Source organism: Vitis riparia, chromosome 1, assembly GCF_004353265.1.
Source record: "Vitis riparia cultivar Riparia Gloire de Montpellier isolate 1030 chromosome 1, EGFV_Vit.rip_1.0, whole genome shotgun sequence".
Lineage (NCBI taxonomy): Eukaryota > Viridiplantae > Streptophyta > Magnoliopsida > Vitales > Vitaceae > Vitis > Vitis riparia.
Genome location: NC_048431.1, coordinates 169,686 through 240,214, shown reverse-complemented (window position 1 = coordinate 240,214; position 70,529 = coordinate 169,686). Strand labels below are relative to the sequence as shown.

Here is a 70,529-nt window from a genome sequence, read left to right as displayed (position 1 = left end):
TGTGCATATGAGTGGTATTTTTAAACCTCGTTTATAAAAGATATACTAAGAATATTAGCCGTATAATATATGGACTCATTTCCATTCACATGGGTTAGGAATAGTGGCCCCCCTTTATTATCCCATGGAAATGTGTGTAATCATGGGTGATATTTTTAAAGCTCATTTGATGGGGATCATGCGTAATGAGGATTTTAAATGTTGTGATATTTCTTATATGGTCTTTTTTTTTTTTAAGGTGTGCGAATTTTGATTAAGAGTGAAAAATATGCTTGATCTTTGATCAACTTATCTATGAAATGCAACTTCTTGATAGTTTTTAATATAATCCTATATATGCCTCACTCTAATTATTCTAGTCATATTCATATGGTAATGTTATCACTCCTTATCTGTCAAATAAACACATCATTATTTTATTTTTTTTAAATTATCTTAGATTTAAGATAATTAATTAATTAATTATTATTTTAAGTTGCATCCTAATCAAAATATTTAATTACGAATTGACAAGTTCTTACCATTAAGGATAGATTTAAAATTCTTACATCTATAGAAGCAGATAGCTAGCAGTATGATTGGAGAGGAGTTGGAGGCCACAAGTAACAGATTAAAAAATTGCTGTGATGACTGACGACAGGTATGGGAATTTCTTCAAGACCCATATATTTGGGTGTCCCACGGTGATATGCATGGATCCAGGGGTGAACAGATACATCCTTCTCAATGAAGGAAAAGGGCTTGTTGCTGGGTACCCACCTTCCATGAGGAATATCATCGGGAATAAAAACATCGCTGCTGTCCATGGCGCCACCCACAAGTATATCAGAGGCTCTCTGCTATCCCTCATCGCCCCTCCTGTCATCAAAGACCACCTTCTCCAGCACGTTGATGGGCTCATGAGATCCTTCCTCCATAACTGGGATGGGAAGACTATTGACATCCAAGACAAGACCAGTGAGGTAATTACATCCATCAATTGGAATTCAAAGATCGATGACTTTTAACTTCTGAATTAATTTTTATTTATTTTTGCTTCAGATGGCACTCTTGGTATCCTATAAGCAAATGCTTGAAATTGAACCAGCTTTGTTATATGAGGCATTCAAACCAGAGTTTGATAAGCTTGTGATAGGAACACTGGCGATGCCCATCAACCTTCCTGGCACAAACTATTACTTTGGCTTCCAGGGAAGGAAGAATGTGCTCAAAATGCTGAGAAAAGTGATAGCAGAGAGAAGAGCTTCTTCAGCGACCCATAATGACATGCTTGGTGACCTCCTAAGCAAGGAAGACCCAAAACACAGTCTACTCAGCGATGAGGAGATACTTGATCAGATCATAACAATTCTGTATTCGGGTTACGAGACCGTCTCAAAAACTACCATGATGTCTATCAAATATCTCCATGATAATCCAAAAGCCCTTCAACAACTTAGAGTGAGTCACTTTTCTCGGAAGCTTTCATTTAAACTTGCTTAGGAATAGGATGCTCATGCTTACGTCTTCATTAATTTCAACTTATAATTAACTCTTTCAGGAAGAGCATTTAGCCATTCGCAAAGGAAAAAACCCAGAGGATCCAATCCGCTGGACCGAGTACAAATCCATGACCTTCACTCGAGCTGTACGAAATTTCTAATTTTGGCATGCACCAGCCCTTTTTTTCTCTTCCCAAATATTGAAAACTGATCATGTTCTATATAAACTTGATAATTGGTGCAGGTGATCCTTGAGACCTCCAGATTGGCTACGATAGTCAATGGAGTATTGAGGGAGACAACCAATGATATTGAAGTGAATGGTACTTAATATGTTTATGGAAACTTATATATACTACTTTTCCAGCCTTGATTTCTTGTGCTTTCGTGCATGCATGCATCCGTTTGCATCTATATTAATTTCATGTATATATGCTCCTCATCAGGATATGTCATTCCAAAAGGATGGAGGATATATGTTTATACAAGGGAGACCAACTATGATCCACTGCAGTATCCAGAGCCTTTCACCTTCAATCCATGGCGATGGCTGGTTAGTATATATTCACTCAATGAATCACCTAGCGTTATAAGGGAACTCCCTGAATAAAACCACAATTGCATAAAAGAATATGTGTGTTGATGAATACTGCAAATTAAATGCATGCAGGATAAGAGCCTGGAGTCTCAGAATTACTGCTTCCTGTTTGGAGCAGGAAACCGAGTTTGTCCCGGAAAGGAATTGGGAATTGTTAAGATCTCTATGTTCCTTCACCACCTTGTTACCAGATACAGGTATAGTTCACATGATTTTATATGTATGTTATATATTCCATGTACATCAACAGAGAAGCTGATTTGATCATGCTGTTGTTGATATATTAATGTAGGTGGGAAGAAGTTGGGGATGCTGAAATTGCCAAGTTCCCAAGAGTTGAAGCACCGAAGGGCCTGCATATAAAGATAACTAAGTACTAGTGTTCAGGATCATATCCAAAGAAACACAAGAAGGATTATAAGACTTGATTAGTGTGAATAAAATCAGTCCTTCGGCTCTTTGTGGGAATTATTATGGTTCTGTGTAGTATATATATATATATATATATATGTTTTTTTTTTTCGGGGGACTTCATGGTTGCTTTACTAGTTCTCTCATGTGTGTGGTTCATAGAAAACTAGGAGTCCTGGCCTGCCAGCAATGTTTAGATGAGCAAACAGAGAAATATGGGCAAAACACTAGCAAAGCATTTTCTAAGGAAAATGCCATGGTACCAATTATATATATATATATATATATGAAATTTTTGCATTTTAGATTATTCAAGCGTTTGGTTAAATCTTAATTATTGAACGAGGGTGCAGAGAAATAAGACTTAGATTTAGATAATAAAAAATTAAAAATAAATGAACGTACGAGACTCTTTTAACCTAGTGATGAATTAAGATTGGGTGGCATATTGTGGTACCACACCAAACAATGTCTTTTGAGTAACATGGAAAGCCTGGATGCTTGAGAGTTGGTAGCTAGGATACAAGGCTGAAAGAGGCAAGGGTGAATAAGAATAGAAAATGGAAAAGGAGTGCATGTGATGGGTAAAATCATAAATGTGATTCGGGTGAAGGTGGGGGAGCGGTGGTGGTGGGAGACCTTGAACATGGGAAGATAGGTGGAACTGACCAACATTTGGGTGTCCAACCATGTTCTCCTAAGAAGGAGAATCTTTGGGTTCCCCCTATTTTATACATGTAAAGCAATTCATACCGCCCAAGTCTAACACAACTAATTCTTCTATTTTACATGGAATTATTTGAACTATTGGATGATGTGAAGTTCTTGACCATAAACATAAATAGTTCCATACCCTTTTTGGTTATATAGAAAATATATTCCTTGTGACTATGTTTTTAATTTGTTTATATAAGAAAATTTTATTTTATGGGCATCACACATATGCTTATACCCTAAGAATATTCCATTTTAGTAACCCTGCCAAAAAAAAATTACTCACCGGAGGCGGAGGCCATGAAGATTGACTATTCATACTTCACAGGGAGGGTGGTGATATTATATGAACTCCAGGGAGGTCGGTCATATTTTTTGAAAAGTTGCAGGTGTGTTTTTGATATTTACACTTTGCCAGACAAGTCTATATAGGAAGGCAAGTCCCCGCTTTCGTACTAGAGCTCAAAGACTTTCTCTGATTAGCGTCTTCTGCTCGCTCAATCACTTCAATGGCGGCAGCGTCCGTGAAACCCGCACTTCTTTTGAAAGATGAGCTCGATATCGTGATACCCACGATCCGGAACCTGGATTTTCTGGAGATGTGGAGGCCCTTTTTTGAGCCATACCATCTGATCATTGTTCAAGATGGTGATCCATCGAAGACCATCAAGGTCCCGGAAGGATTCGACTACGAGCTCTACAACCGCAACGACATCAACAGGATTCTGGGTCCCAAGGCCTCTTGTATCTCCTTCAAGGACTCTGCTTGTCGCTGCTTTGGCTACATGGTCTCCAAGAAGAAGTACATCTTCACCATCGACGACGATTGCTTCGTGAGTCGTTTTTACTTATTTTTTTCCCTCTGGTTTTGGTTTTCTGTTTCTGTGGATACCCCTTTTGTTCTGGTTGCTTGAAAAACCAAAAAAAAAAGTTACTTGATTGAGCCCGTGGTTGCGTTGGGCTGAGTTGAGTTGATCTTCAGTTTTGCGCGGCGAGATCTAAAAAATGTCTCTTTGATTTCTTTTCCTGCCTTTTCTAAGCATCCAAACGGAGTTTGTTTTGGCGAATGTTGATTTTGATGTGTTATGGACGTGGGGTTCCGGGTTTTGTTGGGTTTAATATTGGGTTTTGATGGGATTTGGGTGCTTTCGCTTTTAAATTTTTTTATACGAATTGATTGGTTGTTGGTTGTTTCTCTGCTTGTTAGTGGTATTTTATCAGAAATTCCTACGGTTTGTGTGTCTGTGTATAGTGTTTAGTACTCAATTTTATGCTCCCGTGTGTTTCTTTCCAAGATCATCTTCTAAAATTGAAATTTTCCATCATTCTGAAGCATCTATGTTCTATAGTTCTGATCATGGCATTGTTCTCACCTGCATTGCTTGTCAATCCTCTTTTTGATGGGCTTTCTCTCCTTTTAGAAAACAGATCTTAAGTTTGGTGATCATACCTCTTCCTTTTCAACCTGAATTACACTAGGGATTTGGAGGTCTAGTTGTTTTTCTCTATCTTCGCTAGCAATGTCTCTCATCAGGATCCAACTCTGTAAATTGCATTAAGAACCCTCCTTTTCTACTATGTAAAGTGCATATGTGATGATGGCAGTGTCCTTTTTTTGATGAATAACTTTAGCATCTGATCTGGTTGTATCTCACAATGTAGGAATAAAATTCCATTGTATTTCCTCTTATTTTGTTTCTGGCTCTGTATCAAAAAAGCATAACAGATCTGTTCAGTGACTTGCAGTAATGAGCTGAAATTCCTGCATTCTGTAACCAGTTCCTCCATGTAGGCTAGGGAAATATTCGGTTGTCCCCTTGAATGGGCCATGGCCAACAAGCATTTACCTGTTGACAACGATCTGATCATGAATAAGATGTTTAGATTTTTGTTTTTCAATGAGTAATTGGGTCTTTCAAACAGATGTTTAGATATGTTTCATCTTGATTTATGTCTTGGCATTTAGAGTTCATGAAGTTTCACATTTTGTATTTCTTCCATGTTGATGTGCAGGTTGCCAAAGACCCATCTGGCAAAGATATCAATGCGCTTGAGCAGCACATAAAGAACCTCCTCACTCCATCAACGCCATTTTTCTTTAACACTCTTTATGATCCATACAGAGATGGTGCAGACTTTGTCCGTGGGTATCCTTTCAGTCTCCGTGAGGGTGTTCCCACTGCTGTTTCTCATGGTCTCTGGCTCAACATCCCTGATTATGATGCACCCACCCAGCTTGTCAAACCTCGTGAGCGAAACACCAGGTAAACTATGCTAGAATACAAATGAACCACCATGGAAACATGCTCATCTGACATGGATATTGATTCAATTCTTGTATTATTTGTTTACTTTAAGGTATGTAGATGCTGTTTTGACAGTTCCAAAGGGTACCTTGTTCCCCATGTGTGGTATGAATCTGGCATTCAACCGTGAACTGATTGGACCTGCAATGTACTTTGGACTCATGGGTGATGGTCAGCCAATTGGCCGTTATGATGATATGTGGGCTGGCTGGTGCATGAAGGTACTTTATCGATTCTCCTCCACCTCTTGTTTTTCATCATTTCATGCCATTCCCACCTTATGATGTGTAATTTATCTTTAGGTTTAAAAAAATCTGTTAGAAAAAAGATTCTGACCGGTGAGGTTTGATCATCACCCTAAAGTTTTCTTATGGCAATGGTAGGACATCCCATGGAAACTAAATTAGGTGAATTCTGTTGTATTTATTTCCTTTCTCATTTCAACAAACACTTGGATATCCGTCAACAAGTTGTGTGAATTCCTTGGGTTTTTCTTATGATCTGAAATTTTGTAAAGAATGGGTACACTAGCTAATGGTTCAAATGCAGATGAACAGATTAGTATATCATTAGTCTTTGGACATGCACTCAAATCTTTTCATTAAAGTATGGAAACTGAAAACATTTGTATCGATGAATTTGTAGGTGATATGTGACCACTTGGGATGGGGTGTCAAGACTGGTCTGCCCTACATATGGCACAGCAAAGCAAGCAATCCATTTGTTAACCTCAAAAAGGAGTACAGTGGCATCTACTGGCAAGAAGAGCTGATCCCATTCTTCCAAGCTGCAACACTTCCAAAGGAATGCACCACTGTTCAACAATGCTACCTTGAACTCTCCAAACAGGTCAAGGCTAAGCTTGAGAAGGTTGATCCATACTTCGCTAAGCTAGCAGATGCCATGATCACATGGATCGAAGCTTGGGATGAGCTCAACCCATCTGCTGGAGATTCTGCTAACCTGACCAACGGTTCTGCCAAGTAGAGACGCATCTTTGACCGGCAGTTACTTTCCTTCCCCATAGCTTTTCAAACCCAGTAGCTGCTTAATTGCTGTAACTTTTATTATTACTATTCGATTCTCTGGTGTTTCAAATTTTTTCTTCCACGAGCATTTTTATTTTGGCATTTGGGGATGTAATCTATTTATACTTTTGGCATTTGGGGATGTAATCTATTTATACTATCTTGTTAGAGCAATAAAGGAGATGGGATTTGAAATTTAAGGAGACAATTACTTGATTGGTGTGAGCAATGATTGAGAGAATTGTAGTGGGGGGCAAATTTTCCTGTCTTTATTTGGGTGACGATTTGGGTTTTCGAGTAGAGCAAGTTTCAAATTTTGAAATGAAGCCCACAGGCGTAAAAGGCTAAAGCAAACGAGCAAATCTCTGGTGGTCTCTGCTCTTGTACCCAGGAAGCATGTCAAAAAATCTCATGCCCCACAAGCTTACTTTCCTGTGGTGTCGGTGGGTAGAGTTCTTCCCACGTTGCATTATATTCTCCTGCTCATTTGGAGCCTGCTTTTCTGCCTCCAAAGGCTTTAAATTCCAAAGCTAGGAAATTTTAGGATATAAAATTTTCAAATTAAAAAATGCATACTTTACTAAATAAAAGCTATAGCTCACTGAAAATAAATATCAAATTCACCTAGCTCTAGTTTGGTCTCTGGGACAAGTCAACAAATCAATAACAACGTTGGGCCATGGATTCCCCACATTGTCCTTGCTGTCCGATAAATGTAGGTAAACTTCGTGGGATTGATTCCAGGGACAGCTCAACAACCCTAATGTATAATAGATCTTAAATGACATAAACATTGGTGGATCATGGTTATAACTTTTGGTACGCTTGTTTTTGTCCCAAGATTTCATAGATTTGAGAATTGGGAGTCATTTGATTGGGCGATTCTGATATCCATCGGATGGATCTCAATTCCCATACATTAGTTATACCTCACTGCCTTTTTCAGGCTATATGACCATTAGTAATCATTGAAAATACCAAAGTTTGCATCACTTGTTATGACTGGACAAAGGAATACTATTTTGGTAATTTCAACATTCGTATTACATATAAAAAAGAGATTACAGACAAGGCATCTGGGTTGAAAAAATCAATCAAATTTTATTAACAATTGTCAAGATTATTGAGTTTCATTGCACCAATATACCAGGGATGAAATATTTGGTGTATGGGTTATCCAATCGCAGAGAAAAGAGAAAGTACAGATGTACAAATGTCTAACCAACCTAAATTGCACGGATTGTCAGGGTACAGTCTATCGCTTTAAGGAATCCATATACCAGCTCACAGACAGCGTACAATGAAACCATTTAAAAAGATGACAAAACAGCTTGTTGCTTGTATGCTTGTTAATTTTCAAGATTCCTTTTGGGGATGTAGGTAAACCAGCAACTGACCTCCATCACCAGCTACAGCAAAAACATCTGATCTTGAATCATCCGTAGCAATACATGACACACCCCCTGATACCAAAGTTAAAACATAAAAGACTGAGAATCATTCGAAAGGTCAAACCTCAGCAAATTATGCACTATTATCTAACCTATGTTCCACATGCCACTGCATTGTCAAAGCATTTTTCAACCCAAAAAGACCCAGTAAAAGCTCCGCTTGTTTTTATGGAAAACAAAATCTTGGAAAAAGAGGACACTATGCCATCAGATGAGCATTATATCACAACTATGGTAATATCTGCAAGTTACTTGAATATTTGCAAAATATTACACAAATGAAATATGAACATCCTTCCCATTTTCTGGAAAGCAGTCTCCTAGATAATTTTTTTTTTTTTTTTAATCTGGAGATCAAGAGAAAGCATTCTTTATCCTAAAAATAACCTTGACAGTTCACATAACCTGAAGAATTATGTAGTAGTGCAATATACAAAACTACAAATTAAATTAGTAAAAAATACAAGGGTCAGAAAGGAGGAAGATGCATATTATTTTCCAGTTGAAAATGAAACAGATGAAGGTACATGACTAATTATGCAAAACCAGTACTTCTTAGTTTAAATCATCATCAATTTCATGCCAAGGAAGAGCAAATCAGAGAAAAGTCAAATTGTTACAGTGTGTAACATACCTTTGAAATAGTGTAAACTGCCAAGCTTAGTACCTGTAGACAATTCCCACATGTACACAAGTCCATCATGTGTACCAATGATCCCATGACCAGCTGAAGCACCAATAGCAGCTGCCCTGCACAGTGAGATGATTTAAAAACTTACTACAGCAGTCAATCAGCCTTTTAAAATAAGAAATAAGCTGTGGATTCCCGGCCAGGCTTCAGTTAAAATAAGTTTCAACACTAGTTATTCTCCATCAGAACTTCAAGTGCATGATACGTTTTAGGTTCATGCTTAATGTTCCAGAAGTATATTCCTCACACTAGTTTCCCAGAAAAGAACATTCACTAGTACTTCTTGTCTTATTAACCCATGTCCTTGTACTAAAAGGATCTAAAGTAATAAATAATAATCTATTAAGTGGGGGCCTCTTAAATGTTCCTTGGAAATTAAAACATCACTTTGCAGTTACCACAGCTTTCTGGATCAAATCCACCTTTAAGGTGAAACCATTACAAGACCAAAGTGGCACAATAATGATTTATGTTTCCAAAAATGTGGACTCACATCATTCCTGAAATCTTAAATATCATCCTATGCATGCCATGAAACAATTTTATTACAAATGCTATTAAAACATTCAGATGGGCATGCAAAAACACAATGGAACCACTTCTTTTCTATGGAACATTTAAGTGCCCCTCAATGTTTAGAACTGGGAAGCCTTCATCCCAATGCTTTAAAAAGACATAAAGCAGAAGCATTACATGAGATACAGTATATGTTGTATTTAGATACTGTTTTAAAACACTAGAAAGCACCTTGGATCTAATGCACTTCCCAGGATGACCATATTTTTCACCAGGAGAGCTAGTCTCCACCATCCAACTGGATTTGTTTGGCAATCATTCATTTGATTGTCATGCTGAGTGTCAGAGTCAGAAAGAGTTGAAACAAGAAGCCACACAGCAATGCTTTCCCCCCCTAATGGAAGAAAGGTGTAATTTTCATTGTGCTTTGAGAACCACATTTTTGTTGCAGCCATTATTTTGTTTATGTGCAAATCCACATCAGGATTGCTGGAAAGAGGAACCTCACTTTGGAAACTAAACAAGCTGATTGGAATGAACTCGAAAATTGAAATGCTTGGCATTGCGAACCTTGATATGAGGATGCGTTGGGAAATGTCCCTGAAAGAAGTAAAAACAGATGTGCATCATCAAATAACAAGAATTACAAGACAGGCTGATGCAGCTTAAATGTTGATAAACTTTGTAATAAGAGAATTTAATGAAAGTACAAAGAAACAAAAAAAAAAAAGGAATTTTTAAGAACCATAAGTGGCAATAAAAACTAAACAGTCAATCACATTAAACTCACCTGGGGAAACGTTGTAATAAGATACAAACTGATTCCACATTCCAGAAATTTTAGTGGTAGTAATTACAATGACGCACCACAACAAATTGGATGAAACAAAAATTACTAGCAAAATATAACCAAAGAACAGAAAATAAAATCCTGGAGTGCCAGACATAAAAGGCCATATTTTTACTAAATTTTTTAAAAAAAAAATTATCATGAGAAGGACTTATTGACCCTTAGAATAGTTGAATGCTGCTGGTTCATGGTTATTCTGTGTTTGTGTGTGTTCCATCTTTGTTTCCAAGGCCTATGGTCCAGGACTTCCTCACTTTAGAAGAGGAAAAAAACAATTCACTAGTCACAGTGGCTGACTTTTTATCAAGCTTATTATAAGTTCACATTTGGATCAAGTTAAATCCTTTTTAAATGACTGATCATTACAGGCATTTTCCTTCACACAATTAAGAGTATCTTGATGATTTTTCATGACCTAGTAATACGTTTCAGTTTCCACTAGAAACAAAAATTAAGACATAGAAGCCTGATCTTTATAATTTATAATACAGAGGAATCTGCAGATGATATGAATATGATAATAGAAGTTATAACATTAAGAAATTGATCTAGACAACAGAGTTCCTTAACTTTTCAATTTCAATGAATTGACAGATATCAATTAGAGCCCTATAACTTGGTAGCGGATTGGAAATTCAAAAATTTCAATTGCACATGAAGGAAAAAAAAACAAATATCACTGTTCACCATGTGATTTAAGCTCACTGGGCTACACCTATGCCTATTTTGAAATGCAGGAAACAGAAATAATTGGATCCATTAAGGTAAGACAGGGAAACTAAGAAGTACAAGAAGCTGGTTACCACCAAAAAATGTAGAGAGACAGTTCAGTTAGCAATCAAAATTCCGAACCAAAAAGAAATTATGATAATCTGATATTTGTTTCACTTCAAACCATTTCAAAACTTTATTCAGGCATTTTCCTAAGGGCAATCTCAAGTATTTTTCCAAGACTTGATATTAAGTATCAAGTGCAAATAAGTCAAAACTAGTGCAGAAAATGAGATAGAAGCTTTTTATCCAGATAACACTAATGATGTATCTTAATAAACCTGAATTATGCTAGCCAATTAATTACCATATCAGTAGCCTTTCAATGGATGGAAGAAACTAATATGCAAGCAGAGAAGGCAGCATACCATAAACTAAATTCCCCAAAACCATGATGACCAACGACCAAAGGAGCACACTTTGGAATTCTCTTCAACTCAACTATGCAAGGAGATACACAATCATTAGTTGGTATAATGAAGTCCTCTGTCTGTACACTGCATATGGTGAATAAAAAACACAAGAAACTTTATTAACAATGAGGATAGTTTGTCCCAATAGAAGATACCAACTAAAATAAGAACCATCAGGGTTAACAAACATGAACCAATATGCCACAGCTATTTATCAAGGATGGTCAACATTCAAACAAGCTTGTTTTACAGAAAAAAAGAAAAGGAGAAAGAACTTAGAAAACATTAAGCTTTAAATAAATCATATATACTTTAAATTAATTTCATGCAACTGCAAAGGTCAATGAATCATGGATGCACTGTTGAATAACTCATCTATCTCTAATTAATGAGAAGAACACAAGGACTTCGTGAATTACCAATATTCACCATTGCCATCACTAGACATTCATTTACACTTTCCTTAGAAACACTAAAGAGATTTTTTTTTTTTTTTTTTTTTTGATCAATTTAGAAACAATAAAGAGATGAAGAGCTTAAATCTCATCCACAATGAGATGGCATCTCACTGGGTCAAGATAAAAGAGGGACAGAGGCAGGAGTGATATGGAATTAAATCTTACCAAGACTGGCTGGATCTCATTGTCCTTGTTGATATCCAACTCAAGAAAACAGTATTACCAGCTCAATATTTCTGTGAAAACAAACTTTAAGGCCTTGCATGAAATTTTCTATAACTTATACCAATCATAACTAATGAAATATTAGATGTAAACAAGTTCTCAAAAAAAAGAGAAAAAAAAAGAAAAAGAAAAAAAAACAGATGTAGGTAAAGTTACCATAGTAATTTCTTACTAACCATTGAACCAATTTCACAGGTAGATATACATTCCATATTACATTGTTATGATCATCAGCAGCATTCAATGCTTTAAGATAGTCCTTTTAAAGAAAGATAAAATGGAACTCAAGACCTGCAGGATTGCAGCAAATCTCCAGTTCCATGGAAAATTAAGCCAAAATGTACAAATTTATATGGTTGGAATACTTGACTGGAGGGTTTTGACAACACCCTCAATTAATGGATTTCATATAATATGCTTTATTTATTACAAATTTAGTGATAAAAATTTCTGCAATCTGATTGTGAATCATTAAAGTACAAGTACAAGCTAAGTGGAGCCACATTTTGACAATGCAAACAGTTCAATGAAAAACAAAGAAACCTACATAATAGAGGAAAACATTCATAATGTAGACAACAGAAACAAGGGTGTGGAAGTGGCAGCAACAATTAACAGTAACTAAAACTAGACAGATAATCTTAAGAAAAATAACCTCCATGTTGAATTCATGACCCAAACATGAAGTCTCCCACTCTCTTCAACAGCAACAAGATGGTTCGGTTCACAGACTAATATACATTGAACACTGTCAACTGTTTTCAATTTTTCCACAACTGAAAGAAAACCAAGTTTTATTTGCACAATCTTTATTGCATTCTCCTCAAAGCATTCCAACTTACATGCAGAGCAGAGACAGGGGATCTTCTGTTCCCTGAGAATATGGGAAATCAGTATGTTTGTCTTTACCCCTGATTGCATTTAAATATTGGAATAACCTAAAATTAAAAGAAGAAAATGAGTCTACCGGCAATAAGGTGTTTTTATACTGTTTAGTAAAACAAGGGACTGCCCATCTGGAGTGAATTGCAAACCAAATCTGTCCAATGCAACCTGATAAAGGAAAACCCAAAGATATGTAACATACAAGAAGCAGGCCACATACTGCTTGAATACTGCTTGAACAAACAATGGACAATTTTGAATGCCCGGAAAGCATGGATATAATAACTTACCTCTCCACCACTTCTGTCCTTTAGAGTTGGCAATATAATTGGCGTGTAACCAACAAAAGTAGGGCTTTGCAACCTTGGTTCTTTAATTGTAACTTTGTAAATAAACAAGATTGTGTCCTTATCCACCAAAAGACCACATAAGACACAAATATGGATTTCATCCTCTCTTGTGTTCAATAACACTGACAAAACAGGCATGGGGTGGACATAGCATCCCACAAGCTCAGTGCTGCCCACTAGATCGTGCTTAACCTCCATCTTAATGTGGGCCTTCCCAGCTTGAACTTCCTCGGCATTAGACATGTTATTCTCACTGAAACTTGTTCCTCCTTTCTGAACAGATCTGTTTAACTTTACAAGGTTCTGTTGCTCAACAAGCTTCTTGTCAATGTAGGCTTGACAACTTTCTACTCGTGAAACAGATGGATAAAAAAAAATGGAAGGGTCATCATATTTGGATGTGCAAATAAATTCTTGATTTTGAGATGAAACAGGAGCCAAATTACAGAACACACCTTCAGGGTTAAGAGCAATTTCTTCTGTATTTAAATTGTAGTGCTGCCCTTCAAGCTTCACTTCAGGACTAAATAGAACTTTTTTACCTGGGCTGCTAGCAGAAGAACTAACTTGATGAATTTCTGCAGCAAGTAAAGGTCCTACTGTAGGATAAGCATCAAGGATGCAATCATCTCCAAAGTTTCTATATATGATACTTTCTGAGAGGAGACCATTGTATTTTCTTGTTAAAGGAGCTACATCTGAGAATTGATTACCAGCTTCAGCACCATCCATTTTACTACTGATGCTTTGCTCTGATATTTGAACAGAACTCACCATGCACTTTGTGTTAGCACCACTTGTATCTACAACTTGTAGAAACACAACTAACATTCAGATTAGTTGAAAATCAATAAGAAATAAAACTCTAACTTGATTTGAAATTTTGAATGAATAAAAGTGCTATAAATGAAGTTGAATAAGCTTGGGTTGCGCATCTCACAATCAGCAGCTCTCTAAAATTTTGGCCAATATGATAGATGAAAGTTTATACAAAGTGTGCTGTTTCTGAAGACAGGAACCAATTTACGCAAATGGCTAAGATTTTTCTCCCCTTTAGAAGGACTAGTGGAAGAATTTGGTGCTTCCTTAGTTGATTAAAATTAGGTGCTTCAGGTTGGAAATATTCTCACCATTTAAACATCAAACATTTCTTATGAAAAGAAGGTTAGGAAGTATGAAAATACCTTCAGCACAATCAAGCAAAGTCTTTTCTCTTTCCACAGAAAGAATTCCATGGTGGATGGAGTTCTCGTCCAACTTTGAAGCCACATTTGCTTTACTGCATGAGAAACCATCTTTTCTCTCACTGGTTTCAACATGACAAACAGATGACTCCTTCCACGCATCAACGTTGATAAACTGTCCCAAAGTGTCACAAGCACACGTGTCTTTATCAAAAGAAGCCTGATCAGCTCCAGCAATATCAGAAAAGAGCGGTGGTCCATTAGTTGAATCATGTCCACATTGATCATCCTCGAAACTGTCAGGAATAACAGATTTGACATGTTCAAAACTTGGGATAACTGGATCAAAATCTCTCCTAAACGTTTGCACCTTTTCCTCTATTTCCACAGGGGAATTCTCAGCAAGCACTAGAGCTGCAAATTTATAAGAAGAATATTACTGTGCAACTGGAAGAAAAAGGAAAGACCAAGATACTCAATGAATTTTGGTGTTAAGGATGCAATAGAGACTATGACACATGAGCAACAGGATAATCAGAAAAATTGCACAGGTTTACAGTGAAACCATACCAGGAGATGCAACATTCACAATGGGGCAAGCTCCATTGTTTTCGTCTAGAGATTCTGCTCTATAGAAAGAAAGTCCCAAATGGTTGTTTGTTGCCTTTTTCTTCCTTGAGGTCTCCTTGAGCAGGGGAAGTGCTTGTGGAAGCAGAACTGTCATCATTGACTTGGCTACTTCCTGACCAACTGAATCAAAATCACTTCTTTCCGAACTTCCATTTGAAGTATAAGTGCCCACTTCTCCTTCCAGGTGAGATTCAGTTACTGAACCTTCAAAAATGGTCATGTCAGCTGCAGTTAGCTCATCTTTCACATTGTCAGGACCTTCCTTATGAGCAGTAGAGGCATAAGCAGAAGTATTATCTGCATAGGACTACTGTCAATAACCAAAATAGAGGAAAAAAAGGTAGATTCAGACAAGAATTTGACACCGATCATGTGGGAATCACATTACACTGAAACATCTGATAAGCAATACCTTGCATATGATCTAAGGTGTCAGGAGCACAGTGATCCACATTATTGAAACCTTGAGAACTCTTTGGAAATACGGTTTCCACGTTGTTGTCTTCTACTGGTGTTGAGTAACCGAGCCCTTGCACCTTGATATGTTTTGACCTATCAAGCTGTGAGAAATTAAGAATGTTTCTACTGCTAAACCAATTAACTGTATATAGGACTATCATATATAATTTCACCTAAAAAAGTTCAATAAACATCAAACAAGCTTTGGAAAAGCATAACTCTGAGTGGTATCATGTGGGAGAGTAGAAACATATGAAAATTGTGAGAAATTGATGCATTCAAAAGTTTATTGGCTTTGAAGATAGATAAACTTACAGGTTTTTCCTCAGTGGAAGGGATATTAACTGCTCTAGTGGATATATAATTTTCAGAACTAACAAGCTTTCCCTCCTCTTGGAGGATGAGGGCTTCCTCTCTAAGATGATCACAAAGGCCAACAGTTTCCAAAGGCAAACCATCTTTGGCTGAAAAGGATTCAGATTTTTGCTCAACTGGATGCTTACAACTGTCATATTCATCATTAGAGCAGAAGAAGTCAAGGAATACTCACCATTACGATTCCTTTGTCTGGAACTTGAAGCGACAGAATTATCTGTAAGCTCGGAAGGTCGAAGTCTTTTGCGGGCAGACCCACTAATCGACTTCATATTTATATTTTTCTGTTTTCTACTTCTCTTCCCTGTAGTCTGTGGTTTCTCCAAATATGGTAGCAGATCAGGATATGTACATGAATCTGGAAGTCGTGTATCATTCTCTGCTCCAGATGCTCTATTACAGAAGCTGGCTGATAGCAAAGTCTGTTCTGCTGTTCCATTGACGTTTGCCACCAGTTCCCGAAGTAACCGCTGGACAAATGGATTTCTGAACCCAAAAAACTGCGTAACCACATTAAAAGAAGGAACTATATTCAGCACACAATATGCCAAATTCTAGATTGGATACTGTTCATATATCTTCATTGGATGGCAAAGAATTAACTCAGAGGAAACTACAGGAAATAAATCTTGTGTGTTAATAGACAACAAAATTAAACATCATCTAGCATAAAGATTAACTAAAAGAAGCACAATGTTCAACTTCTGCACATGGACAAAAAGTTATCATGATAATTGTTAAATAACAAATCAAATCAACAACAGAAGGATAATTTAAAAGAGCTCAGTCGCCATACAAGGTCTAAACATGGCAACAACAATAGTTGATGAATCCCTTAAAAAAAAAAACAACTTTTGAGTGTGTTCATTCATGAGAATGAAAGGTGTATTAAGATGGATGAATGGCAAAATTAAAAAGAGTAAATTAGAACATCTCCATTCATGAAAACTTAGGGGGCGCTTATAAAAATGAAAATAAAATGAATTTTTAGAAGTAAAAACTTGATTGATCTCATCTAAAAACATAAGTGTTGTATCCAATTAAATTGTTTGATAAGGGAAAATATTGCAGTTTGAACATGATTTATTTTACAAATTTGTCCTTACATGGGCAACATTCTTTTAGTAATAGTATATCAATAAATACCTAGTGGTGCCATATGGGTATAGCCCCTAAAAACTAATAGGACATAATCAGAAGATCATTGAAACATCATAAATAAATGAAACATGTAAAAATCCAAACCCCAAATAATAATAATAATAATAATAATAATAATAATAATAATAATAATAATAATTTATTTACAATTTGCTCAGGCAAGTTGAGCAAGAATACTTGACAAATTTGTGGTTTAACATCAAGTAACTCTATGAATATTTGACTTCCATTATTGTTGTCACAAAATTAAGTAAGATCATATGAAATTGCTCAAGAAAGGCACTCAAACCATAAATCACTAATCAACCTCATATACAAACAAAATCATCCCTATATATAAGCAAGTGTGTTGATATAGAAGAGTAATATGTACACGCATGATAGATAGGTAAATATATCGTTGTGCACCAAAAGCAAAAGAACTATATTAGTGCAATTAAGGGCTCATTACCCAAGTAGGGAAAATTGATTATTAATGAACAATAGTTAGAATCAGAACCATCTTTAGGAGTCTTGCAACAGCTCCCTCCCTCTTATGTAGATATTGTCTACTTTAGGCTCAATGGACAAAATGTGTATACATATTTAAGAGGAGCCCATTATATATATAGCATCAAGAACTTTTTCCCTAACCAATGTGAGATATCACAATTACTCTCTTATGCAGATACAACATCCTCATTGCATCCCATGGGATTAAGGGGCCACTAAAATAAACCCACTCAGAGTCCCACACCTAGATCAGGAATTCGCTCTAATACCATCCTATGACACCTTGAACCCAGAGCCTAAATTCACCATGGTCTTTTATCTCAAACTCTAGCAAATACACAATCAACCATCAAATTACTTTGACAATCATCATCTAGATAAAAACTTTGCGTCACAATCAAACTATCATATCTAACCTAAGTTTCCCTCCAAGTTTAACTAGATAGTTCTACATATTGACAACATGAGAAAAGTAACAACCTAATGGAACAATTATCAGGACCAATAATGCAACGGGAATGTTAACTACTTATTTACCTCCACACCATCTATCTTGCATGAAAGTCTCTTCCCATGCAATGTCTTTAAACGAGGGCAGCCTTTCTTTTGAAAGATCTCCCATGCAATATCTGGAGTTTGCCCAGAACACGAGATTCCATCAGCAGATATGATCTGCATAAAAGAGGAGATATTCATAAACTTTCTGCTCAGGTAATATTGCAACTTGAAGCTATTTAGAAGCACATATAGAAAGCATTTGTTCATGGGAACAAACCACAAATAAAGGCCCTTTGGGACCTTCATGGATTTCCATCTTATATCTGATCCCATTATGAGTCCGAAGAGCTTGGTACCCGACTGGATAAGGATAGCGGTCTTTACCCTATAAAACAACACAAATTTTACCAGTTGCTACTTTCACATTATAAAAGTCATAGGAAAAAGCATTTTGTGATTAAATATTAGCACTCTGCTTTCTATAGAAAATTGACCAAAAGTTTAAACACATCCTAGTTTTCATCTGAAAGAAAAGTTCAACTAACTACAAACAAGCTTATTAAACTTAATATATATATCAATATAAATCAATCTTCAAAAACCTAGAATTTGTTAGGAGAATTACAAATCAATTTTGACGATGTGAATCATCAATGGAGAACATTGGCATCGATCACATAGCAGAACCCAAGCATTTTTCCAATTACGTATCTCTTCAATTATTAAAGCATGCTAAATAGTTAAATTTCCCAACAATTGGAAAGAAAAAAACTTTCAAACAAAAAAACCTAAATTTCAAAACTTTCTGAATAATCATAACCGTGGACAAGAGTCAACCACTATTTTAGCGAATAGCAGCCTCTTCATGGTCAATTCCAAATCATATATCTCCCACAAAACCCTGGTCTAAATATCAAATTACATAAAAGAATTACCAATTTCGATTAGCATACATAACCTGCTACCACTTAGGCCTGCTATAAAAACACTCATTGAAGCCAAATCTCCATGCTGAACCATTTTTGTCATTATGTACTCGAGTTTCTTTCAACAGTAACACACAGTCAATCATTTTATATCGCACCCATAGTCATTCTCATCAGCACTTAAGTCCTATTTATCCATCACCAAGAGTTAATTGCCAATATTTTGAGACTTAATTACCATTTTGCTTTGACATTGTTCATAAAATCTCTGTTAAATGATTTCTTTTGTTCCTTAGCCTAACACCCTCGTATTGCCCCAAATTAACAAACCAGACTCCGAGCTACTATGCACTTATCACATCATTTTTGAATCCAAATTACACAAAACTACATTGCTCACTGGCTATGATCGATTGTATCCCTCATCAGAACACCGGTTTCACGTAGTCCTGTGTTAATTTCATAAAACCAGAGCCGATAAGGACTGATACACTGTATGGAGTTGAGACGATTTATCTAAAACAAAATTATATGTTTGAGAAAAGACAAGACGGAAAAGAGAAAGAATTGAAGGGGAACAAATGAAAGCGAACCCTAGAGCTGCTCCAGTACTTCTTGTCCCAGGGACCTTTGTGCAGAGCTCCGATTGAGGTGATTTCTAGATCGTCTGATTTCTCTTCTTTAGGTTTCGCCATTGAATGGAGAAGAACAGGAGACCTCAAGTTCGAAAGCAGCACAGACGATTCAAAAGCCAGGAGAGAGAGTGCGGGTGCGGGTGTGGGTGCGTTCTGATGGCGGGAATGAAACTCATAAAAATCTTTTGGGCTCTGTGTTTCCCTCCACAACGTGTATATATACACGCATATTGATATACGTATATACAAGTAAACCAAAAATTTGCAGCCACCACCAGTGGTGACTTTGAAATTTGATTGGATGATTGGTTCACTAGTCCGGCATTTGACTTTGAAGTTCCATCCGTCAAGTTTGAAAAGCAAATTAATTAATTTATTTTCAAAGAATCGGTCGAAGACCCATCATATGCTCAAGTTTGAGTCTCATGATTTTATGTTTAAGTTTTATTGTTTACTACTTTAATACCATCTTTATTTATATTTTGGTTTCATTGAATTTTACCCTCATTTAGTGATTCATATTTCATTGTACATTTTGACCGGTTTAAATTTAAACTTCTAAAATAAATAAAAAGAGAGATAAGTTGAAAAAATAAAATAAAATGGAATAATGAAAGCTTATAATTTTACAATAATATATATATATGTCATTTTATGATTATAATTGTAATTTTGTTTATTTGTTTCTTCCTTAATCACCTACTATATAGTGTTCTATATTGCTCGATGAATGAATGGAGAAGGGTCATATATGGAGGGTTTTCCTGACACATTATCAAGATCTTTCTTTGAGGGCGCATGCCCCATAAAGAAGTAAAATTTGGGCTGATTAGTGGGTTGCATGTGCGTCATTGCAACCCTGAATAAAACAATATCGGGTGTAGAGTGAAGCTGTGATAGGAATTGTATCAAAATCTAATCTCTGGCCAAAAATGTATTCATAAGGACGTCAAATCCCAAAGAGAATGGATTATGGTGTCCCACATTACTTAGGAAGTAAACAAAACTTTCACAACACACTATTGAGGCATTTTCTTAAGGGTGTAAGGTGGTGTTTGTATTTTTGGTTTTTTGCTAAAAACAATTTGTTTTCAAATTTTAGTTTATTTGTTTTTCTACTTTTTCATAACTTATTATAAACTTTTTACTAAATAGAAAAAACCAAAATATGTAATTTTTTCTAAATAAATAAAATAAAATAATATATTGGTTTTTTTTTTCACTTTTTAATACTTAATAGAAATAAAATACTACAAAAATAAACAACCTAATATTTAACACTATTAAGCATTAAGATTCTATTTAGAATTAAGTAAAAAAACAAACACCACCTAAGTCAAATAAAGAAGTAAAATCAAGATCGGTTAATGCATGGGTTGTGAGTATGCCACTACAACCCTAAACCCAATTGGATGGAGAATGAGATTATAGCATGTTATCACGATAATAATGTAATAAAAACTTATAAAAACAATGATAATACTCTTTCAAAAAATAAAATGGTAAAAATCTATGAAAAGAATAATAATAATATTCACATTTCAATGGGGATCATTAACAATTGATCTAGTTTTGAGTATTTAGTCAATTTTGGTTTATTTTAATCTTTTGCTAATGTTAACCAACTTTGAATTTTATATTATTTGAGCTTGAATGATTATTTTAACTTTAAAAGGGTGCTTTGGATTCTTTTAATTAAAAACATCTTTTCTTTTTTACCCATTTAGGGTTTGGTTAGCAAAATTTTATGTATAGAACTTTAAAGTCTTAGAATGACTTTTTGTAGTATTAGATGTCCTAAAGTTTATTTATGAAAATTCTACCAACCTCCCTATAAGGTAAGATTAGGTCGGATCATCCTTTTTATATTTATAACCAATTGCACGGGTCTTATTTTAGATGTACAAAACATACGTGATTACACTTTTTGCGTGATTCTTAATTTAATTTATTTGAACATTTTAATATTTACTCATAATTATCTTACTAATTCATTATTATATCACAATCTAAATCTACACCCAAAAAGGAATGAATTAGGAGTTAGTCTATTTTTTCAAATTATACAATTATGAATATAAAAGACAATTTATGTAATAATATGACACATAACAATAAATGAAACAATTTCTCACATTAAATAGTTAAGAAATAAATAAAAAAAATGCATTCTTAAGATTTTTGTAGTGGTTTGGTATAACTCCCTTCTCCTCAAGTTCTAATCAAGTAAAGATTCTACTAATAAGGTTTCTAACATAAGATTTCATGTTTTATACATGAATTATGATTCCAATGAGCCTTTTATACTAAAACTTTTAAAGTTAAATCTTGTTTGGATTATATGGTTCTAAAACACTCTTTGAAGAGATGCTTTACTCTCAAGCTTTTGATGTGTCCCACACTTTGCAATATGTCATAAGATTACAACTAAATGGAGAGCTCCTAGTTTACAAACTAGCTCAATTGAATATAAGATAAAATTAAGATTGAGGTGCACTAAAATGAAATGCAAATTTAGGAATAAAGTGCACTAAAAACTTTTCTTTAAGATTCAAATAAGATTCAATAATGATTTGAAGTTTTCTCCTATGATACATGATGTTTGGAACCTTTAAATAGGAGTTAGAAATCCAAAAAATTATCTACTAACCATTAAGTTTTTAATGCATCGACAAGTGATTGTTAGATCCCAAAAACTCGTTTAATCGAGCAATTGGTTGACTAGTCCTTTAACAAGTCGATGTTTCCATCTCAACTAGTTGACACTTTGGTCAACCACTGGCTAAATATATAACCAAAAAAATGATGCAGAAGTAACCTTTAAGGCGTTAGTTTCAATATGAACTTTTTAGTAATGAAATACATGTCAAAACATGAGTATTATCTTTGAAATAATCAATTTTATTTTTCATAAAAATTATTAGAAAAATATATGAAGGCGTTCTCTAGTTTTTGCAACTTCTGCATTTTTATCACAAAATCCCTAGAGAAACTTAGATATTTGCAAAAGAAGGATTCTGTAAACTCCTTAACATTTTAAAAACATTTTTAACTATGAATAACACTAATCACAAGTTTCATTTAGAAGGATTCTTCATCCAATTTGCAAAAGAATAAAATTGATTTAGATATTTGGAATATTTTAGATACTTAAATAAAAGTATAATACAATATGAACTTAATGAACTAACAATCTTACAAAGATATCGAAAAATTAACTTAGGATATCTCTTTGAGGTTTTTTCATTCTTCTTATTTTATTTTATTTTGATATATTTTCTTGATTGTCTTTTTGAAAATCTTCTTATCTAATCATACTTAGCATAAAGTTATTATATCTAAGCCTTACTTTTTAGTTTTTAATCATCAAAATTGAGATTAATCAAACCTTGGTATAATATATCATATTTGATCATTGGAGTTAATGTTAGCGTTTCGTTGATCAGCTTGTTGGTTATTGTATTTTTACTTCAAAAACCATGGTTTAACATTAACCTAGGTCTAGTGTGAGTTCATGAAGTTGAGATGGCTACATGTAGTAATCCTAAATGTATTGTAATTGTTCACTTTATTTTGATATATTTTTCTACTTGTGCAATTTTTACTTTTTTTTTTTGCTTTGATTGAATAAGTGTGCAATTGTTTGTTAGTTTAAAATATTTTAATTTAAGTTGCATAGCGTGTGTATAGAGTTTTGGGTTAAATATACTTAATCATCATTAATTTGAAATTTCATCAAATACTTCTCTTACTTAGAGTCAAAATAGCTAGGGCGATTTCAATGGTGCTCTATCTAACTATAATAAAGTTAAGATTTTTATTGTTCATATTATCTAACTCAAACCTTACACCCATCATAAACTTGAACCTAAATCCAAACCTTTGTCTTTATGAAATCAAAGTTCATATGTATGCCTTGATCCGTCTACTAATAAATTATATACCTCTCAACATGTCATCTTTATAGAGGATCAATTCTCCCATTTTTAGAATCTTGCTTTCTTATCCATATGTGTATTTTCCAATGACACCATTCAATCTTGGTCCCATCGTGCACATGACTTGCCTCATACTCACATTGCTATTGTAATCATGACTCTTTTTGTTTTCCTACTTATGCTCAACAATGACGGCCATTATGTCATCTTCTACGTCTTATTCAAATAGGGACCTACTCATGCATCTCTTTCTTGTTTTTGATACTTCATCCTATAAGCCAAAAACCATGGTGCTCAAAGACCCATTGGCAAGCAACTCTTCTCTTCCTAGTCTCATATCTTTAAGCATTGCCCCTCTTGCTCCAAACTTACTTTGTATTCATCCCATGATCACTCGCTCTTGCAACAATATATTTGAAACCAAACAACTCAACATTACCATCACCACTCACACCATGGTCGAGTTTCTTGAACCAACATAAGTGTCTTAGTCCTCAAAGTACCTCAATGGTGGAATGCTATGTTGATAAAAAGAATTCAATCCTTTTCTTCGAAATGGCACATGGGAACTCATTCCACCAGACCTCTTTCATAATATTGTTGGGTGCAAATGGATGTTCATAATCGAGAGGAACCTAGATGACATCATTTCTCACTACAAAGCATGCCTAGTAGCTAAAGGATTCCATTGAAGAGTAGGTCTTGACTTCTATGTAATATTTAACCTTGTTAAGCCAACCACAATTTGGCTCATTGTATCTATTGTTGTGACCAATGGCTAGCATTTACATAAACTAGATGTAAATAATGCTTTCTTACAAGGTGCTTTGTACGTTGATGTATACATGACTTAATTGTCTGGGTTTGTTGATACTACTTTCAAAATCATGTATGTAAATTTTAAAAAGCCACAAGGAACTAAGACAAGCACCATGGGCATGGTGTTGAGAGGTAAGTTATTTTCTCCTTCAATTTGGCTTTGCCAACTCAAAATATGATACTTCGTTCTTTTGTTTTTTTCTCATATGATAAAATTATTTTTTCTCATATATTGATTACATTGTGGTCACAAGAAATAAGTCAACCCTGCTTCACCAATTTATAACCTCCTTTGCAACCAAATTTTCCATCGAAGATCTTGGTGATGTGAATTACTTTTGGAGGTGGTGGTGGTCTTAATTGGAAAAGAAAAAAAGAAAAAAAAAAAATTCTCTCACAACAAGTACATATGAGACCTCATTAAATGAACAAAAACATTGGGTACCAAAGATAACTTGACTTTTATTACCCACCACAACTTCTCTTATTCTACATGATAGTTCATCGATTATGGATGAAGCTCTATAGCGCAATATTATAGGTGCTTTTCAATACCTCTCTCTTACCAGGCTAGATATCTCTTTTGCAATCAAGAAATTGTCATTATCCATGCACAAGCCAATAGAAAGTCATTGGTGATCAGCCAAAAACAAGTCCTATGATATGTCAAAGGAACCTTATATTGTGGTATTTTACTTTAGAGAGATACCTTGCTCACACTTTATGCATTCTTTGAAGCCAACTGGGTGGGTAAAAAAGCTGACCCCACTTCCATATATACTTATGTAGTCTATTTGAAAGCAAATCTTATCTCATGGAGCTCCAAAAAGCAAAAAACCATACCTTAGTCATCCACTGAGGATGAATATCGCCACTTGCTATAGTTGTTATTGAGTTTAATTGGATACAATTTCTCATTAAAGAACTCCACATCTCAAATGCTTCTCCACCAACGATACATTGCGACAATGTAGGCGCTACATACTCATCTTTGTGCCAACCTCATATTACATTCTTTCATGAAGAACATAACCATCGATTCTCAATTTAGACTGGATAAGTCATGTTAGCGCATCATTCCAACTAACTGATGCACTAACCAAGCCTCTTTTACATCAAAGACTGCTCGCACCTAGAGCCAGAGCTGATGTTCTCCAAGGATCCACCATCTTGCCAAGGCATGTGAGGAAAGAAAATAATTTGAACCAATTACACAACAATCAATTACATGAAAGATCTGCACACAAATTGTTAATCACATGATTTGCCCAACCATATTAGCCGTTACCCATTTCTTGTGCCTTGATATGAGTTGTCCATACGTAAAATATTGTAGATCTGTTGTACTTGTATATACATGGTTGCAATTGCTGGATCTGATACAACCAAAAGGCCATTCTCTCATAGATCTCTTCCTGATATTTCAATAGGTATGGAGATGCAAAGATTACTAATTAATTGATAGTCCATCAATTGATCTTATCTTTGGTTCTTTGGATTTAATTGATTTATACAAAAATGTATGTAAGGCTGATCAACACAAGAAAACAAAGTTATAGTCACAAAGCTTTAGTAGTAATTAACAAAAAACCATAATTATAACCATGGTCAGATTGTCCATGACCATACATATGTCACTTATAGTTGTGGGCGTGGTGAGAACCGTGCCCAAAAGTTCTGTTAATCTGGTGACGGATGGTTCTTCCATTACTGATATTGTATAAACTATGATTTTGGGATGGTTGACCACAGTAACTTATAACCTTGAATTTAGGATTGGAAGGGTCTTACAATAAAATTACTCTTGTTTATTGATCACTTGGCCATATGAACTATTCAAAAGAAAAATAGGTGAATGTTGGGATTAGAAATCCATAACCAAAGAAGAATATGGTCTTGAGAAAGAAACTTAAAAAGAAGAGAATCATGGAGAGAGGTCTAATCAAAGTTTCTCAAAGTAGATAGAAAAGAGGGGGAGCATAGATCAAATGATTGTGTCCAAATCCGTTAATGATCAAGTGTGTAGTTGAGGTGTGGAGGAAGACATGGGAATCTCGTGGAGACAAAATCGTGCTCTCTGGTGAAGTTATCAGAGAAGGAAAAAACAGACTAAAAAAAAAAAAAAAAAAAGGAAAAATGGGGTGGGGGAATATCTGAGTAAAGAGAGGCCTGGAGGAAGAAGGCCTTGGGAAAGTGGGAGTTATACCAGCAAAGAAAGTTGAAGGGATCAAGTGTAAAAACACATCCTTTCCATGTTTGGAAATGGAGGAATAGTCCCATCACAAAATGACACGATTTCACTGCGACAGTGACATGTGATTTTAGCACCAGTCTTTTTCATCTTTCCATCTTTATACTTGCACCCACAACAGACTCGTCCACCACAGTCCTTCGCATTCTTCCTATATATCCTCTCCTTCTCCACCGTCTTTTCATGACTCTCTCTCTCAAGTCTGATCTTCTCCTCCATTCAACTTCTCTTGATATTTTCGACCCACGTGACATTTAATCTTCTTTAATTCAGAAGAATGAGTTTCATGGGATTGGATCATGCAGATACAAGAGGCAGAAATATCATGCATGCTTCTTTTGATTAATAGATATGACCAAACAAGTCCCCAACACATGTACCCAACAAATGTTAAATCACATGTCAATTAACATATATGATAGATGATTAGAATGAAGTTTCTACTTAGGAGTGCATTCAGAAATCAAGTACATAGGGGCCTCATCAATATTAGAGATTTAAGTTCAATTAATGTGGTTAAAAGCTTACACTAAAGGTGGGGTTCTGTCTTGATAGCCAAATCCGATCATTTCATAGGCTTGGAGGTGATGTAAGGAGGCCACATATATCAGAGGTATAAGAGTTCATTATTTTGGGATGGGATTGGATGCCTCTTTGGGTTATAGGCCCCAGAGTCTCCTATATAACAACCTTAATCAAGCACTGGTTATCCTGATCACTTTGTCCAAGTGCTAACTTCAACTTTTCTATCATGATTTTTACTCTTGTTTCTTTACCTAAAACTATGAAGGGTTGTTACAATATTCAGCGCTGAGGAATTGGAAGCATTCCTAGTTGGGGGCTTAGTTTAATTTATCACTGTTAGTTACAACAATCACATCAAGTTTACGACTAACTGTTAGTACTCTAGGCCTGTCAAATGGATTCCCACATCATGGTTTGAATCCACCAATGTGTGTGATTTTGATTTTGATGAACATTGGGCCCAAACCACCCATCATCAAACCAAATAATTAAACTTGAAACATAGGCGTCAAGTCCCAGTCATTAAGTGAATGGAAACAAATTGAAATCCATATTAGTGATTGTGTGAGTATAATTATTTTTCACGGCAATTTCTCTTCTCTTGACATGCCTCAGTGGAAATATACTAATCTCCACAAATTTGGATATATAGGATTTCTCTACACACTGGTTGAGATATACACATATATTTATGTGAGATGTCTCAGAACTGGAAGAAGAATGAATATATCACGATAATTTGGAGAGTGAAGAAGTCACCCGTGTGCAAGTATAATTTTATATCTGCAAGCTCAGCTATAGCCCAGGAAGTATGACCAGTGTGGTAACCTAGATTTGATTTTCCACACTAATCTTCAAACTCTACCCACCTCTTCTCATCACAAACCCTAGATCTTCTTTTGTCACCTTTCATACTCACACTTCAAATTTCAAACCCATATATCTTTGTTCTTCTTCTTCCTCCCTTTCTTCTATGAACCCGGAAGAGAAAGCCACCATGGATTTGGTTCCAGCATCTGAGCATCTTTGCTACGTCCGGTGCAACTTCTGTAACACTGTTCTTGCGGTAATTCACGTAGACGCCCATCATACATGCACACCCTTCCAACTAGAAAGCAATAAATATATATATGTACATATGTATGTTATCTGTCTTATCCATCTTCCACTATCTGCAAGAATCATTTTGGTAATACCCTTACTGGAGAGGGCATGGTCTAGAGAGGCGGTGGATATTCCTCATAGTGCATATGGACTAAATTTTCTTTCCTCTATGTATAAATATGTATATTTGATTACAGAAACAAAATCTATGGAAAGCAAATTTCAAATCCAATATTAGGAGATGCTTTTAATCTTTGATAATGAAGAAACACGTATTCTTCTTCTTCCTCTTTCGTTTTTCCTTAATGTAGTAGTAACAATATTGATATAAATCACACCAGCTAACCTCTCATGAGTGAAGGTCGAGCAAGAACAGGTAATTGTTGGTTCCATTCTATGGATAAAATGGCTATGAGGCGTGTGTGCAGCATATACAACAATTGTCATGTGCTTTTAATCTCTCTGTGCTTGAGCAGTTTATTCTTGCTATTTACAGGTTGGGATTCCATGCAAACGGCTGTTGGACACTGTGACAGTGAAATGTGGCCACTGCAGTAACCTCTCCTTTCTTAGCACCAGACCTCCACTGCAGGGCCAATGCCTTGACCATCAAATGAGCCTTCAGGTCGCTCTCCTCACCACCATTCTGTATCTCCCATTAAGAAATGATAACCATATATGACTATAGATTTCTTGTTTTTGTTGAAGTTCTTTTTCTTTTTCTCCTGTTCATCAATTAGCTATGGTTTTGCTTGACAAATATATATATTGCAGAAGAACTATTACTAGCCACTTATAAATTGATCAAGTAATACAAAATAGTAGGTAAAATATTAGCCTTTTAATTGACTTGAGAATGTGAATAAACATCTTTCTTTATCCTTTTCTCTTGATGTGATTGTTGTTAATGGGGAAGTTGTTTATTCATGGAGAAGCAGGGTGTTTGCAATGATTTCAGAAAGGGCCAGTCCTCATCATCATCTTCATCAACATCCAGCGAGCCAGTGTCCCCAAAAGCACCCTTTGTTGTAAAACGTGGAGACCCTATCCTTCTCCTCTTCTATACAGTATTGAATCATAACAAACACACTTTCACATATTTCTTATGGTTCACCATTGAATTGTTTTTGCAGCACCCGAAAAAAAACACAGACTCCCATCTGCTTACAATCGATTTATGAAGTAAGGAGAAGTGAACTCTTGACTAAATATAAGTAATGTTTTTGTGCCATATATTCATTTATACGTATATTTTACCTTGAAAGGGAGGAAATACAACGCATCAAAGTAGCCAATCCTGAGATACCCCATCGAGAGGCTTTCAGTGCAGCAGCGAAAAATGTGAGTTGACTTTCAGCTTAAGATTTATGCAAACCATCTTCCCCAAAGCAACACGAGTTTATTTCAATTTCATTTAATCTAACCTGCCTGCCACAGTGGGCTAGGTACATCCCAAATTCACCAGCAGGCTCAGTTTCTGAGAGCAGTAACAATGTAAGCAGGCATGATCTTCTATCTGTTTTGAAAATGCATAGAGTTTTAGTTCATGCCACTGAGATATTTGGTTTGGTCTACATTAAGGGCTTTGATTTTGCAGGAATGAAGTAATTTAGTGTAATGGGAAATGCCATGAAAATGAAGCATTGGAGATCCACTTGAGCACATTGGCTTTTCCTCAAACTCTGTTGTCTGTTTACTTCTTAATCATGCTTAACGGTAGTTATCACTCAATGAACTATTGCATCGGTGTCGAAATCGTGTAGCATTTGGTATTAACAACTATCGGCTAATCCTTTCATTTGGGCTTTGTGGTGCTGTGAAAGTTACTTCTGTTCAGCATTTGAGCTTTTATATCCCTTGAAGAGTGGTGGTGGCTTATCATCATTTACTCTTAATTGGTTTCTTCACCTGCTTTTGGTGTGTTTATTATGATATACTAATGAATGGATTCACTTCAACAATATCTCTGGACTTGGATTAAGCCAACAGATTTTTGGGTCATTCTTGGGTTCCTCTTTGACTGAAAAATGAGATTCCTGTTTATTTAATTAACATCTCTTCTTTCTTTGAACCCCAAAAAGGGTTTGGTTAACATATTCCTTGAGCTAGTGATCACATGTTAAAGTGCAGTATAGATGCTTAAAAGCTCTGCTAAGACATTGTTTGCAATACTTCCTGAGAATCTTAACTAGCCATCAGTGGTGTCCACACAGTATGTGAAGTTGGCAATATCATTCTGAGTGCTTGGACATGACAAGACAGGAGTGGGGTGCAAATAGCCACCCACACAGGCACAAAGGCATGGTCCTTCCATGCCTTATGAACCAAGAGAAACGTTTCTTTCTGAAAGTTACAAATTGAATTCCAATGGGCATTGATGGCCTCTTCCGACTAACCTTTTTGAATGGAGGTTTAGAACTCATTGGTTATAAAGGCACTGAGCACTATAGGTGGCTTCATGGGTGGATGAGATGATGATTCTTTTGTCTCAATTGACTAATAGTGGAAAAAGGTAATAGATATTGTAAGAGGGAGATCTCCATTTTATATGGATATAAATATTCTGTAAAGCCTGGCCTGGTCTAGATTCCCCGAATATTTGGATAATTTAAACAAATATAGTGGCCTTCCAAGAGCAGCAGAAACACCAATCTTGTTCCAAATAATAATGATATGATGAAGACCAAAGCCATGATAATCATAACAGTAATACTAGTAATGATGATACCAATCTCTCCGGCATTCTCTTTTCAATATACTGTTCGGGGGATCAAACCCTGAGAAGAAACTGAGACTTTCAAATATTACTAACAAGTAATCAACCAAAAGGCCCATGAAAGGTTTTAATCTTCAAACAGAGCATTGTTTTATATTTCTTCTTATTGGCTTTTTAGTTTTTCCTTTGATCTGATGCTTGCTCCTTTAAAGGGGAATACAGGATTATCACACAGCAGGGAGTTGTTCAAGTGAACAGTTAACTTTTCTTCAGTAAAATGGGAATGATTGAAACAGCATACTGCAATAACATATGAAATGAAACAAACAGGACTTAACATTGCCAAATCCAAGCAAACAGTTAATTATTCACTGTTGGTAAAGGCACAGCATCGTTAACACTGCCGAAAGATTTTCCCAGCCCTTTATTGAGTGCATCAATCTAGTTAGTTAACTCTATGCCATGAGCCCTTTCTTTAGCTGCCCCTCCTTAACCTGCACTGACATCAATGTTTCTCATTTAATCTGCAAGGTAGATTTGGGTAAATTGACATATAAAAACAACCAGGGTATAAGATTTTTATCAGTTTGTTCCATAAAATGTGTCTACATAGTTAAAAGGTTCCTACTACATATAAGTGCCTCTCAAAACCCTCAATTAGAACCATTCTGGACCAAACAGACCCTCAGGATTTGAAACGTGTCGACATAGTTATGGTTAAGAGAAACCCACTGTATATATTGTAGTAGAACTTCTCTCTCTAGTCGATGTGAGATATCACATCACAAGTAAAAAATCCACATTAGAAATGCGTCTACATAATTGAGAGAAATCCCATCCCACTCTGAACCAATGGATCCTCATGGTTAAGAGGAACTCATCAGATTCCCCAAGTATCCACATTTAGTTGCAGCATTAAAAAGTTATTCAGCTCAACCACGCAAGTGCTCCTTTCTTTTGCCTTTAATGTCTTCAATCATGCTATACAGTTCTATTAAAATTTTATTTCTTATCGTCCTTTGTCTTTATTTCAATGTCCACCATCACAGGCATGTGGATCTCCAGGCTATCATGCATCCAATAGCATGCCATTTATGAATATTTTAGATGGAAAAGCATCCTCGCTTCCAAGCATGAGAAAAAGAAATATCAATACAGTTTTGAACTTTTAGCACGGGAAAAATAAACAGAATAGCCAAATGGACGTGTTTACTTACCTTGATGCTTCAATAGCCCTTAAGTAGTAGGAAAACAGTGAAAATCATCACTTTCTTGCTTCACATGCATATAATTCCTCTGCCACTCTACTCTTTTAAGATGTGATGACAATTGGAGTAAATCAACTGTAGGTTCACGTTCAGAAGAGTGAGAATACTTAGCATTCAGAAAATCAGATCCCTGAAAATTCCTGTTTGTGCGGACTTCAAAGCTAACAGCATTACCACCATCAGGGAGCATTACAGGCCCCATCTGGGCAACTTCCACTGAGTTCATCCTAGATGAATAGGAACCATTTGATGCAAATTTTTCCAAAGAACTCATCCCAATTGGCTTGTCAGAATTGTGAACTGCACTGTAATGAGCATGACAGCCTTGGACTGTGGGGGGGTTAGCCATTGGAATTCCCATCAAATGGTTTGACAAGTCCTGCGATTGAGCTGACAGAAGAGAGAGAGCACAATTGGATTTTGAGACTCCAGGTAATTCTTGAACTGTTGATGCTGGGTAAAAGCCAGTGCAGTCCTCAGTTCCAGATGATAGAAACCCAGGAGGACATTGTCTCTCGGTGCCATAAAGATGGAGAAAGGATTTTGGAGGCAACTGCCCACTTATAGGTATCACTAATTGAGAGCTGTAAATTGGCTCCTTTTCTAATTTGATGCTCCTGGATGGATTAGCTTGTCCATATCCATCTGGACAATAAACACTGCCAGGAAGTATGTCCTGGAAAACAAAGGGTGGTCTCTTTGCTAAGGAAGTCCCCAGAATCCTGGTGCCTGTCAAACATGAAAAATGTTAAGAAAATGGTGAGATTTCTAGTCTTAAAATGGAACTTCAGAACTATGAAAAGATAATGGGCAATAGAGTACAGAGAAATAATAAAAAGGTAAGGGAGTATCTCAAAGCAACCTCAAGTAATTTCCAATCTATCATTGACACCTTCATTTGATTCATTACATATATACAAGGGGAAAGGAAAAGGGAATACCAGAGAGGAAGGAGGGGAAGAGAAGGGAAACTCGCTTTATTTTCCTAGGTTTGTTTACACAAGGAAAATGAAGCAAAGAAAAACACAGGAACACATCTAGGACTTGGAAAAGTATGTACTAGTGCATTTTGCTGAACAGACACTCCCCTTACTCACTTCAAAGTATGTACTATTTTGAGAGGAAAATTTCTGTTTCCTTAAAGGAATTTTCTAAAACTTTCCTCCATGATTTGCCTCTTTTATCTACTTAGTTGCAAACAGACACTCCCTTTCTCCCCTCACTTGCAAATCAGACACTTTTTCCTTCATTGATGCTTTTGCAATCATTTCTATCAGTCTATTATGACTCCCTAGGACCACAAAACATATGAAATGTTCGAGGAAACTCAAAGCTCATAGTCCACCTATGGGATGGATCCAAAATCGATTATTTAATGCGTAGTCGAGGGGGCATTGATAGCTTACTTTATGTAATATTTAAAAGTATTGCTTTTAGAAAATCATTCGATATGGGTGGTGAAATGGGCATTCCCTCCTTGCTTTAATAAGGAAGCGGAAAGTATTCCTAAGATGGAAAACTTCCCTTTTATAAACAAGTATGAAAATTGACCCAGCAAAAGGACTCAACTTTGGGATATCTTTCAAAACTATAGTGGTATTAAAGAATAGCAAATATAATCTTGATTTTATGAACAAACTCCATCAGTGGAAGCACTCATCCTTCAAGATATTTCAAAATAATAAACAAAGTATACAGTTACACAATTTATTTATCAACTTTCTTTCAGAACTAACCACATTATTATTTGTTTTTTCTGTCAAATGGTTTTCACTATCATGTCTTACAAAGCACCTAGATCAATTAAATTATAGCAGTCCTATGCATAAAAGTATAACACATAAAATATAGAAGTTACACAATTTATCTTGGCATCTTTGGGTCTTCCAAAACTAACCAATTGCTTTATGGTACTTTTCATGATCCTTTGTTGAACTTTGAAGTTTAAGGAAGTTTCCTCAGTAAAACAAGTAAGATTCTGCATTTGGAATTTTAATTCCAACATATGGCAAATGACATGAGCCAAAAAGAACCATACTTCATAAGAGGAAGTAGGAGATCCAATATCTAACAAGTACCTTTTGTGGGAATCTAACCAAATACAGTAATGTCTAAACTATAATTTCAGTCAATTTACATAAACTTCTGTCCTAAACAAACTCAAGTAATTAAGTAGGAGATGTAACAAGAGTGTCAAGATAAGGGTTGTAGAAGTTTATATAGATACATTTGTGAAAGGAACTTATAATTCCCAAACCATATTAGATAGCTTGAGTAATTAATACCTTGATATGACTGAAGCAGTTTCTGTGGTTTACCAGAGTGAGTATCCAATTGAGGCTTCCTCCTACGCTCATTGTGACCTGCAAGCCGTTTACGGCAACTCCGCTTACCATCATCAAATTCAGCCAGCAAATGAAACCTGGTAACCAAAATTACAACTGATAACAATGAAAATAACAACTAAGAAATTTAATTAACTGACATGTTACATCAGCAGGATGAATGATAAACTCAAATGGTGAAATTACAAGTCATCAAGAAAAAAAAGTTTAAAAAGCTTCATAGATATAGATCAGTTACGCCTTATAATAGAAGCCAACTGTAGATCTTACCTGAATGCAAAGCAAACCTGAAACCTCTATAATTCTTAAAAGCTTGAAAAATGACATCTAAACCTATGATACAGGCTTTGGATACTGCCTGTGTACATGAGGCATACCTGTATGTTTGGTTTCTGACACATTTATCACTTATTAAGACAGAATCCATTGTAAAATGGTGCAAGAATGGATCAAATGAGATTGTTACAATATGACAATCTCATGCACAACAGAAAGTATTGCAATTTAAGGGCAAGAAAATGAATGTGAAGGCTAGAGAAGAGAAGGCCAACCTGCTACATTGCTGACAAAACCTCTGCTCAATGCCATTAACAATAACTTTGGGAGTCTTTGAATGAACATCGCAAACTTTATGCCTCTTATGGTAGTCCTTCGAGGAGCTAAGATCCATGTTACAACCATGAACTTGGCAGAGAGGAGTTTGAGAACACACACTCGTGGTGCGGGCTCTCTTTGCCGGCATGGATGAACCTAGTGAAGATAAAACTGATCCCTCTTTTGAGCATCTGTTATTCTTGGCATCTATACAATCAGCCAATCTCCCCAGTTTCAAATCAATTATTGAGGAATCCTGACTGTTTGACTCCATGAAAGAACTTGAAAGCCTCGAACTTGACTCCTCTCCCCCGAAAATTGGATTTGAAGTAACCATATTAGTAGGAGAAACTATTCTTTTACTAGAATTTCTACCAATCTCACCACTTAAAAACCCCACACTTGGGTTACTGGGAAGCCGTTTTCTCACCAATTCAGGGGAATCCAATTCCATGAATTCCATGCTCTCAACTGCGTCTCTATCCAAGACAAGCCCATCATTTTCAAAATTAAAAGGGGTTTTCATGTCCCATCCTGTTAGCAACTTTCTACTTCTCCCAACAGCATCAGTTGTTAAATCCATTTCTTCAGAATACAAAAACATCTTCTTTTCTAAGGCATGGCTCCAAGACTCCATCAGTAGAACAGCATCCAAATTTGCAGAGAATATGTCACCAGATAAATGCCTAAACGATTCAAAAAAGGAAAAAAGAAAAAAAAGAAAAAAAGAAAAAGAAATGATCTCTTTCATTTTATAACAGACATGTATCTTCAATTTAAAAGCCCCCCCAAAAAGGGGGAGAAATAACTTTATCTCTCTGCTGCACTTCTATCTAAAGCTAAATCCAGCTTAACCGTCTGGAAATGCATAAAAATACGGAAAAATGTACACCAAAATTGGGTTAACCATTAAAGAGTCAAAAATAAAAATTTCGACCGCTATGTTTAAAACACCCCAAAGTGGAAATCGTTGGTGCCCCGTAAAATCTATTATATCCCATCTTGGTTGAAGGACAGAATTAATTTAAAACAGAAGAAAGACATCACGTTTTAACGACTAACATGAACAGAATTCCAAAAAAAAAAAAAAAAAAACAGAAAAAAAAAGCAAGATTGAACTCTGTTTGGATGCTGAGAAACCAGGGGAAAAGAAAGGGAAACTTTAATACTTATAACCAAATCATAAACACAATCAAGTCTTGTACAATTATTTTAACTTCAAAACTTTTTGCCTTTTACATTTCCTCATCTTTCTTGGCAACCAAATAGAGGATCAAATAACCATATTGAATACCCAAATAACCATACAAAGATAAAAGCACTAGAAGTCCTTTAAAACTGAATATAATAGCAGCCCGATTACACATATCACTTATTTCTTTTCTACAATCAAAAGCTTCAACCCCAACAAAAAGAGTCAAACGAAAAAAAAAAAAGCAAACAGAAGAACACCCATCTCAGAAATTGGCTGAGAAAACATTCATGTAACACATTCTGTTTGGTTGCAAGGAAAATGTAGACCAAGGGGAGCAGAAAAAGTCAACGTTCCAAATTCCACCATTTGCAGCCAAAGCAAGCAAAAAAAAACAAAGACCCTCCAGCCCTCAACTGAGCATAACAGACATAGGTAGTAAAATTGAGGTGAGTTTTAAAACTTTTTGAAGAACCCAAGAAAACCCACAAAGCATAGGATAGTAAACATTCCAGTGTTAAAGTATATTCCATTTTCTGAGCAACCAAACAGAGGTTCGAAATGAAACGATTGTGCACATACCAGAGAGAAGGGGTGGCGTCGGTTTTCTTTTTTGTTTAAGAGGAGTGTGGTGCGGTCGAAGCGGATACACTGTGAGTCAACATGGCCTCCACTACCTTCCCTGGAAAGGCATGTCCAGGTCTTTTGTAGCGTTTTGTGGGTGCTTGAATTTCCATTATTGGACACTTCTTTTCTGTTTATTACTCATTCCTCTTATCCTCCTTCCTTGTCCATGCCAGTAGAAAAATCTTATTCCTTTGTACTCCAACATTCTATACTGCTCATCTTTTGAAAATTAATCTGGTGTTACAATTCCCTGTATGTGTGTTACAACTTACAAGATTTTATATTTACATACTCTTTAAGATGAGGTTTAAATTGACTTGTAGACCAATCCAGACTCAACCAAACTTAAGATTGCCCATTTTTTAAGCAGGAATCCCAGTCAAGATTTTTGAGAGTTTGACAAACCCAAAGCAATCAAGGGACAGAAAAGGGGAATTACAACCAAATCAAGCTTCTGTTATTATTTCCTTTAATTCCAAAAACTTTAATCACACTGCTGTGGGTCCAAGTAGAGTCCTTTCCTTTTGTTTTTCCTTTTTTGCAAAATAATAATAATGAAATAGATGAATGACATAGACATGACAACAAATGATACAAGATATATTGGAGATCAAGTCTAAAGGCGATTGGGGTTTTTGATGAATTCTTTTAACGAGGCATTGCACTTCAAATCTCGTATTCATTGTTTTTTCTTCTGTTTCTCGAAGACATAAAGAGAAATCAATGGAATGGAGATAAGGTTACTGTAGAAAGGCACTGAGTAGTTAATGGAGAATGACAAGGGAGGGTGGGTTGAGTGCCAAATGTATGTGTGGAGAGCACCCACGTGTTACAAGTCAGAAAGGGATATAGCAAACATGGGGCTGGGGAGTGATCTGCTCTTGCTGCTGCACCCACTTGAACACCTTTTTCCTTTTGGCTTTTGGAGGTTTTTGAATTTTTTGGTCATGGCCCCATGTTAAAATTGTTATATATCAACAATCCCCTTTATTCCTCCTTTGATGCCCATATGGCACATCATACCTACTACCAAAACACCCAACCCACACCCTGCAAAACCCCACTCCATTATTCAACATACTCCCGCCTCCAAACACCACCTCACTCAGTTTGTCCATGACTCTGAGGTGTTGTTACAACTCTTACAAATGAAGAACCGCGTTCAAATTTCTGCCACAGGCTTTCAAATCAAAGGCCTCATGAAGGAGAAGGACCTTACCTGAAAAGACATCCCAAATTGCAGCTTGAAACAACCCCCCAAAAGGACCTCTCCTTCCTTCTACTCCTCCTCCTGAGTGGGGATGGCTTTTGGCAGTTTATTGATTGTCTGATTTTTAGCTTCATGGGTGATGGGTCCAAGAAATTAAAGCAAAGTGAATTATATAGATTGATGGGGAGGTGAGTGATTACTGATTAATGTAAAAGCCTGGATTAGATACCCATATTTCACAATGCCTAATCAATTCATACCATAAATGTGCATTGTAAAGATCCACAAGTTCCTTTTCTGTCTGCAAAAGTTGCACGCTTTATTCCCTTGCTCTATTTGTTTTCTCACATGAGTCACGACCTTCATGTAATTCTCATTATCTATCTGACCCAGATCTTTTTTATTTAAATAATATTATTTTTAAAAGAACAGTATTTAGATAAATAAATAAACGATTTTTTTTTGTTTACAGATATTATATTTGCATAATAAAATTATCTTTTCAAAGACACACAGAGAAACCCCTGCCATCTCTTCTCCCCCTGATGATAAAAAAGGAAAAACTAAAAAATCTGAGATACAAACAGACTCGAATCATGTGATTGATGGTGTTGTAGAGTTGATAGATACTAAAATGATACCATTTGATGAGGGCAGTACACGAATTCCTTTTTACTTGTTTGCCAAGTTATTCTTTCCCACGTGAAAGAAACAATGATTAGGGTCATAATATACAGGGCGTACACATGCTTACAACTTACAACTTAACAGCTTAACAACTGAATCAGCTTCCTCTTTTAACTAGTTCAACTTTTCGATACTCTTTCCTTGATTGGCGAACATGGGTTTCCATTAATTACGGTTATGCCATGTTTGATGCATGGATTCTTTTATCCTTTATCCTTCTTTATTTTTGGTAGCAAGATAAGGAAATTATTTTCTATTTTTCAGAAATTGAGGAGGATGAGTTGAAAAGAATTTTCTCAAAATGGTCTTATTTTCAAGAAACTTAAAAATATTATTTTTCATATTTGAATAAACAAATGTAAGCCTTAGTAATTAACAATGTTTATCCATGCTGCAGGCTGCTTCAAAAAGAAAATATATATATATATATATGTATTTTATCTGCCAAATAAGCTTAATTTATATTATATTGGTATGATATGAGATTATGATAGTATAGTAAAGCCCCTAATAAATAAATGTTTATTTAATACATCAGTAACTTCGTTCAAATAATAACATTTTTTGATATTAAATTAATAATTTTGGTAAATATATAAGATGATAATTTTTTTTATATAAATTAATAATTGATGAAGTTAATAAAAAATAATAAACAAAATTTTATAATACGGGATTGATATCTTTTTACAATTTTCATTTTTCTCAATTCAATTCTTTTTCAAAGTCGCTGCATATTTATCATCCTATGGCTAGACTATTGAGTTTTGATACAAAAGCTCTTCCTTTTACAAGCTTTTCTATCTTCAATAATTAGTAATTATCTCTTCTCTTTTTGAAATGTCTTAAGACTTCTATGTATTAACCTCTAACCACATCACTATTTTTGTATTTATAAATCATATATGTATAAGTATTGTACAATATAAACCTAATTATTCATCTATCAGTACATCAATAACTCCACTAAGATAGTAATTTCTACTAGTCCCAAGAGTATTATTTTATAGCGATTTTATTATATATAAAAAAATTAAAAATTTAATAAAAATTGATTAAAACACCATCAAATTGACACAAGTAAAAGAGTTAATTAAATAAATTATAAGGAATTGGGTTATAATAAAATAGAGCACATAGATTGACTAGTGTAAACTTAGAGAATCAAATAATGTAAATAGTTCCAAAAAAGTCTTGTGCTCCAAAATTTACCAGAGTGAAGCGGATAATAATGGAGCAAATCATTTTGTTACGTTTTCATGGAGGGACACCAAATAATTGGAGTGATGATTAGGAGATAATAAGTTAGAGAATATACCGTAGAACAAGGTCCACATATTTTCTCTGAGGCCTGTGTGCCCCCATATTTGACCGTCATGATTAGCTCCTTACCTCCTGTTTCAACAACCGCTTTCACCTCCTAACCATACATTGTCACATCTTACTCCCACAACCCCACCACTCTATTCATCCATTCAAAACATAATACATTCAAGCAACAAGGGATTAGGCTCAAGGGCATGGATTGTTCATGTACATCAAATCATCACCAAGAAGGCTTAGACCTGCAGTCACCATCTTAGGCTGATAAATGACTCCCAAACCGTCCACACATTTTGCAGTATCCGCGTGCTAATTATGGGGGCCACGTCCCCCACAGGTTCATAACAACGGATTAACGCCACTTGTAAAGAAAGGAGGAGGAGGTCTCCATTGGTGGAAAAGGATGATCCATTTTTTGGCATAATTGGAGGAGGGTCGTAGTCATCCTAGTCATGCATGCAAGCAGGAAGGCCTTTTTTCTAGTCTGCTTTGATGGCTAGCTTGTGAAACATGCATCATATTTCATATGTGGTAAGCAACTGGATTTAAATTTGGTGGAGATATATTGAGTCTGCGGTCGAGTCGTCTGAGTCATTTTCAGATGCAACCTGCAAAGTTTTGGAAAGAAGAGGAAAAGTACTGGGATGACAGCTAAGTTGATTGGATTGGGACTTTGTGATGAGACAAGAGACATGTATTTGCATGTTATTAGCTTGTGGGTTTTGTTGCTACTTGCTACTAGGCGTGATTGTGATTGTGAAGCTTCACATTAATGCGGGGGTGGGTGGGGCACCACTTTCCCAGCTTAATCAAGACTCATGGGCCAGAGTGGAAGCCTAGGGACCTTAGGGTTAGGCCTCTCTGCCTGTTGGTCTATTCAAATTCAATGGGCTGCTTTTCCAAGGTCCATGATGGAATTACGAAACGATTTCCAATCCTGACTCCTTTCTAGACAAAAGTGTTGGGCCTGTTGGGATCAGCAACCATTGTCTCTCCATCATATATCATTTATGTGTGACACCCATTTGGTTGCCAATTAATTAATAAGATTAGGGTAAGGTGATGTTTATTTTTTTTTACTTAATTTTAAATATAATTTTAATTTTTAATAGTGTTAAATATTAAGTTATTTATTTTTATAGTATTTTATTTTTATTAAATATTAAAAAGTAAAGAAAAATTAATATATTATTTTTTTTATTTAGAAAAAGTTAAATATTTTGATAGTGTTTGTTTTTTTACTTAATTTTAAATAGAACTTTAATACTTAATAATGTTAAATATTAAGTTATTTGTTTTTATAATATTTTATTTCTATTAAGTATTAAAAAAATAATGAAAAATTAATATGTTATTTTTTCTATTTAAAAAAAGTTATATGATTTTTTCTATTTAGAAAAAAATTATTATAAGTTATGAAAAAGAAAAAAAAACTTAAATTCTGAAAACAAATTGTTTTCAATAAGAAGCTAAAAAAATAAACATTACTTTGATTTTTTCTATCTAATAAAAAAATTATAATAATTTAGAAAAATAAAAAAATTTGAAAACAATTTACTTTAAGAAAAAAAACCAAAAAAACAAACACAATTTAAGCTTTTTTTGGTTGGTGTAACATTGTACGTCACACGGATCCCAAGACTTTTTGATCCATCATTTTTCTGGGGAAGTTAGTATCATTGCCAATTAATGCAATGTAGAATAAGGACTCGTTTTCGTGTCTACATTGATTCTAGTGTCTCTCAGGAGTCCTTCCAAGTTTCCAACAGGCCCATCTTGCTTTGGTTGGAAATTCTACGGCATGATCTGCTCCTTCCACAATTACCGTATTATATTATAGAAAATTTTATCCAACTCCTTGCTGCATATTTTATAATTAATATGTTATTTTTATTCTTCAACTTATTTTCGTAATTCCGTTTTTTTATTTTTTATTTTTTATTTTTTAAGGTAAAAATACTTTTTTTTTCTCTTTCTTAAAGATTTTTTTGGTAACCAAAGGTAGTGTTAGAAAAATTGGGCCCTGAAATTATTATATGATAGGAATATTGGTTTTGCAATCATTGCATTTTTGAGAGAAAAGTGATGACATGCTTTGGATTTTGTGGAGAAGATATAACCAATTAGATCAGCTTTCATACTCGAGCCAAATCAAAATGAGAAGACTTGGCCTCAATTTATCAGAGGGGCAGAGGACAGTGGTGGTTGTGGTGCCAAAACCATCCAAATAGGCCTGCAAAAAGGAAATTAAATTAAAATTTATAATTGATGGGCATCATCAATTATGGTAGATAAATTCACACAAATCTCCCAATAATTATAATTAAAAATTCCAGCAAATCAAAATTTGCTCCTTGATAAGATTTCCCATGAAAGCTTTTACTATTGAATTTATAGGAATAAAAATCTCCAAATTGTTCAAAGATTAAACTATTATGAATTAATCAAGAATCCCATTAAAAGTCATCTTGAAAAAGTTAAATACACTTTCTAATATTTAGAAGCCTATTTTTACATATATTATATATTTCCTAAACTTCAAAAAATTAAACATTCTTTTTTTCACATGTAATACAATTTCAAAAATATCAACAAACTCAAATTTTATATATATATATATATATATATTCAAATCATAGATGCGAGTGGTGTCTATGATAAAAGTAACTATTAATAAAAGCATCATCATAGATAAAAATATGTAATAGACAAAAAAAAAATGTTTTAATTACATTTCCAAATAAAATGACTTTAAATTAGAGTCCCTTGATAGTAATTATGAAAGAAGTAGGATCATCCAACTCAAATCACTTTAAATTATTTTTTAAAATTTGCTAAATGTTGTAATTTCAATAAGAAAGTGCCTCCAAACGTTAGGACGTGGTTTTAAACCGATCTAAGCCCTCGTGAACGGGATCTTGGTAAAAGAAAAGGTAAAGATTTGTCACAAATCATAAATTTGAAAGTGCCATCATTATTTAGCAACAACTTACCCGTCTTTGTCCTTTTTTGGGCCCGCTATCTCAAAGCAAGTAGAATTCTAAGCAATTATTACAAGGTAGAAAAAGTTTTGAGGTTGCAATTAATGGGATTAGCAAACAGAATTTAGTTTCTTGTTTTTGCGTGTCTCTGGGACTGAGGATAAGATGTATTAAAACCCATATGTGTCGACTGTCATATGTTGTACTTGGTGATTGAAGAAGAGAATATGGGAAGTTGATTTTGAAAAGGGGTAGTTGTAGTGGTGTGTTTTCAAATAGAACTTGTACAAAAGTTACAAAACAAGGGAAACTGAACTAACAGCCTCAGGATCTGATGGTTTCTGTGCCCCCTTGTTGTTTTAACTTTCCAAGAAGTGGGTCAGGGATCAGACAAGCATTAGAAAACAATTAGAGCCACCAGATGAGAGGGTCCAAAATTAAAGTGAAGATCGATCACCCATCTGAGGCCAACCACATTAATTTCTGATTACCTCTTGGGCGTCCTGAAATATCTTGACAAGGTCTACCTCTTCGAAGGTATAACGAATTGGTCTCAAACTTTGAAATGGAATATGGTTAATATCATCCCACCAAGATGATTTTTTTTTTTTTTTTTGGGGACTTCTTTATTTTTTCCCTTTCTTTCTTTTTCTTTTTGGCGCACAAGCCACTGATGTAGTGCGCAGGGGCGTAACGTATGGGCATGACCAACTTTGTTAACAAAACATACCTTTGAATAATCACACGCTTTGGGCCCTTCGGCCACTCAATTTGTTCCCTGCTTTACTGGCCTCCTTTTGCCCCTTGTGCATCATTTCTTGTACATATTTCTTTCTTTTAAATACCTGCTGGACCGGTATCTTATCTTTTTGACCTGAAAGTTTAAACTGTTGGATAATGGGTTTGGCATTACTTCTCCAAAATTCGATCATTATGGCCTTAGTTCTAGCGTACTCACTTTGGTTAGACAAGGAGACACCTCTTTTTCAAAAGAAGTGATGATATCAAACTTGGGCTGTGAAGTTAAGTCAACAATAATTTCAAATGCACAACTAATTGGAAATGCATCAATGAGAGATTAATTTTGGTTTGAAAAATGAATGTGCAACACATAATTAGAGTAGCTAAAAATCTATGTTCAATGGTATGGTCATCTCCTCTCTCTCTCTCTCTCTCTCATCCTTTTTCAAAAGAAAGTGCCCTTGAGTACTATTATTATAACCTTGCTATTTCAAAAAGACTTTTACGATCCTTGAATGGGGTTAAACCATTGCTTTATATGACAGAAATCAGTAAAAGCAAGGGTCAGTACCCGACATTTTAAAACATCCAAGGCCTACCCTTTCCATAAACCCTAATCCAATAATGATGGAAGGCATAGAATATTCATGTTTTCTCACTTCCTCCAGGGTAATAATTCGTAATCCCACACAAGATTTCTCTATCCCTTATTTTATAGTTTATATATATATATATATATATATCCTGATTGCCTTTAGGCCATGCCTTAACTTATCTCAATACAATCTTGAATGGCCCTCTATTGTACTAAGAATATGTATTAATAGAATAAGCCTTACTTCCCTTTCTATGCTGATCTCTTGATTAGACAGTCACAACATCAACCACCTCATTATTTGGGTTAAGATCAAAAAAGTGCAATATGGAAGAGATATTATGTCGACCCTAGAGCTCTTTAACTTTTCTTTTTTTCTTTTTTTACTTCTTTTTTCTTTTCTTTTTTTCCGATGGAGTTCACTGTCATAGAGCTAGTCTCATGCCCCCACGACAAATTAACCGGCCAGTACCATTAGTTCTTGATGAAGTAGTGCAAATATGAGGAGAAGAACCCTACATACAAGTATTTGATGGGTTTGGTTATAATTGGATCAAGCACACGTGCAGGCGTGAACTATTAATTAATGTGGGCATATATGATTGCTGCTTGAAATAAGTCAAAAAGATGAATAGATGCAGTCCACATGGGGTGATGATCCATACTTTATTTTTCCATTAATTTAGTGGAAGGTCTCTAAATCATCCCGCAGTCTAATCAAGCAATTCCAGTGGTGGACTTCCAATGCTCCAGCACTCCACAAGCATACCTCTAAAAGCAATTGAAGGTTAAAAAACAAAAAACGGAAATGGAAGACAAGCAGACATTCCCAACTGTACATACAGAGAAAGAAGTGGAGGAACTTTCAAGAGCCTGTAACAGAAAAGGAAAAAAAGGGAAAAAGAAAAAAAAAGGAAACTATTTGACAAGAACTCAACATTTTTTTTGGCCTTCTCGCAACTTCCAATCAACATGAATTGGAGCAAAGAAGTGATCATGAATGAGGAGGAGAAAAATATACAGAATTATTATAGGGGTAGGGGGCCATTGGAAATGGGTGCTCCTCTCTTGATGCTGTCCATGTGGGTGGTCTCATATACGGGTAAGCCACTTGAGTAGCAACCCAAGTCATAGTTCTGCAGCTCGAATAGATCAGAGCTTGAATCACTCTCCGCACCGGCATCAATCTCATCCAACTTTCTGAATTCCTTCTCCTCTGATGGATACTCATCAACCCAAATCCTATCTTTCTCTGAAAGCCCGTTGCTGAAATTTTTGTGTTTCTCTGAAAACCCACTGCTGAATTTGAATTTCTCGTCCAGCCAAACCAACTCTTTGATTCTCTTCTCGTCCAAGGCCTCGTTTCGTAAGCCAGTAGCTTTTACATTGCCGTTGTTGTAGTTTGGGAGAGACACCACTTGCCTGTGATCTGAATAGCTTCTGAGATCCTTGTAGGTCTTTGTGGGAGTATTTGCATAAGGAGGGGGAGTTCTAAAGCCAGAACTTGAGGAAGAATACACGGACTTGGAATCAGCAGTGCTGGAACTCCGGAAATGGCTAATGCTGCTCCTCCTTTTCCTCCTCCCACCCGGGCTCTCCTCTTCATCCTTGATCGACTGTGCTGTGGACTTTGATTTCTTCTTCTTGGAGTTTGTTTGATTGAAAAGAGAATTCAAGAAGCTAGCGAGTCTGCCACCAGGAGAGCTGGGTTGTTTGTATTTGATCTTCTCTTTCATTTGTTTTTCCACAGCATGAGATGACTGTGTCGGTAGCGAGCTCCTCATCGGCATATCCAAGCTAATTCTTCCTCCTCTCCAACCTTGCCTCTCTTCTCTCATCATCATCCTCTGAGGAAAAGCTGCACCATTGTACCCAATAATTTCATTGCCGCCGGAGAAATACCTTGCAGCTTCAAAAACATCAAGCTCGCCAGAATCATTCCTCCGGTGGAAGGACTTCTTGTAAATTTTATCTGCCTCTGAAAGAGCTGCGACAGACATGGGTGCGGGAGTGTGTGCTATATGGGGTATGAAATGAATTGTTTGAAAAATATGCCAAAGGTGGAGAAGGTATTTATGGGAAGAAAGGTGGAGGCAAGGGAAAGCATAAAAGGAGGGATTTGTAGTGATAGGAGAGCGAATGGGGTTTGAAATGATTGAGAGTAGTGGGAGGTAAGAGTGACTTTATAACCATCAATTGCACCGTATAATACAAGTATTTCAGAGAGAGACTAGAGACCCACAAGGATTGATGTGAATTTGTGCTTTACTTAGATAGAGGAATAGAGTGGGGCAGAGGGGAAACCAAGCTTTTATCCTTATCATACTGTGAAAACCAGTAGTTGTGTTGTGGGTGGTGGGGGGCAAATAGCTGTGTGTTTCCTTGGATTCTCGGCTTCTAGTCATTTTTAGTGGGATTTCCTTCCGAGTGGTGTCTGCTATGTGGCCATGTACTAGCGTTTTATCTTTTCCTGAGTTGATCTCTCATTACTCATTAGAGAGTGTTAGACAAGTGGTAGATCCCACGCTCCTTTTCAGAGCTTGGAGCTCACTCTTCCATAAAATACACTCAAACTAGTCCCCAGCTGCCATATCTTTTGACTTGCGCACCGCCATCATCGCTTCTATAAAGTTACCACTTCCACTGGTTGAACGTGGAGTCAGATGAATTCATTTTAACGTGAGTTAACAAATTAATTTCTTTTTTCATCCGGGGAATTCATAAATTAATGAGAATGCTAATTGATATCAAAAGAGGCCAATTAAGAGGTAACGAGGTGTATGTTTTAATCAACCTAAGTTAGTAAGTTGTACACTGAATTTTTTTTAAAGGGTCGGTTTTGATCCTTTTCTTATAGAAGTACTGAGGAAACATGTCTGCATCTTATGGACTTTGTTATGTCTCGTTCTGATTCGTTTCCTTTCACTAGGCGCGCTTGAAATTAAAATCCGTGTAGAAGCAAAGAAAAATCAATGTTGTGGAGTCCCACCAAAGCTACGAGACATGATTGTGTTGCAAGGACTTCTTTTATGTGTAAACAAGTAAGCTAGATATGTTGGTAGTGTAAAACAGCTTTCTTACGAGATATTGGGTTTGGCCCATCAAAAGATGAGCGCCATTTCTTGATGTTCCTGAGGTACCGATGCTCCATCTGTGCAGGCATTGCAGATCGATCGACCACACGTGTGCAGTGCTAGCAAATAGATAATTGTGGCATATATGCGTGCTGGCATTTGGGTTTGATGTGAGCATATCTAGCGGGGAGCCAGACGATTGTGACAGTCGTACTAAAGTCATTGCTTAATTTTTGGCATCCATCGTAATGTGGATAATGATCAGATGGTCCCTTTCCCTTCTCCTTCCCCTTCACCATCACATGCCCACTGACCGACTGACTTTGAGGCTAAGATCTTCAGTGTCACCATCCTCAACAAGACTTTGTTGTAACATATATGGCTTCACGGCCACTGATTGAGTTAGAGCGCATAAATTGTTGCATACTCAGAGAAGGCCTTGTGGTTGTGAAGGCACTGCTCAAGTCTTAAGACAAATCATGATCAGTTAGGGAGATAATGGAAATTATCAACATCTTAGAATTGTGCTTTGAATTGAATTGTTCACATGGACCACTGGCCCTTCAATTTCCAAGCATGGACCATAATTTACTTTCTTTGAGGCCCAAGCCAACCCATGCAGTGCAGACAAAAATTGCAGTCTAGTTGGGTGTGCAAGTCCAAGCATTGGAGTGCGCCTAGTGCCTAGATATGTATAACTGAGCTTCCTCTATTTATGAGGCGATGACCTACTAAGCTATATTGACATGGATACGCATTCTAATATGAGCCATACTGATTGAGGAAAGCATGCATCAATGGGAGGGTGAGGAAGTAGGAACAGGATCATTTAACCAGGTATACAATGTGCCCCAAATCAGAGGTCCATGAATGGCCCACTTCAGGAAAGGAGTAGGGAGTGGATTTGATGGTGGCCACATGAATTTGGGTTGTTAGGCAGCCTGTTAGGATCAGAATGCCGTGCCAATGGCTATCGAACACTTGTCGGGATGCATCAATTGCCAACCAATGCGGCGTCTTCATCCGCTCTAGCCAATTCCTACTTGGATAGGTGCATGTTTGGTTGCTTTCTTTTAATGTGCACCAAGCATTTCAAAAGTTACCTTCCATGGCCATGGATTTTTCAAGAGTCCCATCTCATGCCCTTAAGTTGAAGGTCTTGTGCCCTTTTTCACAAGAGCCCCTGAACAAAATGGAGTTGGTATATGGCGTGGACTTGGCAGAGATGGAAACTGTGAATCCAAATGAAGAGGGATCCCTGATCTCTGAGAAGATGGATCCATTTCATCGAGGCTAGCTGTGTGTAGACTCTGACCCACCACTGCCTAAGGCTGCCCTAGCAGGGTACATTTTTGACCAGTTGCAACCCCTCAAGGGCCTTGATTTTGGGTACAGGGCCCCCCCAATGGGTAGGCTCCACTTGACCCAACCTTGCTGCCTCCTGCTGCGACAATATGGGGCATCTCCCAAAAATGTCACTCAATCCAAACCATGCATGGAGGCCCTAACGATGATTCTTGGCATGCAAACTTTAATGGCGCGGGGGGGGGGAGGGGGTGCCCTCAACTACAAGCTTTCTTAGAGAAGAAGATAGATGAGATGAGATAAGATAAGAATATCTAACGTATTCGGTGTGTGGATTCATGGGCTTGTGCATGGTGATCTGTACTCAAAAGTGAAGAAAAATAGAAAGGGGGGGAACTACTCCAAAAGCAGGCCTCTGTTTTAATCAGCTTTGTCTCCCACCCCTTTTGAGTACCATAAAACGAAGCTCTCTAAACGTACGTGGCAACACTAGCTACACACATAGTGCCCTTTAATCTAAGTCCCTTGGAAAAAGGTGTTACTTTTTATGGCTTGATGGTGTTGTTTAAAGGCTTCCAGAGGAAATATACAGATCATAGGGCATGTGGGTATGCCCTATTCTATATCTCTACAAAATATTCTACCACTTAACACAAAATACATCACATCTGACATCCTCTCCCCCATGGGACACCACCACTGTCTCTTAACTAGAGCTAGCTAGCTGGAGAAGAAGATGAGCTTTACACAACATCCAGTTATCATTAATATTTTAAAATTTCTAAATTGGCTATCTAGCTATCATCTATGATAAGGTCTGGAGATAAACTTACAAAGCATGTGGTCTGCTTCTCTGATCCATTCCATCAACTCAAACATCAGATATTGATATGGGCAATGGGCCTATACATCACATCCCAAAAAAGATACGGAAACCTGATTTTAAGAGAAGAAGCGGATCAGGAAGCTTTTCATGTCCTTCACATGTTCTGCTTGCTAGCTGCTCTTAAGTCTTACCATCCATGAAAAAGATCTTTCGCCTACATGTACATTAGATTAGACTAGATAAACTCTTTAACTTTTCTCCTTTGTTCATTCTTCAGTTGCGCACGAGTACAATCATGTAATTCAAAGCAAAACTCATCTCATATGGCTGCAGCATTAGGAAGTAGTACTTCTCTTCATTTTTCTCCAACAATTCTTATGGGTTCCAGTTCTTCATCAGATGTGACTCTCATTTACATTTCTCTGTAGCTTTCCATCTATGGAAAATGATTGAATGGTAAAGACATAAGCAGTCACTGCAACAAAACACCATAAGGACAACACTACAACTCACCACATGGGAAATCATTACAGAATAATAAATATATATATATATAAAACACCAGTACGAAAGAGAACAAATACTAATAATTTTTTTTCATGGGCATGCAAAAAGACCCCTGAAAAGAAACATAAAGATTAATATCACAAGTCAACAGAAGAGTTATCATAAAATAGCAATGACAACACATTCAAACAGAAATATATCTCTAAATATATGGATGGCAATGACATAACATGAGCACACAAAAGAAAAATAAAAAATGAGAAAACATGAATTCAAAATAAATAAAACACACTAAGGAAAGAAAAATAAACACAGAAAATAAAAATGAGAAGAGGGAAAAAAGGCAACGAGAAAACATGAACACATAAAAGAAAAGAAGAAAGAGGAAAAGCAAAAACAACGAGGAAACATGAACACACAAAAGAAAAAAAAAAGGAAGAAAAGAAAAAGTAATGAGGAAACAAGAACTAAACTTCCTTCCAACACATGTGATCACCAGCCAATGAACAAGGGAGAAAAAAAAATCCAAAATGGCCCATGCAGGTCTCGAACCTGCGACCTTCGCGTTATTAGCACGACGCTCTAACCAACTGAGCTAATAGGCCCTTGATTTGCATTTCATAAATAGAAATTATAAATATTTTTAAGGCAATGTGTATTAGCATGCCAAATTTTAGTTTTAGCTATAATTGTCAACTAAAACTAGAGCTAGATGACCCTTAATTTGAAGATCATCCATCACTATCAATTAAATTACTTGCATCAAATAGTTTAATGATAATACTATAATACGAAATGATTGATCAACTACCAACCACCACATCTATGAAGAGGACTTCCTTATAATTATATGCAAGATTGTGCAACATATAATAAATATTGTAATCTTAATTCTCAAATTAGATTAGTTCAAAATTTATATATATAATCACATCCATCTTTGATATTTTATTTCTTTTGATTATATAAGTAAAAATTTCACCTAGATCACATTATGGTAACAATGTTTATTGATGTGAAGAAAAGTGAATGAAAGGAACAAAATTAAAATTAAAAATTCATTTAAGTGTTACGTAAATATTACAAATGGAATAAGAATGAAAATGGTTGATTTTGAGCTATTTAATAATAAAAAATCATAATGAAATACATTGATCTCATTTTTTTTTTCAAATAACTCCTATTTTGATGTTATATTAATATGATTTTGTATTTTGTAAATAACATTTTAAATTTATTTTTCTTTATAAGAAAATTTTAATGAATTTAAAAACATTTAAATATATTAAATTATTAGAGAATTTTAGTCATTTTAAAAATATTTAAGTATATTAAATAATTTAATGACTTTAAATATCTTAATGTTCGAATATTAGTATTTAAATTATTTATTTTTAAATATTTAATATATTTCAAGGAATTTGAATGTCATTCCTTAAGCTCATTTGGTCCAAGGAATCCTATTTAAGAGAATCAATTTCTTAAATTTTTTGTGGGCTGAAGGCAAGTTAACAAGTCTAATAAAGGGAATGTGAATCATTTCCATTAATTTGAACTGTGGGATGCATGTAATGATCCATATTGGGTAGAAAGAGAAGTCAAGGGAAAATAAATTTCTTAGTTTTGGTTTTGGATTAATCCATGAGTCTCAAAGGGAAAAAAAAAAAGCATGGATAAGGGGATGTGTATCATTTTATTAGAAAGATGCAATTAATAATATATATTTACTAAGAAGTGAAGTTAAGAGAATAGGTTTACAAGTGTAACGAAGGGAATGTGAATCATGCTCAAGGGTCCAAGATAAACAAGAAAGAATAGAGTACTTATTAATTTAAAATGATTGAGACATGATGAGTATTACCCGTAAAATAGATTCATCCTGACCTCCTTGAATATCAACAATAGTTAAGAATCTCTTCTTAGGGGATACTCAATACAACTCCTAGAAAGATTGTAGAAAACACTTGAAATGGGAGTACTACTATATAACAAAATTTTGGTTGCAGCAAGGGTAGTGGTTGTAGTGGGACAGAGGTGAAGAGTGTAGCAGATGCAATACAAGTCTCAGGGACAGAGAGGTGTACTGAGGGGAGCCACTTGAAAGACTTGATCCAACCAAATGACCAAGTAAAAAAAAAGAGTTGAAATTAAAAACAGACAACAAATTGAGGGGTACTAGACCTTGTACAGGCAGAGTCCTCTCTCAAAAGACCCACTAGAATGGGTGTGTGGGGCCTTGGCCGCGTGAGACTTCCACTTCCCTCTCTCCAAGCCCACGAGGCTAAGGTGCCTAAAGTGCTTCTCCCTGTTGTAATGTGGGATATATATATATATTAAGAGTCTCATTGCTTATTCTCAAGTTTTAATTATCTTTACCATATTAGTCAACATCCTAGCATGTTGGATTGCGATGCTACATCTCTTGGCAAGCATTGTTACCATCTTCTTCTTCTTCATTGTCAACATCTTCTCTGTAAACCAAGCAGGAACATTATGGGTGTATCATAGTCAATGATTTGGCTGCTAGCAGGACCAACCCAGAAAACCAGGTCTTTAATTACCAATCTTATAGTTGATGCCCTTTCGGAAATAAGTTATAAAAATTCTCATAATTAAGGCCTAACCAACTTCTCTCAATTTAAGAACACTAATGGCCTTGATAGTCTAACACCTTTGTACATTGATTGAAGTGCTTAAGAAAACACTAACCCAACTCACCCTCAATGCCCAACCCTGGAAAGAGCTTAGACTTACAGACCGGCAAGGCCCAGCATGAATGCCTTCAAATTACTCCAAATTAAAGGCCCTCCTTTCATCTCTTTGCATGCATATATAATTAGGGGTGTAAAGGATTATGATCTAATTGATTTTTAGAATAAAATTAAATTAGCTGAGCCAAATTTTTAGTAATGAAAAAATTAAATCAAACTAAACTTATTTTAAATGGATTTGATTCGATTTCGATGATCAATAGGATGGAAGTTGATTTAAACCTTAAGTCCAAATTATCTCAAGTTAACTTAGGTTTGAAGTTAAAAAATTGAGTACATTTAAAAATTGATTAGATCATATATGAACTATTTTAGTAAACTTTATTAAATATATAATAATGATAATAATAATAATAAATATAAAAAAATATTGAACAATTATAAATAATAAAGGACGGAGATCGATTTAGCAACATCAGTTTAGCTCGACTTTTATCGAATCCAAAAATCAAACTGAGGTTTATAATTAATATTGATTTTCACTTACTGTCTTGACTAAAACCTGAAAATTCTTTTCTGGAATATAGGTACACGTATGTAGAAAAAGTAAAAGTACATAACAATAAAAAAAATAAAAATCGAAAGAAGAAAAAACTGAGGGAATTGGAAGCTGGCGAATGAGAAATCGACACAAGTGAGGAAAGGTGGCGAATGGGAAATCGACACAAGTGAAGAGAGGTGGCGAATGAGAAATCGACACAAGTGAGGAAAGGTGGCGAATGAGAAGTCGACACAAGCGTGCGGGAGGATGTGGGTGTTGGAATGATCTTGACAAAGACTCCAAGACAGGATGCTTTCTTTAATGTCACCTCTGATCCGTCTAGCCTGGTATTTAATGCCTTTCTCATCCTTCTTTTTCTTTTGTTTCCATGTCCAAACACCCTCTAAATATCCAACAACATCGCAAAAAGTAACTCCGCACACCTTTCATCTCCTCCACCAAAGTCTGTAGAATGTACGTGGTACGTACACGCAAGCATGCACATATATGTATGTATATAACTATATATTTTCATTCATATGTGATATGGGAAATTGGAATAATTTTAATTTCAGCCTTTTCAGTACAAATGTATTCCATTGTAACATATCTGCTGTGATTTGGTCTTCTTTTTCAGTGAATATCTCCTTCCCTGTCGACAGCTTGTGACCCGGGTCCAGGGTCCTTCCAGCGTCAACTGGTCATATCCCACCCACATCTTTGCTTCCTTCATCCTTTTTTACTCAGAATTTAGAACTACAACCTTGTACTTGTTGAATCAAGACAATTTTTGGGAAACTTCAACGTGTTTTGTTGCTGTTTTTTATTATTTTAAATATAAAAAAATAATTTTTAGATTTGAAAAATGATATTTTGTTTTTCAAAATTTGTTCTAAAATAGGCTTTTGTTTTTTAAGGATAAATTTAAAGTATTTTTAATTTTTGTTAGTATTCCAAGTAATATTTTGGAAACTTTTAGCAGCTTTATGGAGAATAAGATGCAAAAACTCTTTTTCCTGTTTAAGCTTTGAAAACAAATTTTGCTCCTATGAGTAATTAAGAATAGCTTCTTTTTAGAAATGTTGTCAAAAATTATTTTGTAAGAACTATATTTAGAAACATGCATCATCAAACAAACCCAAACTTTTTCTAAAACAAATTTTATAAAGGAAATCAAATATGAAAAATAATTTTCTTTGAGTTGGTATTGTAATATTAATTCTTATAAATATTTTTTCATTATTGCTGAAAAAAACTCAATAGACAACAATGAAATGTCAAAAATTTGTGTTAAAAATATTGTTTTGTGTCCTGAGTATTAAAACATGTAGGACTTGCTGAAATGGAGGTACACCTCAGAATTATTCAGCCAGTATAAATACCCCACATGGTGCATCCGGGAGGTAAGGAATTTCTGTGTACTTTTACTTTAGAGAGAATATTTTTTGAAGATGTGCAGGAACTAGAATTCAAAATCTAGCCATTTGGAGGAAAGCTGCCCCCCATTCAACCCTCCCTTCTTTGTACATTTAGGCAATGGAAAAGATTTGAACAAAATTTGATAGGTTGATCATAATGAGAAAAATCTCAATTCAACTCAAGGATTTGATTGAAGTTCAGTTGAGAACCATTTCCAACACAACACTTGCAAGTTACGTACAAGATGTTGGCATGTTAGACTTTCAGTTCATTCTAAGTTCGAGGAGTGTAAACAGGATGGAAATTATTATAAAAGAAAAAGTTTTAAAACATTATAAAAATTTTCTTTTGTTGACTATTTCAAACATAAAGAATAATTTTTTCAATTTATTCCTGTTTTTATGTACCATATTATTCTAAAAAGTAAAAAAAAAGAAAAATCTATTTCAAAGTAAAAAAACCATTTTAAGCAATAATTTTGAAGCTGGGCCTAAACTATTATGAAATGCATTTTTATCAAACTTTTTCTCACTTTTATTTACGCAAAACAAGAAAAAAAATCTTTTAGTATTTACATGATAAATGCTTTTTTTTTTTTTCCTTTCTTTTTGTTCGTATTTTCACTTTCAGAGAAGCGAACTTAGCCAAAAGAAAGAGATGCATGGAGACAAGAGGATGCGAGAAAACAGGAATTGCCCAGGGCAGTGGGAATTGAGCAAAGAAAAGAGTTTGGCATTGATCGGTGAATGTTGAAAGAAGCAAAGGCACGTGCTTAGAAAAAAAAAGGAAAGAAATAAAAATCAGGGGCTCCCCAATGGAGTTGTACCTCCACCGTTACATATGAGCCTTTTGTGGGTGGGGCAACCATCCCATATTCTGAGGGCGACTGCAACATGGTGATGGGAGCAGGGGCACCATGGTCACAACACTGCATGGAACTGGGTTCTCCCAATGGGATCTCGACACGCTGTTTGTGATGTTTGAGGTTGCTCATCATATACCGCAGTCACCATGGTAATAAAACAACTATAAATAAATAAATAAATAAGAGGGTGGGATTGTGGATTTGTGTTGTTTTTTAGTGGTGCGCAGACTGCAAAGAAATCCCACGAAGGCAGCTCAGCAACCAAAACCCAGGTTGCAGAAATACAAAGTACTCTCTTGCTCTCTGTCTCCCTCTCATATATCAGCAAACCTAGCTAAAGCCCTAGAGATTAGCAGAGAAGAAGAAGAGAAAATGGGACACAAAATCCATATTTTTAGAGCCGATTTTCAATTTTGAAATAATTATTATTAACGTAATAATCACAATATTACCAATAAGAAGCAGAAGCGGAAGAATAACAAGGATAATATGGGAAGAGGGAAGGTGGAGCTGAAGAGGATCGAGAACAAGATAAATCGACAGGTGACATTTGCAAAAAGAAGGAATGGATTACTGAAGAAGGCCTATGAGCTTTCAGTTTTGTGTGATGCTGAGGTTGCGCTCATCATTTTCTCCAACCGTGGCAAGCTTTATGAGTTCTGCAGCGGCTCTAGGTATATTTCTTTCTCTATCCTTTCTTTTATCTCATCTATCTATACACTTACATGTCTATCTATGTACATGCTTGTCTGCCATGAACGCGGGTTTTTTTCTTCTGGGTCTCCTTTTGTGTTTGAGTCATGAATTCTTAGATTTGCCTGGTTATGGATGTGATTGTGTGCAGTTTTGAAAAGGGTCAGGTGGCCTCCTTTCGGGAGAATTTAGGTTATGATTTTTGACATTTTTTTGTCTTTGGTTGGATTATTGATCTGATCTTTTATTTTTGGTTCCGTGTCCATGCTGATGGTGAGAGATCCGAGACCAAAAGACAGCTTGGTTCAAGGCTGTAACATTTTGGTTTTGTGCTTTTGAGATTGTCTTTGTAGACATATCCAACACAAAATGGGGACGATATATGCAGAGTGGGACTGGTTCTTCATGAAATTGGCCTTAGTTGCCTAAGTTTGTCAGTTCATTCGACAATTTGATGGCGGATTGAACTCATATTTTACATGTATAATACTTTTACTTGTCTGGGATGCCATTGACGTGTGGATTAAGAATTTGCTATGCCGGCCTTGTTAATCCTTTACATATTTGAGAAAGGTAGAAAGAAATTAAAACAACTGGGTAAATGATTGATGGAAGAGCTGTTGTACGAGCATTTAAGAACATAATCCTATGTCTCATCATTAAACTTTTTATTTTAGAGTTTTTCTTACCCTTTTTTTTTTTTGTTCAAGTATGGATGCAAAGTATTGGGTTTCCAAGATAGAAGCTAGGGCTTCTGCTTTAAAGCTGCAAATTTGTACACAGTGGCCTCGTAGTCATGGAATAGTCAGTCTGAGTTCATAACTGACTAATGCTGTAGCTGTAGCTGAGTGTGATTTCATTTCATTATATTTTGAGAACAGCACAAACCCTTGTTTGCCTTTTCTATGTGAGGCAATTCTTGTATGATAAAGCTAGGTTATATAAGTATTTTTTTTTTCTTTGAATAGTCGTGACTTGCTGCTAATATCCATTGATTTAGTTTATGCCTAGATTGTTTTTCCGGATCCATGTTAGTCAATTTAATGATTTAGTAATTTGCATCAAACATTACTTTAATCAAAAGGTGCATCTGCCCAGCGTCAAGGAAGTTTCCATCTGTTATAATATGATCTCGCAAAGAGGTAAGGGACAGTACTGTGTCTTCTGAATGGAAATTCATTGGGAAATTAGGGGTTGTTGTGAGCAATTAATTAACGTCTATTGACTAGTAATTAACGTTTGTAGGTTGTGCTTTTAATTCTGGTCAGATCAGCATCCCTAATCCATTGCACTGTCTGTTGCATATTAGTTTTAAATATTAGAGATCAGTAGGATAATAGGATAAATCTTGATTAATATTTGGATACTTTTATAAATAAATAAAAAATTCTTCAGATATGATTACTATCTAAAGACAATATGCATATATACACAACTAAGAAAATCTCAGAAACTTATTGTTTATGGTTGAGTCTTCAAATGAGTTATTGCAGGTCATTAGGATAATGAATTTTGATACTAGAAATAACACATGGATTGTCTTGCAAGGCAAGCTAGCTCCATTTGAAACATAAAAAGATCTGTATGTGAAGGTTTCATGAAAATTATAATTTTTAATCAATCCCTGTATATATATATATTTCCTAAGTCCATTCCCATTTTTAGTATCATTTTGACTTTCACTGCCATTTAATTAATTATTAACAAGTTTAGGTTGCTTCATGTTACCTGTGCACCCATTGAAGGAGACTTCATATCTTCATGATGATTAGATTTCATGGAAATGTTATTGCGTTAACCTGAGAATTATTTTCTTACAAGGGATGAAATAACCCCAACAGTGTGAAAGTAACTCTTCACATGTTTCAACTTGAAAAGTAATATGCTCTTCACATAAATTCCTTCAATATTTGGATCATTTTCATATATATTTTGGAAGAGAGAGTTATTTTTACAAGAAAAGATGAAGGACATTTGTGTCCAACAAAGGTGCATTTTTAGACTCAAACATGAGAAGGGTTACTTTAAAAATATTGGGATTATTTCATTTATTTTACCCTTAACATAATTGTAGGCCACTATTATACAATGTGTTTGTGTTCATATTTGTATATTTTTAGGATATAAGATATATGATAGTTAATAAAATTTATAAGTGATGCATTAGGATATTAGCATTAGTCACGACATTAATTGAGCATCATATCCCATAATATAAAGTCATGGTGCTTCACAATTGATTCATGTTGGAAGCTTGGGACTGATCAAGGGATCGCACATAGTTTAGGGTTATGATAAAAAACCAAGCTACTTTAATTTTCTTAAGAACAAAAAGGGAGTGCCAGTGTTCTTGAAGTTGATTTTGTTGCTTCGAGATTACATCTACTAGGTTCTTTATTTGATGCTTTTGTGACTGAAAAATAAAATCTCTCTGACAATAATTGCCAATTTAAAATGGTATATTGAATTATAATTTGAATGATGGAGCATCTAGTATTGGAGTCCTAGCTAGCTTTAGAATATGCTATTATCATGGACATGGTTCAAATGCGGCCATTGTTGATATCAGGTCAATTGAGGTTAGATTTCTCCCTTGATTGTGGTAGCGAAAGTTCCAATCCAGCAACTAGAGACTGGGCTAGCTTCTTCCTTGCATAAAAGATGTCCGGACAGGTTGTCTGGACACACCTTTTGAAGCTCAAGTTAGACACAAAATGGGTAGGAACCTTTAGAGAGGAGAGAAGATGTGAGAGTCATTTGGTGTTGCGTACCTAAGTTCTGTTTCAGGGGGGTTTTTATAGTGCTCAAGGGGAAAAACACTATAGTGCTGAACTGACGCCTTGACCTAAACTGCAATGATGGTTGTCCAGTGGGTGACAGGGCAATCATTGCAGTTCAGGGTGGCTGTGGCTGCATCAGAAGGCGCATCATGGTGCAGCTTGCCGCCGTTTTAGCTCGTTGAAGGTATGGGACAAGGTGTGATAGTCCACTGATGCAGATGTAAGGATGGAGGTAGGTCCCCTCAATCACTCCTATGTCAGATGGTCGTCGTTTCATGTATCAGGGAGGATTTGGGACTGACAGGAAGATGTTGTCCGCTCAGTGAACCCATGTGGTCCAAATTAAACTTTCCTGGGTATTTCGATGGTTGTCCGGACAGTAATGGAGGGAGTGACACATGGTCCAACAAGGGTACTGTCACGTGAACAAATACGTGGAGGTACACATAGACAAACATGTGAGAGAAGGTCCCACAACCATGATAGAAAAAAAAACATGTTAGGTTTTGCTTCTAAGTTAACAAAGTGATCTAAGTCTCAAGCACACCTTCTCCATGACATTTGTGTGACATTAATTCATCTGAGGGGACAAATAGTTTGTTATTTACAATGTCTTGTACTTGAGAATTATATCTTTTTGCATACATTCAGCGCTTAGTTTATGTAGACTCACTTGCATACAAATTTGGCGTATGTAGTTTTTTTCAAACCAAGAATGACGAAGTGAGATGATCAATGAAATAAGAATCATAATAAATGATTGGCGGATGGGCAAGTTGACAATATTTTAGGAGCTTAGTGGCATGCAAAGACCTATGCTTTGGGGATTAGATATTACCCAAGCCTTACTCATTGAGGTGTGAAACATGTGAGGTGCATGGTTCACACCTCAAGGCATGTCTTACACATGCTTCATTGGATTGCCTTGTGGAAGGAAAGAAAAAATAAAATAAAATTATAAATAAATTAAAAGTTAATAATTTATTTATATATATATATATATATATATATTTAAATTTATTTCACTTATTTTTCTTAATTATATAAAGATTGAATTATTTCAAAATGTATACATTTTAAACTAATTTTAATTATATTTGATTTCTTTTATATTTTTTTATAGTGAAATCAAATATAAGAAAATTATTTTTCTTAATATTTTTTTTCTTAATACTTTAGGGAATCAAGTATAATCAAAAGACTGTCAAAAAGGATGTGGGAAGGAGCATATTAGAACCCTACCTACTAAAATTTTGTCTTGTCCTCAATGAGTGTTGGTTGACTGAGTACTTGAATCATTTGTCACATGTGAAGTGTCTTCAACATCGATCAATATACCATTGGGATCATGGATTTCTTAATTACATGTGAAGTGACTTTACCGTTGGGGTACCATTTTTTGTATGTGGGATCATGGATCAATTGTTATTATTGCTAAGGGTTCTAGAATTTGTTTCATTTGATATGGTCACATGATCAAAGCAATTCATACGTTCAAGTTTTGAATGATATGGATAAGGGAATATTTATATTGATGCTAGTCTGTAGAATGAAGTTGACCGAGTCTAAGAATTGAGTTCAAGGAATTAAAGGATGTAGGGCCATAATGTAGGACAACACCCCTCCAAGCCAATTTGTAGAATGAAGTTGACTAGTCTAATAGCTACCATCAAGGAATTAAAGCATATAGGCCAAAAACACCCCCCTCTGGTGCGTTAGAGAAGCGATAACACCCTTCCTCAGGTGTGCTATAGAAGAGACTTGAACTTGAGGCCCCTAATTACCTATGGTTTTAACAGTATGTTTTTTTTTTTATAGGAGGTTTTAACAGTATGTTGAGTCATCAACTTTTCTAAAAACTTGAACAATTAGTATATGGATTCATGATGTATACCAAACTAATAGAAAGCATTCAGTCTTTCACTATTATGCATATTTCTTCTAGTCCTTGAGAGTTTGTAGCATAGATTGAAGATTCCACCGATTACCACCAAGAAAAAGATGCTAGCTCCTTACTTGTCCCTAGTTAAGCCTCTAGATTCATGAATGCAGATGATTTAATTAGATAGTGTTGAATTTCCCACAACCAGCCACATTTCTTCCACAAGGTGTAAGATAGCATTGAATCTACCTTTTTGCATTGTAAAAAGCTGACACAAGTGAAGCCTCTGAACTTTTTGGACACCTGAGTAAAACTCATGATTTCACAGAGAGGGTAAAAACTCCCTTAAACTTAGCAAGAAAGGTGTTGCGAACACCATTGATGAATGATTGATATTCTACACCCTTAGAAAAATGACATATTGGTGCCATTAGGATCAGGTTGGAGATGATGGAGTTGGTCCTTCTCCTAGTCTCTAACCAGACATTTGATGGCCATAAGTGCCTTTCCAACTTGTTTTCAACTTTGTGCTTGTTTAAAAATAGTGTCCTCTCTTTTATATGTACAGATTGTAACTTCTCTCTTGGTCTTTAAGTGTCTGGTGAGTCTTGCATGAAAGGAGAAAAGTCATAATTTTCCTTGTGGAGCCATGCATGAAAGAATTGAATGTTTGCTTTAAGTATTCTATATAGAATTTGATAGTTTTTGTATGGAATTATGGGTAATGTTTTTTTTTTGCTTTTTCATTTTAGCTTTAAAAATTACGAGGATTTGTGAATATCATTCCTGAGGCAGACACCCCATGCAACTGGGATCTTAATTATTAACACGTACCTGCCCTCATCTACAAGGATTTCCTTTAGGTTTAAGATATCTGTCACATGATTGAGGAACTAGCCTTATATTTCCCTTGACATAAATACCTGATCAGCCAAAGTACTCCTATTTGTTCTTATATGTGCTGCAGGTAGAGGAAATCATCTAATATAAAATCATATCAATGTGAGAAAATAGAACTAAGATATGGTACAAATTTTAGAGGTAAAAACCTTAGATATGGAGCAAAAGACTGTATAGAGAATCTTCAAATATCCAGACAGTGATGGGACATAGAAGAATCCTCTCACTATTAGAAATTTGCTTATGGATCATGGTTTAATTCTTGGTTCCACGTGGCTTAATCACCATCACATGCAGAAAAGACAGGACAATTTTTTGATGCATATGCAAAGTGTCACTGATTGTTTTTCACATGCCTAAATTGAACGCTAAGAAGAAAATTTTGTCTTCCCTCTAGTGATAGAAAATTATGGTAGTAATAATTAATAATATGTCATTTTATTCACCCAACAGAACTAGTTTTATCTCTGAAAAGTGAGAGCCAAAAGGTTGATTTCCAACAGTACTACTTTCACTATCCTACTCCACTAGAGATGCCTCTTTCAGTACTCTTACTGTCCTTCACCTTATTCTTTGTCTCTAATCTAGCATGCCAGAGACACTCGAGAGGTATCAAAGATGCAGTTACAGTGCACTGGAAGCCAGCCAACCTGCAAAGGAGACACAGGTATCTCGTTAATGGGTTTTTTTCCCTCCACTTTCATTACATTCATCAACTGGTCAGGGTCATACTGGAGGTCTCACTCTGGCTCTTAGCTTTGTGCTCTAATGCATGATTCATCATACTTTTATTGTAAATTTTAGCTAGAGTGGTCAATACCAATATGCCCATTGAGCTTTTTCACTTATCATTCTGTTCATTCTCTCAAGCAGAACAGTTACCAGGAATATCTGAAACTAAAATCAAAGGTCGAGGTCCTGCAACGAACTCAGAGGTAAAGCCACCATGGTGTATCGCTTGCACTGCAACATTGTGAATTGAAAAAAAAAAGATATTAAAAAAAAAAAAGTAATCATTCATCTTGCTTATATAGACATTATCATAAAAACATTTCAACTTGGAAATATGTAGAAATTTTCTGGGGGAAGATTTGGGGCATTTGGGTACAAAGGAGCTTGAGCAGCTTGAGCATCAGCTGGACAAGTCATTGAAGCAAATCAGATCAACAAAGGTATTGGAGTTTTAACTCTGAAACCATGTATTTTTAGAGATGCCTGAGACTGAAAAACTTGGAAAATGCTTTCTTGGTTGTCAAGATAGCATGCAAAAGGAAATGAAAATTTGAAAATTTCTAACTGAATGGGGTTTGAGTGGCTGATTCACAATTTTATCTCTGTTTTCTAATGGTTTTTTGTCAACTCATAGCAGAGCATGTAACTCTGACAACGCTAATGCCTCTTTTGTCAATTTTCCTGGAAAATTGAAACAAGAATATCTTAACCTCCATTTGCTGTTTTTTTTCTCTTGTTTGACAGTATCTTTATGCACCCTCCTTAGAGGAAATAGAAAGTTTCATGAATGTCGATTGGGTAGAATGACCTGAGTGAGTGATCGAAATGTAGAGAAATTGAAACTAGTTCAGCCTGAAAAGGACAAGTAATGGAGCCTTGCACCTTCAACAATAATGAGGAAAAGATTCTAAGTCACTGCTCCACCTTCTCAAACCAATAATACTATCTCCCCTGTTTATCCTATTATACCAACTACATTTCAGACTTCCACCTACATCACGGAATACCAATAGCAGTCTTTATTATACCAACTACAATTCAAAGTTCCACCTACATCACAGAATATTAATAGCAGTCTGGAGACATTTTGTCCAGATGTGATAAACTTATAAAACCTATAACGAAACTCCACAAAAACATAAAATCTATTAAAACTCATTGAATATCGAAACTCAAGCCTCTTACATATGAAATATACACTTAAAGCTCATAATAGCCCAAAACCCATTAAAATCCTTTCAATGTTTGAAGCTTAAACCTCAACTATCTTTGGGTTATTAAATCAAGACTAAAGTCTCAATGTGGTGAAGCTTCAATCATCCTAACCGAAGTTATAATCTCAAGCCTAATTTACAAAGTTTTGTTTTATTGTAAGCCTTGAGGTATAAGTCTTGATAGCTTTGATAATATACATTTTTTTAATCAAAACAAATCAGTCTTATCATTGAATTGTGCAAACTAGTATTTATAAAATAAATAAATAATCTAACTAAAGAGTAAAGAAATTATACAAGGAACTATAAGGAAAAAATAACAAAATAGTAGAAAAGATATATTGATGACAATGAGGTGAGTTTGAAATTTGACAAAATATTGATGACAATGATAAAGTGTAACCTAATCCCGAGGTTTGAAATTTGATTTTACTGTCTGAGCCAATGTTGGATATCATACCACTTCATCTATATCGTTCTATTATATGTATATATAAAATGAAACAAAACAAAATCTAAATTTATTTTTATTTACCTTTTGAATGCTTGTAAAATAAAGATACAAATTTTTACTTTTCATAAAAAATAAGATAAAAATTTATGATAATTTATTTATAAATTATATATATGTTCTATATAATTCAACATTTCTAAATCAAGCATAAGATTGAATTTAACTTAAATTTTTCTTTTTTTCCTTTTTAAACATATTTGAAATAAAAATATAAGTTATTTTTTTATACAAAAATATTAAATACAATTAATTTATTTATATTAAAATAATTGAAAATTTCTAAATAAGATGGGTAGGACCAATAAGGTCAGGTGAGTATGAGAATTTAGTTATTATCTCACCCAATCAAAGCCCAACTCAACCCACTTGAGGAATGGACTCAACCCATTCCATTTGAATCCTTAGATACAATTGGGGGAATAAAAACTCTCCCACAAAATGGTTTACGATAAAGCTCCAAGCTCCAAACTTGCTTAGAGTCATGTCCACTAACTATTTAGCTTAGCGTAGAATAAGACACCCCATAACTATGACTAAATCTTCAATTTGATGTGATCAAAGGTTCTTTTTTCACTGACCTTATTTCTTGCTTAGACACCCAAGATGGTTGCAGCAAAATCACCTTCAACCAAGAGGTTGAATAGTCCCAAAGAATTAGCCAAGCCCTCCTACAATGTCTCAAACCTTTTTTGTAGTCGCTCTGTCCCAAGTTACCTACCTTAACTGCCATGCATCAAAATTTAATTTGATGTTTACCTGTATGAGGGGTTTCTAATCAGCTTGTATCTTCAGAATGCTCCTCCTAGAAGAGCAAACAAATTTGTAATCCAATACCATGAAGCTTAGGGGAGTAGTAAGGAAAGGCCTCTGTAACTAAAGCCACAAAAGAAGAAAGAAAATGCCCATTCTGTATATATATGTTTGTTACATGAAATACACCAAAATCAAAGCAAGCCATAACTAGAAATGAATGAATTCCAAGGATTTTAGACAAATAAAAAAGATGATTGTCCTCTACATTCATCACAAATCCCAATACACCTAATAAACATCTGGATTCGCCATAGTCCCTCTTGCAATACTGCAACCACTTTATGAATTGGTTATTTCTAAACGAATCATGAAAGGTATAATGAACATATCTTATCTCCACAATAAATTAAAAATCGGGATTAGAGGGTAAAAAATTGTTAAAAGACAGCCTAATCAATTTCTAAGAGCCTAAAAAACTTGAGCCATAGCTCACAAGCAATTAGATGATAAAGAAAAAGGCGAGTTATGAACATAACATACCTACCAAGGCTAAGATCCTTGCCAGCTCTCCTCGAGTACTATAATATGCTATTGGCAAGAAAAGGGGTTGAATGGTTGAATGAAGTGAGGATTAAAAGGTTCGGCTAACAGAATAGACAGGGAACAGACCTAAGGAGTCATCAAGAAATAAAGAAAGATGTATTTGAAACAAACCCAGAGTTATTAGGAAATAGTGTAGATATGTAGAAAGTAACAAGGACACAAATACTAAGAACTCATAATATAAATTTGTTAAAAACAAAATGAAATTTATTAATTGACTGGGACCCTGTTTGGATTCACTCTTAAAAATCCGAAGTTCGGAGGGTTGTCCTTTCCAAACTTGGATGGTGACCCCTTTAGAATTTGGATGTTACCTTTATATTCTCTTTTCTTTATTTTTTGAAAAAAGATCGACTTTCCATTATAACTGCTGTAGTTCTTAAGATACTATAGTCATCTCATAAGCTATTGTAACTTTGTATTTAGCTTTATTCAACCTGATCTGGGATAGGGGCATGACTTCTGTTTAGCCATTGCTGGAAACACATCCCAGTTTAACCTGTGGGTCTCCTATTTAGGTTTGACATTAATCCACCACAAAAACAGAGTCTTGGTGATCTTTTTCCAGAAAGTGCTTAGTAGACTGGAATCATAGGTCGCCTTCTCTTGATGATCTAAGCTGTCAATTCCTTAACCTATTCCCAATTTCTTATATTAAGAAGTGGTTTTCAACATTGAGAAAACTATTCCCTGAATGATATGAAGATGAATGAAGAAAGTGAACAGGGAAGAATTACAAGTGGCATAAAACAATTAAATGAAAAGCAGAACAAGTGTAGAGGATAAAAAAGAGAGTTGCCACCCAAGTTTGGTAGTATAACAAGTAAATTGGAAAAGAACTCAACTTTATTGGAATCCAGTCCTTGAAATTATATCCTTTGAATTGCTGATATGCAATTCAAATGGAACCGTCGTCAACTCATGATTTTTTCTTTCTCCATAAGCATTTAAGACAGGCAAGATTACTACATAATCAAGTAAGGGGGCTTACAATTGATGTCCTGATTATAGTCTACTGTACCAGAATCCAATGTGATAAGGATGTAGATTGATTGAAATTTTGTTTGACATGGACGTGCATTGTATGACTCAAAGTGGTTTTCCATTATAATGTAAATCTGATGTTCTATTAGCAATATGCTATTGATGAACATTGATAAATCTTCAGTATATTTTCCTCTTATTTTTTGCTCATTGCTCCCAGTCCTCCGAATCTGGGGAATTGGAAAGAAACTGTTGTACATGATTACACACTTGTAGAATTGAGAGTGAATACTTTCTTTCTCCAAACTCAGAAGTGCTCTAACTCTAGGAAAATATTCTTACTATGCTATTCATGCTTTGCAGACCCAATTTATGCTTGATCAACTGTCTGATCTTCAAAGAAAGGTACGCATGCCTAAAAAATTCAGTCGCATAGTTATATATTATTCAAAAATCACTGTGGAGTTGTATTCTTGTGCAGGAACAAATCCTAATGGAAGCCAACAACGCCTTAAGGAGGAAGGTAGTTATACCTGCTCAATGATTTTGCTTTTGATTTTGAGTTGAAGAATGTGGGCAAGTTTAGATGGAGTGTTTTTCTGTCCTTTGTAGTTAAACCCGGCATGAGAATCTCTCTAGTCCTGTATGGATTCAGGAAAACCTGAACCCTTCTGCATTTTCTTCTGGGCTTGAGTTTCTTCAGTTGTCCAACTTAAGTTCTCATAAATAACTGATCATCCCCAAACTGTCCAGCACTAGTATTCCGGATTTTTCTTCTTTGGTTTTCCACAATCAAATATTTGACACAATCCCTGAACTCTGTCACCCCAATTTATGGATTTAATTGTTGTAACTGTTATATTTATAATAGGGTATTTGTCAGTTAGTCAAACTTTTATGTTCTGCAGTTGGGTGAAAGCAGTGCAGAAAGTGGTCTGGGATCAACATGGGAAGCTGCCGCACATAATCTACCATACAATCGCGAGCCTGTTCAGTCAGAGGACTTTTTCGAGCCTCTGCAATGCGATAGCACTTTGCAGATTGGGTAAATTTCACCTCCTCCTAATGCAAAAAAAAAATAATAATAATAAATAAATAAATCTCTGTTTGAGTTATAGGGTCTCTGAATCAACTAAGTTGCCTTTCCGTGACATTTTTGGATACAGTTACAATCCTGTGCTGCGGGTTGAGATGAACGGAGCCAGCACAACACAAAATGTCAATGGATTCATCCCTGGGTGGATGGTTTGAAACCCAAACTCATGATCTGTAATTGGCCATAGAAATGCCAACAGCGCAATTGTTTTCTAACCTTCACTAAAATCATGCCTATCCAACCCCTTTTCTGTCATATGACAGAGGACAATAATAGAGCTACTGATTTGAGTATATCTCTAATCTACGTCAAAGTTGTTAATAAAGTCCAATTGAATTGTCGGCAATTGTAGAAACCACAATCCTTGGAACAAATACTATGTAATAAATCCTTTTGCAATAATTTGGGTTGGCTGAAAATTTGTCCATTAAGCTGGCCAAGTACATATAGCTTATTGTGTTTATATTTGTGAAAATTTGAATGGGCAAGGGTGATGGACTGCGTAAACAGATGATATATGGTTGTCTCTGTGTGTTTTAGGAGCAGCTTCTGTACCCATATTGAAATTAATCTACCATGTTTTTATCCTGTTCATGTTTTTCCCAAAACAAAGTCAGGTTCAAATGGGCCAAGCTAGTGAAGATCTGAAAAAATAATGAACAAGACAGTGATGGGCTGAAGCGAGTCTGAGTTGGTGACAGAAAAACCATAAAGTATGTGGCTGATGAGCCAAGATTGATTGAGCCAAGTGGTCAAGTTGTTTGTGGCAAACGTAAAGGATAAAATAACTAGATCCCACAAAAGAATTTATAAAGGCAACACATGATTGCATATTATGTCGGCCTCTCTTTCAAACTCGTGATTTCAAATGAAATTGGACATGCCATCCTCCATTTCACAGTTGTTGTGGTCCTCTCTCCTTCTGCTTTGTTGACAGAATTTCTCGTCATTTATTGGCGTCCTCAAGGCATGTGCTTCCTAACTCTGCTGGTGTTTTCCTGCAGCTCTTATGTCTATGTGTGGGTGTCCCCAGCCCTTCACATCACTATTTAATGGGCGAAGATAACAAGGATCTGTGTGGTTCGGCCCACAGGCAACGTCTCCAGAGCCAAGGCCCAAGGCCATGAAAATTTTTCGATCTAATTGAATTCAGTCTTGTCAGTAGTCAGGGCTGTGAAACTTTTGTGTTTTGATGAGGACATTGGTCTGGTTGTGCTCTTGTGGGTCCTTTGTTCTTCTTACTTCAACTATTCTTCCACCACCGAACCCATGCCAGTTCCAAATTAGTCTTCCCAGAAAAGGGAAAGAAATTCAAAGATGGAGAAAGCAAAAGAATCTCTTTTGGTGAACAATTTGAATTTCCTTTTTGACAATTGAAGAGCAGACATGTAAATGGTACTATAACTGGAGCAGCCACCCACTCACCCATCCTTGATCCTTGTGAGGTGCATTGCACTCATACTTCCTCTTCCATGCATGATATCTTCTTCTTTTCAGTATGGAAAGAAAAAATGCAGGCAGCTATCATTAACGGTATAAGCCTTCTTCCAGCAATGATCAAAAGGGAAAGTTTAAAGTAGCAAACCAAAGGCAGGATATTAACAGATTGTGTAGTTCTCTTCTGGGTTGTTGGTCTTAAGACTAGTACTCTCTATGACTGTGCATGCGTTGGCCCACCATGAATGGGTGTTCTTTTATTTAATTTTATCAACCGCTGGACTCTGACCATGCAGCTTTTGAAATTTCCCTAACTAAACAAGCAGATGAAATGAGTATGCCCAGTTACATGAATGTTTATATACCAAGTTACCAACAACCTTATTTAGTGTTTAGGGTACAAAATATTAACCACGCCAGGGCCTCAACTACTTTTTATAGTCTCAAAAAGGAGAAATAAATGGATGCCAGTGGTCTCATGTGATCAATTGGTGATCTGAGGGAAGGAGGATGAAAAAAAAAATTGAGAATATGAAAACACATGGAGTCGGAGAAAGTAAGTATATTTCTTTAAAATATTCCAATCCTTATCGAGATGGGATTCATTTTGGGTAAGCAAGTGTTGTACTGGTCCCACTGCTGTACTGTTGAATCCAGAGCCATTGCTTAGCTTTACAGATTTGCTTCTATTATGAGCATTTCTCAAAGCCAAATGGGAAATATTCCCAGCTGCCACTGAGAGATTTTGAGCAGAAATCTGGTGTTTTGCCGGTGGAGGAGTGGTGGCCCTCAAGGCCTTGTAAAAGATGTCTCTTACCCACTAGGCAAAGGAGAACTACATTTTTTTTGTGGTGCAAAATGAGATTGACGTTGCACATGGGCAGACTGGATGCTCAAACATCAACATTCATTATTTGACATATGCTCCTTTCCCCTTTTCAGCGGTGCTTAAGGAGCACATGAGGGTCGCCTTTATGTGCGGCACCTCACCCCTCACCCCTTACCACCCCCCTAGACAAAGACTTTTGGCAACCACTTCACTCTTCAAATTGCTTGGCGTGCCCCTTTGTTGTTTATCCATTTTTAGCACCCTTCCTTATTCCCCACTTGTTTGGAGGTGGAGGAGAGAAATTTCTAGAATCAATTCAACTATGGGGATGATGTTTATCATCTTGTAAGTCGTACAATGGGGAAGAGAGATAATAATAATGATGATAATAATAATAATAATAATAATAATGTGTATGAATTATTTGATGAGACCAAATA

General features: G+C 35.6%; 7 protein-coding genes and 1 non-coding gene across 20 annotated transcripts in view; 4 read left to right on the top strand and 4 right to left on the bottom strand.

Moving 5' to 3' along the window:
* Positions 1–2,485, top strand: part of LOC117925175 (cytochrome P450 85A1-like) — a 3,175-nt gene extending 690 nt beyond the window's left edge. Inside the window, exons 2-8 of the mRNA XM_034844094.1 lie at positions 641–962; positions 1,042–1,440; positions 1,541–1,627; positions 1,726–1,804; positions 1,928–2,034; positions 2,152–2,276; positions 2,372–2,485. Of these exons, the coding sequence (XP_034699985.1) occupies positions 641–962; positions 1,042–1,440; positions 1,541–1,627; positions 1,726–1,804; positions 1,928–2,034; positions 2,152–2,276; positions 2,372–2,459 (1,207 nt within the window). The 3' untranslated portion in view covers positions 2,460–2,485. The remainder of the gene's footprint in view (positions 1–640; positions 963–1,041; positions 1,441–1,540; positions 1,628–1,725; positions 1,805–1,927; positions 2,035–2,151; positions 2,277–2,371) is intronic.
* Positions 2,486–3,637: 1,152 nt separating this feature from the next.
* LOC117924541 (probable UDP-arabinopyranose mutase 2) lies at positions 3,638–6,754 on the top strand. The gene is made up of 4 exons (XM_034843186.1): positions 3,638–4,037; positions 5,218–5,468; positions 5,563–5,731; positions 6,156–6,754. Exons 1-4 carry the CDS (start codon positions 3,714–3,716, stop codon positions 6,495–6,497), a joined length of 1,086 nt encoding a protein of 361 aa, XP_034699077.1. The 5' UTR covers positions 3,638–3,713; the 3' UTR covers positions 6,498–6,754.
* Positions 6,755–7,615: 861 nt separating this feature from the next.
* Positions 7,616–19,730, bottom strand: LOC117925520. Of its 10 annotated transcripts, XM_034844586.1 has the most exons (17): positions 19,467–19,704; positions 18,225–18,332; positions 17,987–18,121; positions 15,972–16,296; positions 15,737–15,885; positions 15,375–15,522; positions 14,903–15,259; positions 14,333–14,746; positions 13,604–13,972; positions 13,089–13,495; positions 12,881–12,966; positions 12,756–12,787; positions 12,569–12,644; positions 11,186–11,314; positions 9,428–9,796; positions 8,624–8,739; positions 7,616–8,001 (listed from the first exon to the last, which is right to left on the bottom strand). In XM_034844586.1, the coding sequence occupies exons 1-17, from the start codon at positions 19,566–19,568 to the stop codon at positions 7,895–7,897; spliced, it is 3,429 nt and encodes a 1,142-aa protein (XP_034700477.1). In that variant the 5' UTR covers positions 19,569–19,704; the 3' UTR covers positions 7,616–7,894. The 10 variants fall into 10 exon arrangements, 9 of the variants coding, with proteins under 9 accessions (XP_034700477.1, XP_034700437.1, XP_034700443.1 ...); XM_034844546.1 differs by having other exon boundaries at positions 12,569–12,787; XM_034844552.1 differs by having other exon boundaries at positions 12,569–12,787; positions 13,604–13,957.
* An 8,061-nt stretch (positions 19,731–27,791) lies between these two features.
* LOC117919667 (protein CRABS CLAW) lies at positions 27,792–30,166 on the top strand. Of its 2 annotated transcripts, none has more exons than XM_034836889.1 (7): positions 27,792–28,107; positions 28,642–28,770; positions 29,084–29,180; positions 29,279–29,327; positions 29,411–29,486; positions 29,583–29,639; positions 29,727–30,166. In XM_034836889.1, exons 1-7 carry the CDS (start codon positions 28,015–28,017, stop codon positions 29,751–29,753), a joined length of 528 nt encoding a protein of 175 aa, XP_034692780.1. In that variant the 5' UTR covers positions 27,792–28,014; the 3' UTR covers positions 29,754–30,166. The 2 variants fall into 2 exon arrangements, with proteins under 2 accessions (XP_034692780.1, XP_034692787.1); XM_034836896.1 differs by having other exon boundaries at positions 27,794–28,107; positions 29,743–30,164.
* A 940-nt stretch (positions 30,167–31,106) lies between these two features.
* On the bottom strand, positions 31,107–37,042 carry LOC117919650 (squamosa promoter-binding-like protein 6). 3 transcript variants are annotated; one of them, XM_034836876.1, is made up of 5 exons: positions 36,843–37,036; positions 35,026–35,754; positions 34,415–34,551; positions 32,079–32,858; positions 31,107–31,355 (listed from the first exon to the last, which is right to left on the bottom strand). In XM_034836876.1, exons 2-4 carry the CDS (start codon positions 35,703–35,705, stop codon positions 32,098–32,100), a joined length of 1,578 nt encoding a protein of 525 aa, XP_034692767.1. In that variant the 5' UTR covers positions 35,706–35,754; positions 36,843–37,036; the 3' UTR covers positions 31,107–31,355; positions 32,079–32,097. The 3 variants fall into 3 exon arrangements, with proteins under 3 accessions (XP_034692767.1, XP_034692751.1, XP_034692760.1); XM_034836860.1 differs by having other exon boundaries at positions 35,026–37,040; XM_034836869.1 differs by lacking the exon at positions 31,107–31,355 and adding an exon at positions 31,414–31,985 and having other exon boundaries at positions 35,026–37,042.
* An 8,170-nt stretch (positions 37,043–45,212) lies between these two features.
* Positions 45,213–46,581, bottom strand: LOC117911136 (protein BIG GRAIN 1-like E). Its single transcript, XM_034825344.1, has one exon. It carries the CDS (start codon positions 46,422–46,424, stop codon positions 45,453–45,455), a length of 972 nt encoding a protein of 323 aa, XP_034681235.1. The 5' UTR covers positions 46,425–46,581; the 3' UTR covers positions 45,213–45,452.
* A 4,086-nt stretch (positions 46,582–50,667) lies between these two features.
* Positions 50,668–50,741, bottom strand: TRNAI-AAU. Its single transcript has one exon. It is a non-coding gene; the product is annotated as a tRNA-Ile (tRNA).
* Positions 50,742–55,880: 5,139 nt separating this feature from the next.
* On the top strand, positions 55,881–68,334 carry LOC117911046 (agamous-like MADS-box protein MADS2). Its single transcript, XM_034825209.1, has 8 exons — positions 55,881–56,346; positions 62,516–62,594; positions 62,801–62,862; positions 63,000–63,099; positions 67,091–67,132; positions 67,209–67,250; positions 67,636–67,772; positions 67,894–68,334. Exons 1-8 carry the CDS (start codon positions 56,162–56,164, stop codon positions 67,976–67,978), a joined length of 732 nt encoding a protein of 243 aa, XP_034681100.1. The 5' UTR covers positions 55,881–56,161; the 3' UTR covers positions 67,979–68,334.
* Positions 68,335–70,529: the final 2,195 nt, after the last annotated feature.

Excerpts from the sequence above, each read along its gene's own strand:
- LOC117919667 (XM_034836889.1), top strand. The coding sequence starts at position 28,015 with ATGAACCCGGAAGAGAAAGCCACCATGGATTTGGTTCCAGCATCTGAG. Across the intron at positions 28,108-28,641 it reads TCTGTAACACTGTTCTTGCG|GTTGGGATTCCATGCAAACG; the intron begins GTAATTCACGTA and ends TGCTATTTACAG. Across the intron at positions 29,181-29,278 it reads AGCACCCTTTGTTGTAAAAC|CACCCGAAAAAAAACACAGA; the intron begins GTGGAGACCCTA and ends TTGTTTTTGCAG.
- LOC117911046 (XM_034825209.1), top strand. The coding sequence starts at position 56,162 with ATGGGAAGAGGGAAGGTGGAGCTGAAGAGGATCGAGAACAAGATAAAT. Across the intron at positions 56,347-62,515 it reads GAGTTCTGCAGCGGCTCTAG|CATGCCAGAGACACTCGAGA; the intron begins GTATATTTCTTT and ends TCTCTAATCTAG. Across the intron at positions 62,863-62,999 it reads GTCCTGCAACGAACTCAGAG|AAATTTTCTGGGGGAAGATT; the intron begins GTAAAGCCACCA and ends GGAAATATGTAG.
- LOC117919650 (XM_034836869.1), bottom strand. The coding sequence starts at position 35,819 with ATGAAAGAGATCATTTCTTTTTCTTTTTTTCTTTTTTTTCTTTTTTCC. Across the intron at positions 34,552-35,025 it reads TTTTGTCAGCAATGTAGCAG|GTTTCATTTGCTGGCTGAAT; the intron begins GTTGGCCTTCTC and ends TTTGGTTACCAG. Across the intron at positions 32,859-34,414 it reads ACTGCTTCAGTCATATCAAG|GCACCAGGATTCTGGGGACT; the intron begins GTATTAATTACT and ends CATGTTTGACAG.
- LOC117924541 (XM_034843186.1), top strand. The coding sequence starts at position 3,714 with ATGGCGGCAGCGTCCGTGAAACCCGCACTTCTTTTGAAAGATGAGCTC. Across the intron at positions 4,038-5,217 it reads CCATCGACGACGATTGCTTC|GTTGCCAAAGACCCATCTGG; the intron begins GTGAGTCGTTTT and ends GTTGATGTGCAG. Across the intron at positions 5,732-6,155 it reads GGGCTGGCTGGTGCATGAAG|GTGATATGTGACCACTTGGG; the intron begins GTACTTTATCGA and ends ATGAATTTGTAG.
- LOC117911136 (XM_034825344.1), bottom strand. The coding sequence starts at position 46,424 with ATGTCTGTCGCAGCTCTTTCAGAGGCAGATAAAATTTACAAGAAGTCC.
- LOC117925520 (XM_034844546.1), bottom strand. The coding sequence starts at position 19,568 with ATGGCGAAACCTAAAGAAGAGAAATCAGACGATCTAGAAATCACCTCA. Across the intron at positions 15,260-15,374 it reads CACCTTAGATCATATGCAAG|ATAATACTTCTGCTTATGCC; the intron begins GTATTGCTTATC and ends AGTCCTATGCAG. Across the intron at positions 13,496-13,603 it reads AATTGCTCTTAACCCTGAAG|AAAGTTGTCAAGCCTACATT; the intron begins GTGTGTTCTGTA and ends TTTCACGAGTAG.